At 42.1% G+C, this 52,750-nt stretch overlaps 2 protein-coding genes across 4 annotated transcripts; both read right to left on the bottom strand.

Annotated features, from left to right (window-relative positions):
• Positions 1-12,499: 12,499 nt before the first annotated feature.
• Positions 12,500-40,751, bottom strand: LOC138851933 (probable phosphoserine aminotransferase). 2 transcript variants are annotated; one of them, XM_070081490.1, is made up of 9 exons: positions 40,438-40,751; positions 26,341-26,471; positions 26,137-26,252; positions 24,398-24,559; positions 23,552-23,649; positions 20,855-21,024; positions 18,982-19,134; positions 15,202-15,315; positions 12,500-13,524 (listed from the first exon to the last, which is right to left on the bottom strand). In XM_070081490.1, exons 1-9 carry the CDS (start codon positions 40,489-40,491, stop codon positions 13,419-13,421), a joined length of 1,104 nt encoding a protein of 367 aa, XP_069937591.1. In that variant the 5' UTR covers positions 40,492-40,751; the 3' UTR covers positions 12,500-13,418. The 2 variants fall into 2 exon arrangements, with proteins under 2 accessions (XP_069937591.1, XP_069937592.1); XM_070081491.1 differs by lacking the exon at positions 26,341-26,471 and having other exon boundaries at positions 40,438-40,749.
• Positions 40,752-42,656: 1,905 nt separating this feature from the next.
• On the bottom strand, positions 42,657-52,474 carry LOC138851934 (uncharacterized). 2 transcript variants are annotated; one of them, XM_070081492.1, is made up of 6 exons: positions 52,148-52,474; positions 51,598-51,691; positions 50,360-50,509; positions 49,330-49,457; positions 43,902-44,010; positions 42,657-43,368 (listed from the first exon to the last, which is right to left on the bottom strand). In XM_070081492.1, exons 1-6 carry the CDS (start codon positions 52,208-52,210, stop codon positions 43,265-43,267), a joined length of 648 nt encoding a protein of 215 aa, XP_069937593.1. In that variant the 5' UTR covers positions 52,211-52,474; the 3' UTR covers positions 42,657-43,264. The 2 variants fall into 2 exon arrangements, with proteins under 2 accessions (XP_069937593.1, XP_069937594.1); XM_070081493.1 differs by having other exon boundaries at positions 51,598-51,649; positions 52,148-52,469.
• Between the last annotated feature and the right edge of the window lie 276 nt (positions 52,475-52,750).

The following is a 52,750-nucleotide window of genomic DNA, read 5'->3' as shown; positions in this document are numbered from 1 at the left end:
CACTGATGGGAAGCACTTCATGGCTTCTCTTAGGCTTTGAAGAACTGCCAGCTTTTCTACTTTTGTGCTTTGGGGCCATTATTATGCAAAATTAAAAGGTATTATTTGGCCACAGTAAACTGTGGATAACTAAAACCACAGATACTGAATAAGTGAATTCGGGGGTTCTACTGATGACGCGGCCTTGCATAAGTATGGGATTTTCTGTGTAAGAAGTCTTGAAAAATAAATTTGTATTAATATTTATTTTCTTTTAAATTTATCAGCCATCTTCAAGGTAGGATGGCCCCAGAAAAAGGGAAATACAAACATGTTCTGACTTAACAATTTGTAATAATAATAATTATTCCAACCACTTGATAAGAAGCAGAGTAAGAAAAATACAGATGAAGTAACTAAGGTATTTACTTAGGAAACATTGTGCCAAGCAGGGGCTGCATTAGCACAATAAATAAAATAGAAAACAGGTGATGCATGGGCTAGAAAACTAAATTTGATGGTAAATGGTATGGTGATACCAACAAACTGGAAAAGGACACTTGTGTATAGTTCAAGACATTTATTAAAGAAAAGGTCCTGATGGACTGATGAAGCCACTTGTGGTGAAACTTTTCAATTAATAAATGTCCCAAACTGCACACAAGTGCCCTTTTCCACAAGACTAAATTTGGTGTAGTACTGGTCATTGGCAAGCAGTGAGCAAAAATGATAATCTCCAGTGCACGGAATTTCCTCTTTTTTTTTTTTTTTTTTTTTTTTTTTTGTAGCAATTCCAAGGTGGCCAAGAGGAGTGAATCTTTCAACATCTATGTTCATACACTAATATTCATCTAGATTCTTCTTTCCACATACATCTACTACAGTGCACCCTTAACCCAGATTCAGTAGCCAAAATCAGGTAAAATACATACCAAACAAGAAATCCTATGGGAGGTAGTTAAAAAAAAAAATAAATATTCAGTTAAAGACACATAATGGGTCTTGAGACTTGGCTAATATATTTTGTTAGCTATGCAAGATCCAGTACAGTGGACCCCCACATAACGATGGCATCACATAGCGATTATTTCGCATACCGCTTACTTTAATCGCAAAATTTTTGCCGCGCATACCGATTAAAAACCCGCTCACCGATTTTCGTCCGAGACGCGTCCAATGTGCGCCCTCAGCCAGCCTCACATGTGCCGCCCGTCCCATTGTTTACCAGCCAGCCTCCGCGGTAACATCCAAGCATACACTCGGAATATTTCGTATTATTACAGTGTTTTCGGTGCTGTTTCGGGAAAATAAGTGACCATGGGCCCCAAGAAAGCTTCTAGTGCCAACCCTACACCAATAAGGGTGAGAATTACCATTGAAATGAAGAAAGAGATCATTGATAAGTATGAAAGTGGAGTGCGTATAGCCGACCTAGTCAAGCTGTACAAGAAACCCCAATCAACCATCGCTACTATTGTGGGCACCAGAAAGACAATCAAGGAAGCTGTTCTTGCCAAAGGTTTAACTGTGTTTTCGAAACAAAGATCGCAAGTGATGGAAGATGTTGAGAGACTCTTATTGGTGTGGATAAATGAAAAACAGATAGCAGGAGATAGCGTCTCTCAAGCGATCATATGTGAAAAGGCTAGGAAGTTGCATGACGATTTAATTAAAAAACTGCCTGCAACTAGTGATGATGTGAGTGAATTTAAGGCCAGCAAAGGTTGGTTTGAGAGATTTAAGAAGCGTAGTGGCTTCCATAGTGTGATAAGGCATGGTGAGGCTGCCAGTTCGGACCACAAAGCGGCTGAAAAATATGTGCAGGAATTCAAGGAGTACATAGAAAGTGAAGGACTGAAACCTGAACAAGTGTTTAATTGTGATGAAACAGGCCTGTTCTGGAAGAAAATGCCAAGCAGGACCTACATTACTCAGGAGGAAAAGGCACTCCCAGGACATAAGCCTATGAAAGACAGGCTTACTCTTCTCATGTGTGCCAATGCTACTGGTGATTGCAAAGTGAAGCCTTTATTAGTGTATCACTCTGAAACTCCCAGAGCGTTCAGGCAAAAGAATGTCCTCAAGGATAATTTGTGTGTGCTGTGGAGGGCAAACAGTAAGGCATGGGTCACTAGGGAATTTTTCTATAACTGGTTACACCATGCATTTGCCCCCAATGTGAAAGATTACCTAACTGAAAAGAAATTAGAACTTAAGTGCCTCCTGGTGTTAGACAATGCCCCTGGTCATCCTACAGACGTGGCAGAGCGACTTTATGGGGACATGAGCTTCATTAAGGTGAAGTTTTTGCCTCCTAATACCACTCCTCTCCTGCAGCCCATGGACCAGCAGGTTATTTCCAACTTCAAGAAACTGTACACAAAAGCTCTGTTTGAAAGGTGCTTTGTAATGACCTCAGAAACTGAACTGACTCTAAGAGAGTTTTGGAGAGATCACTTTAATATCCTCAATTGTGTAAACCTTATAGGTAAGGCTTGGGAGGAAGTGACTAAGAGGACCTTGAACTCTGCTTGGAAGAAACTGTGGCCAGAATGTGTAGAGAAAAGGGATTTTGAAGGGTTTGAGGCTAACCCTGAGAGGATTATGCCAGTTGAGGAATCCATTGTGGCATTGGGAAAGTCCTTGGGGTTGGAGGTTAGTGGGGAGGATGTGGAAGAGTTGGTGGAGGAGGACAATGAAGAACTAACCACTGATGAGCTGATAGATCAACTTCAAGAGCAAGAGGCCAGACCTGGGGAAACTGGTTCAGAGGAGGGGAGAGAGAAATTGAAGAAGTTGCCTACTACAAAGATAAAGGAAATCTGTGCAAAGTGGCTTGAAGTGCAAACCTTCATGGATGAAAATCACCCTCACACAGCTATTGCAAGCCGTGTTGGCAACCTGTACACTGACAATGTTGTGAAACACTTTAGGGAAGTGATAAAGGAACGAGAGGTACAGGCCACTATGGACAGATATCTTGTGCGAAAGAAGTCCAGTGACTCTGAAGCTGGCCCTAGTGGCATTAAAAGAAGAAGGGAAGTAACCCCAGAAAAGGACTTACTACCTCAAGTCCTAATGGAAGGGGATTCCCCTTCTAAACAGTAAGAAGATAATGCTCTCCCCTCCTCCCATCCCATCAATCATCACCAGATCTTCAATAAAAGTAAGTGTCATGTAAGTGTGCATGCCTTTTTCAGTTTGTGTGTATTAAAATTAATATTTCATGTGGTAAAAAAAAAATTTTTTTCATACTTTTGGGTGTCTTGCACGGATTAATTTGATTTCCATTATTTCTTATGGGGAAAATTCATTCACATAACGATTATTTCGCATAACAATTACCCCTCTTGCACGGATTAAAATCGTTAACCGGGGGTCCACTGTATGTAGTAATGAACTACAGTATTGTATTTACAATTTTATCAAAAGATCAAATTCTGTAACTATGCTGCTCAGCAATATCTAACCTATAGGTATATTTACTTGATGCTGTCTTCCTCAGACGGGTACCTGGAAGTGGTGACTGAGGGACGTGATGTAAAAGGTGGAAAGATCTCCAGAGCGGGGGTCCTCGCCCTGCTGCCAGAGTCACACTCTAGAGCACTCCAACTCGACATAGACGGAAGTATGGAAGCTGGAGGGGGTGTTCAGGATGGGAAGTGTTGGAAATCTTTGGGTCAAATTTTAATTTTAAAAGCTTATTATTATTATTATTATTATAATAAAAAAGAAGCGCTAAGCCACAAGGGCTATACAGCGCTGCAGGGTAGGGAAGGAAGCGAGGGTATTGGGCGGCAGAAGGGAGGAGGGATGATCAGTAGGTTACAGAAAACAGCGGGGCAGGGGATAGTATGGGGGTAGAGGGTAGCAAGAGATTGAGGTAGAAAGGGCTGAAGATATCAGAATTTGTGAAGTCAGTCAGTTGTCAAAAAGTCAATGAGAGAGTCCGGATGAAAGGTGGGTCCATCAGCGAGAAGGGAAGGTAAAGAGAGCAGCGGAGCAAAGACGACGACGGAGGTAAATTCTGCGTGCTCGTTGATAAAGTGGGCAGTCCAACAGAATGTGGCCGACTGATAATGGAGCCTGGCAATTCTCACAGAGAGGAGCAGGGCGCCTCTCCATGAGATGTCCATGAGTAAGACGAGTATGGCCAATGCGAAGACGGGAGAGAGTAGTCTCCCAACCTCGACACTGGTGATAAGAAGACGGGCAGTAACCTATACTCGGTTTAATAGATCGAAGTTTGTTACCGAGCATAGTAGACCAACGTTGTTGCCAACGGGTGTGAAGGTGGGAAGATATTGCAGCAAAATAGTCCGTAAATGGAATACCTCTATATGAAACTGGTAGGTCATGTACTGCTGACTGTGCAGCAGTGTCTGCCTGTTCCAGGGACCCAACAAAAAACAATATCTTTATGCTTGGTAAAGATGCGGCGTAGCCAAAGTTGGATACGGAGGACTAAGGGGTGAGGTGTATCAAATTTCTGTATAGCCTGTAAAGCACTAAGGGAGTCTGAGACAACCACAAATGATGACACAGGCATAGATGCAATACGGATAAGTGCTGCAAGGATGGCATACAGTTCAGCAGTAAAAATACTAGTCGAAGATAGTAAATGCCCTCGTACGACGCTGTCCGGAAACACTGCTGCGAATTCTACGCCGTCAGAAGACTTAGAGCCATCTGTGTACACAGCAATGGCACGAGAATGAGAGTGGAAGTGGTCAAGAAAAAGAGAGCGGGAAGCGACCGTAGACAGTTGGGCTTTCGAGCAAGGGAGAGAGAAAGAACAGACTTGAACAGCTGGAACTTCCCAGGGGGGGTAGGGAAAAGTGAGATGGTACATGAACATAGAAAGGTGGTAATTGAAGAGAAGACGAGCGAATGAAGGCAAAGAGAGAAGGGACGGAGTAAACAGGGGCGGCGAACAAATAAAGAATGTCTACTAATATCAGTGACCATTCTATAAATGTAAGGATTGCGGAGATCATGATAGCATACATAATAGCGAAGGCAATGGGCATCACGTCGATCGGATAAGGATGGAACGTTCGCTTCTGCATAGAGGCTCTCAACAGGGGAAGAGCGAAAAGCACCAAGGCATAAACGTAATCCTTGGTGATGAATGGGGTTAAGGTTAGAGAGAGTAGCAGATGCCGCTGAATAGATCTGGTCACCATAATCAAGTTTCAATAAAATGAGGGTGGAATGTAGGTGAAGGAGGGTTTGACAATCAGCTCCCCATGAAAGATGAGCAAGGGTTTTAAGAAGGTTCAGCCGGCTGTGACAAGTTGCCTTCAGAGAGGTAATGTGAGGTTTCCAGGATAACCTACGGTCAAAGAGGAGGCCCAGAAACTTGACTATCATGTTCAGGGATACAGGAGCCATAGAGGTACAAAGGATGATTGGAGATGACAGAGCGTCTAGTGAAAGTAATTTGGTGGGTTTTAGTGCTGGAAAATTTAAACCCATGTGTGGTGGCCCAATTGGAAACACGGTTAACCACATGCTGGAGAGAAACTGTAATGAGGTGACAGCGCCTGCACAGGCAATAGCAAAGTCATCAACATAGAGTGGTGACCAAATATTTCATGGAAGACTAGAGGCCAAATCATTAATAGCAAGGAGAAAAAGTGTTGTGCTCAGAACACATCCCTGGGGTACACCTTCAGCTTGGATAAAGTCCGGGGAGAGCACATTATTAACCTGAACACGGAAATGTCTATCAGTTAAAAAGTTCTTAAGGAAGGATGGTAGACTGCCTCGGAGGCTTAAGGAGTGGGCTTGGGCCAAAATATTATACCCCCAAGTTGTGTCATATGCCTTCTCAAGGTCAAAAAATATGGCAATAACTGAGTGGTTATTCGCAAAGGCATTACGAACATATGTATCCAAGCATAGTAAAGGGTCTATGGTAGAACGTCCCTCACGAAAGCCATATTGACGAGTGGAGAGACTGTTGTGTCTCTTAATAACACACTAAACGTCTATTTACCAGGCATTCCATCACTTTGCAAACTGCACTGGTAAGAGCAATGGGACGATAGTGGGAGGCTTCATGTCCCGTAGTGCCTGGTTTGCAGAAAGGGAGAACAATGGCAGATTTCCACAGCTGTGGAAGAACTCCTTGTGACCAAATAAGATTGAAAAGGCGTAATAGGACTGCAAGGGCTGACTGATGTAAATGTTGTAGCATACGAATATGAATGTTGTCGGGCCCAGCTGCAGATGATCGGCAAGCTGAGTGTTGCCTCCAGTTCTTGAAGTGTAAAAGGCACATTATATTGTTCTTCTCTGAGAGAAGAAAAGTCCAAGGGTGCTAACTCTCTGGCAGACTTTGAGGAAAGAAATGAGGGGCATAGATGGAGTCCCTGAGAAATACGGACCAGATGATTGCCAATTTCATTGGCAACATCTAGTGGGTTTGCTATATCAACACCGGCAACCCGCAGAACAGGAGCCGGGTCAGGAGAATATTTACCACTCAGTTTTCGTATTTCTTTCTAGACTGCACTCATAGAGGAAGTAGAGGTGATGGTGGAGACAATCTCGCCAGCAAGTGCGTTTAGCATCACGGATGACACGGCGAGCGATCGCACGCTTCTGCTTAAAATCAAGAAGTCTCTCCGTGGTTCTATTGTACCGGTACCTGCCCCATGCAGCGCATTTCAAACGTACTGCACGAGCACAAGCAGGAGACCACCAAGGTACGCATTTCTGAGAATGCCTGCCCAAAGTTTGGGGTATAGAATGAGACGCTGCGGTTAAAGCGGAGGACGAGAAGAGGTGTAAAAGCTCATCAATGGAGAACGAAGAAGGAGCCTCACTAAAAACAGTTAGTTGTGAGTAAAGGTTCCAATTTGCCTGATCAAATTGCCAGTGTGGGATACGAAGAGGTGGTGAATATGAAGGGGAAGTAAGAATGATTGGGAAATGATCGCTGTCATGTAAATCCGGGAGAACAGACCAGGTGAAGTCTAATGCGGCGGAGGAAGAGCAGACTGAGAGATAGATGCAAGAGAGAGAGTGAGTCCGAGGATCAAAATGGGTGCGAGTACCTGTATTTAAAACATGGAGGGGGTGGGTGGCAAGAAAAGCGTCTAACTGAATGCCACAGGAATCACAGCGAAACCCCTCCAGAGGAAATGATGGGCATTAAAATCGCCAAGTAACAGAATCGGTGGTGGTAATGACGAAACAAGAAAGGCAATATCCAGAATAGATAATGCCCGAGAAGGAGAGAGATATAAAGAACAGAGCATATACCACCTATGCAAGTGGATACGGGCTACTGTGTAATGCAGCCAAGTACGAACAAATAGCTGATGGTACGGAATATCAGCGTGTAGAAGAAGGGCACTTTCATTAAAGGTCCCATCAGGAAAAGGATCTGAAGAATACAATAAATTATAGCCTGAGATGGGAGAGATAACAGCAGAGTGTAATTAGATTCCTGTAAGCAAACACCAACAGGGGAAAACTGGGAGAGTAACATCTGAAGCTCACCCCGATTACCCCTGAGGCCGCGTATATTCCACTGTAAATAGGTCATGATTGGCAATGATAAAGATACTTGAAATCCGCAGGTAAGGGTTCCTACGGACTAGAGGGGTTAGAAAAGTCCACATGCGGAGGCAGCGGAAAACGTTCAAGCAGCAAAGGAATGGTGCGCTGTCAAGAAAGGAGTTGCGCAGATGGAGGAGAGGAGAGAGAAGGAACAGAGGGTGGATCAGTGTCCATTGATGGTTTGGTCTCTGCAGTATATTCAGAGATTGCTTCAAGTGTTTTGGAATTCAGAGACATCGTATGGGAGACAATATTGGAGATGGTAGGGGGAGGATGAGTAAAGATTGGAATGGTAATGGACTGTACCAAGGTAGGGGGGGGGCAAAAGGGTGGAGGGAACTGGAGAAGAAGTGTGGAAGGGGACAGAAGAGGCAGAAACCTGGGAGGTGGCAGAAGAGGAAGAAACTTGGGAGGGAACAGGGGAGGTAGGTATAGTATGAGGAGGAGGGTGAACCTCTACACTTTTAACAGAGCCAGTGAGAGGGGAAGAACCCGGTACAGAGACAGGGAAGACAAAATGAGGAGGTGGAAGAAGGGAAGGAGGGGTTAAAGGACCTTTTTTTGACTTCTGAGAAGTAGAGGGACGATTGGGAGGAGATGTCGTACGAGGTCTCGTCAATACTGAGGCTTATGAGGGAGAACACGAAGAAGCGAGAACAGACCGAGGCATTGAAGTAGGGACATCTGAGCCTAGGACAGCAAAAGAATTAGATACAGGAGTGACTATGGGAGAGGTAACTACAGAGGAGGCTGCAGAAGATGGGACCCCAGAAGTGGGGGGACGTTTTGAAACATGGGAATAAGAAACATGAGGTAGTTTCCCTTGGAGGCGGAGATGAGAAACTGCCATGGCATAAGGGAGACCTTCTGCCTCTTTGAGGTAACGGATTTCCCGCTCATTTAAGTAGACTTGGCAACAGCGAGAGTACGAAGGGTGAGCCTCATGACAATTAAGGAAAGAGGGAGGTCGATTGCAAGACTTATTAGAATGGTCATCGGCACCACAGACTGGGCATTCGGCTATGGATCTGCAATATTTCGCTGGATCGCCAAATTGCCAGCAATTTCTACACTGTTGCAGTGTAAGGATCACCTTTCGAACTTGTAACCGATGTCCTGCTACATAAACTGAGGATGGGAGTTCACGGCTGTCAAAAGTTAAACGAGCCACATTGCTAGGGTATCGTCTCAACCCGCGGGCAGGAAGAACATAAGTGTCTACCTTGAGGATTGGGAGATCTTGGAGTTCCAGCTGTTCAAGAATGTCATTGCCACATGTCTGGAAATTTTGTTGAACTATGGTATGGGGCAGAATGATGGTACCACTACAAGAATTGAGGGAATGATGTTTTTCAATAGTGACAGGAACAGTATCTATATGGGAAAGAAGAGAAAGATCATGAGCTTGGGTAGCATTCTGTACAGTGATGATGCGCGTACCGCTCTTAAGAGCATGAAAAGAAATATCTTTACCAACATGGCATAGGAGTGCCTTGCCAATACTGTGGTTGGAAAGATAGGTGGTAGAGGAAGTCGGTTGTAAAGTGAAGAATTTGGTCCATTTTGCAGTCTGAAACTGAGCATGGAAACGGAGTGCAGGACATGTCAATGTTTTCCGAGAAGAACGAGAAGGTCGAGAAGTATCATCAGCCTGTAATTGTCGTTGGCGTTTAGGTGTGGGACCAGAGTTGGTCCGACGTGGAACGGGCCGGCGATTCGAAAATTGCTGCACCGTAGAGGGAGAGGCCGGAAGCATAGTCAAAGGAGAGCGGAGGTCAGATAAATCAAAGGAGTCAGTCGAGACCTTAGTACCTGAAGCGGGTGAGGAAACAGCACCGGCAAGAAGTACAGAGGCATGAGGAGTGTCCGAAGAGTGGTCCAAAGATGAGGCGGGGTCAGAACAGGGTGCGGTATCAAGAAGGGGCCCGGGGGTACCAGGTTCATGGATTGGGTTCTCCATGGTTAGGTTACTTCTTTCTTTTTGTTTTTAAGAAAAAAAAAGAAAATAAAAATAAAAAAAGAATAAAAAAAGGGGGGACCGGGGAGGGATAGTTCCTAGGAGGAATGAAAGGGCCAGAAATCTCCCTCCGCGCCCAAGAGGACCTCAGCACCGCAAGTAGCGTAGATGCAGCATGGAACCCGTGCCATACCCTACCCATCATGCCAGTAAACCAGCAATCCAGGATAGCAACCTCACATCTGCTGAGCTACCTCAGTGGACAAAAGAGAGGGTGGCCGGATATCCGCCACAAAGCATACCTCCTTCGGCCACCACCCCCGGAATCCGAAAGGTGGCTTCCAGAGATACACCCGTCGCCCGAAAGACACCCAAGGCCACTCTCCGGAATACCAGAGAGGGATCGGGACATCCCCAGGCGATCCAGATTCCACGGCAAACTACGCCACTGCCAAGAACCTCAACGGAATGGGATAGACCCCGGTACCCTTTCCCCTACCTAGGAACTAGCGCGCCTGTGGGAAAAATCCCAAAGGCCAAAAAGAGGAAGGGCAGAAGGGAGGGGGAGGAGGAAAGGGAAAAGGGGAGGATGGGATAGGGAAGGGGGGGATTGGGGGGTAATTAGGTTTGGTCTGAGGAAGGAGACCGACAGGTCTAATTCCTCAGACCAAGAGCCTCTTCACCACGCCAAGGAGCCCCCCTTGAAGAGGTTTAAAAGCTTAGAGAAGATCGAGATACAACAGTTTGAATAAGGGAACTAAGAGGTAGAACAAAAAAAAAATGCAGAAGTAGGAATAAGTTGATTACAGGTTCTGTACTAATAACTAATACTAGTAGTAACTTTTACAGTTTGCTATGTTTGCCAATACTGATACGTATTTGATTTGTTTCATTCAGGATCTCTACTTAGGCAAAAGGTCTTCATATGTTTGATTCATGCAATTATTACAGTCAAAACTCAGCACTAAACCCACAAGAGTCATACAGCACTGCAGGGCTGGATGTGCTAAAGATGAAATGTGAACATCAGAGACCACTGAGGGTTAGGAGTGTGCAAGTCAGTCAGGGTAGTGGGCAGTGCTAAAGGGAAAATATAATCAAAGATAGTGTAATAAAGCCGTCGCTGACAAAAAACAAACAGGCAGTCTGCGTCTGAAGTGGGATTGTTGGCGAAGAAATCAGATAGTGTTAGATCGGTGAAAACGCTGGAGGTAAATTCTGTATGCACACTGATATAGGACAGTCTATTAAGAGATGGTGAACTGATAATGAAACTCGACAATTCTCACAGCAGTGCCGAGTACTTTTTCACGAGGTACCCACGAGTGAGACGTGTGTGTCCGATACATGGGCGGTAGAGTATAAGCTACCCAACACGACAGCAATGGTAAGACTAGAAGCCCAAGCAAGGTTCAACAGAATACAATTTGTTATGGATCAACTCAGACCACTGTTGTTGCCAACGGCTGCAAAGTTGTCTAGAGATTACTGCAAAATGATCCGAGAATGGAATAGCCATACTGTATATGAAATCAGGTGGTCATGAACATCTGACCTCACAGCAGAGTACACCTGCTCACTGCCCCAAACATCCACATGTCAAGGGTCCCAGGAGAAAACGATGTCTATTTTTACCAGAAATGCAGCATAACCAAAGTTGTACATGAAGAATGAGGGGATAAGAAATTTTTGGGGGCTAGCCTGTACAGCACTAAAGGAATCTGATACTACTATGAATGTTGAGATAGGCAGGGATGCAAGACACGTAACAGCCAAAAGTTAATACCACTCGTGTCAGGTTAATAGTTAAAAAATACTCTGTGGTTATATGAATTTTCCCAGCTAAATGTCCTCCACAACCAAAGTTGTGTAGGTTAGTACATAACTATACAGTGGTACCTTGACTTACGAGTGCCCCAGCTTACGAGTTTTCCGAGTTATAAGCCATCGTTTTGTCGATTTTTTGCTGATAGTGGTGGGTGGAGTAGTGACGGTGGTGGGTGGAGTAGAGACAGTGGTGGGTGGAGTAGTGAGGGTGGTGGGTGGAGCAGTGAGGGTGGTGGGTGGAGCAGTGAGGGTGGTGGGTGGAGGAGAGATGGTGGTGGGTGAAGTAGTGAAGGTGGTGGGTGAAGTAGAGATGGTGGTGGGTGGAGCAGAGATGGTGGTGGGTGGAGTAGAGATGGTGGTGGATGGAGTAGAGATGGTGGTGGGTGGAGTAGAGATGGTTGGTGGAGTATACAGTATTTCTTATTTATAAATACATTTTTATTTAAAAACCCATAACAAAAATAATTGGGGTGGATTTTGGGGGCATTTCATTTAATTTCAACGAGGAAAATTGATTTGATATCAAGAGCAAATTGAGTTATGAGCTCGGTCATGGAACAAATTAAACTCAAAAGTCTAGGTACCACTGCATAACCATTTATTAACATTTATTTTCTTTTTATGCCACTTAGAACTGAACTACCCACATGGTTTAGTGCTTCACATAAATAACATTCCTGAAGTTACAATACCATGGGTGGTAAATGTTCAGCTTATCCTAGACTATTATCATCACTTCAGTATTATCAGCCAGGACCACTGAATCAAATTCCTTGGGATGGGCTGGCTGTGAGTTAGATATGCCTAGTATGGGCCATTACATGTAGTAGTGATCTGTTCTCATGTTATCGTTTCTCTTTTCCTGCCTGTGTGTGGTGACAGTGCCTCCATTGAATGTGTGGGTGGTGTGGACAGACTACACCAACGTCGCCTGCCTCTACTCCTGCGCAGAATTCCCTGGGTTGCGGGCAGAGTGGGCGTGGGTTATGACCCGCTCTCCACGCCCACGGGGCAAACTGGTGGCAGGCTGCAGGGCAAGGCTCAGACAACACATGGTCAACACTGCCAAGTTCAAGCGAGTGCCTCGCAACACCAACTGCAAAACAAACTAGCAAGTCACTTGGTACTCCTGACAACTAACCCAGAGACCAGTCATAATCATCCCTAATATAACTTTTATTTTTAAAATGATACTTCAGCCATAATTATGTAAAAAATATCATGTCTACAGATTAAATTTATAACCAGCCTTTATACAAATATGTTTTTTATAAACCTATAAAATTTCTGATAATTTTACACCAGTCAACAGTAGTAATTATACTTTTATTTCTTTTTTTATTTAAGATAATTATATTGTTTATTTTAGTTCTGTTTTTCAAATTTTCCCAACAAAATATTTATCATTTACCATTCACACCTTTTATTGCCTCCTTTTCTTCATTTTTCCTCTTCCTCACCCCTCCTGCCCTCCATTCATTTCATTCCTTACCTTTCCCATCCTCCACTCCTTTCATTCTACCCCTCTTACCCCTTCTCTGGAGGCTGTACCAAGAGAATATAAGCATTAACAATTAATGCAAAAACTTTCATGTAAATACATGCTGTACTTCAATAAATGATGAAATGGCAATGATGCCTTTATCAAGGATAGGACAATACCAAAAATTTTGCCTATACCCAGTTTTGGGCTGATACCCACTGATACTGATACTGATACTTCAGCATACCCTTGGCATTTATACCAAGAAAAGTAAAGACATTCTTCAACAACCTCTGTGTTCACAGGTTTAATGTCTCATAATAGTCCTGTCATCTTTTCTCTTCATTTTCCATACTTTTACTCTTTCTCTTCCTTTTTATCCTTGATTCGTACACCCTTCCCTCCATCTCCTCCTTATCACCCATCCCTAGGACTGTCCAGGGTTTCTGCACTCCAGTCTAAAAACAAAATAGTTGTAAATAGCTTGCACCAATTGCATGAACCCTACAAATATAAAGGTAAAAAGCATACATTTGAAAATTTTTTTATATAGTATGAGCAAATACAGTACTCAGAAATATACAAGAAAACTAAACAGTGTTAGATTTTGTTCTCCTCCCTGAAGTTCTTCATGAAGTTTGCCAGCCGTTGAGTGTCATCAATGGTGATGGCATTGTACAGAGATGCGCGGATCCCACCCACGGATCTGTCGAAAGAATCTAGTAATATTATCTGAAATGAGACTGACATTACTTTAGATTAAGGAAGCAGAAAATATCTGTAAAAGCTCCACCTAGTGACAAGCATAGAATTAATAATGATAATATTTTTCTGGAGGGAGGGGGTAAAGGAGGTTTTGTGTGCGAGGGGCTTGGACTTCCAGCGGGCATGCGTGAGCGTGTTTGATAGGAGTGAATGGAGACAAATGGTTTTTAATACTTGACGTGCTGTTGGAATGTGAGCAAAGTAACATTTATGAAGGGATTCAGGGAAACCGGCAGGCCGGACTTGAGTCCTGGAGATGGGAAGTACAGTGCCTGCACTCTGAAGGAGGGGTGTTAATATTGTGGTTTAAAAACTGTAGTATAAAGCACCCTTCTGGCAAGACAGTGTTGGAGTGAATGATGGTGAGTTTTTCTTTTTCGGGCCACCCTGCCTTGGTGGGAATCGGCCAGTGTGCTAATAAAAAAAAAAAAAAAATTCTGCAGCATACAGGTTATGTAGATTACATGTAATAAAATACTGTTAGGCACAAAAGAAAACCACTAGCATGCAGTGCATTTTGGGCAGACAAATTCATGTATCTCCCAGAAACTTGGAAAGCATAATTCCAGTTTATATAACTAAGAGTTTCATACCTAGGATCAAAATCTTGGTACAAAAATACTCAGTACACCAAATGCAAGCAGCATCAGTTCAAAATGCAATTCTGAAAACTGACTTTACTGCTTTGTGTTTGACTGAACTATAATTTTAAATACAGGTACAATACTGTACTGTATGTAGGTAGTTGTGTCTACACAACCTGCTAAAAAATAAAGTACCATTTAGTTTATTAATAGAGCTTAAAGGAACACAGCTCTGCATCCTTCCCTTGAATGGACAAACAGATGAAAGGATAGATGTACCACTTACTGTTAAAAGATTTTGATGGTTCTATGTATGCAGCAATATCTGATTCATTACAAATGTTATAAACCTGATGGAGGAAAGCATTTTTAAAGTTTCACAGCAAGCTGTGGCAATCAAGACCTAACAGACTAACTTCTTTTGTGGATGACTATCAGAGTATTAACAAAGTTACCCATTTGATCAAGTATGTGACTTTCTTAAACATTAGGAATATCTTTAGGTTACTGGACAGAATCCTTAATGAGATTCTTATAAGTGTTTGATCCAAACTCTTGTGCATTCAATGCTATCAACACAACTCTTGGTGCAAGAGTGTCTTAACAGACTATGTACCAGTATGTTATCTAAATAACTAAATGATCACCATTACAGTTTTTCACAAAATATTCCCCACGAGAAGCGGAAGTCAGGAGCGAGGGACTAGTAACCCCTTCTCCTGTATACAATACTAAAGTTAAAAAAAGAAACTTTTGTTTTTCTTTTTGGGCTACCCTGCTTTGGTGGGACACGGTCAATTTGTTGAAAGAAAAGTGGAAATACAGTAAGTAGTACTATAGCAAACAAAAATTTGTGTAAATTTTTTTTAATTGATTACTACTAAACATTAAAGACATGAAGATACATCTCTAATAATAACAATACTAAACACAAGTTTTCTTTTTAAGCAAGAAGAAACATGAAAAGTCACGAAGCACCTAGGAGAAGCTATGGCATAAAGTAGGTGTGGCAATGAAGTGTTGGTAGAAGTTACCTGTGGCCCTTGAGTGAGAGAAGACCTTGGTGGGCTGCCTTCTCCAAGAACTTCTTCTCTAGCTCCTCATTACCACCACCTTCACCTACACGGAACACCACATTCATGTAGGATCTGATGCAGAAAAAAAAAAATTAAGTTAACAGTATACACGAGTATAAAAGTATTACACAAAGCAACACCCAAACAAAGAATTTTTAAATTAATTTCATCAACACCGGGCTTGGGAATGCTTCTGCAAATTGCCACGGACCCTATTGGATTTATGAAGCTTTGTGCTGTTGGGAAGGAATCATTTGAAGAAAAAGCCTTTTATGTAGCTTCTTGATTGTTTAACCTGTTACCAGTGTCTGTTAACACAGTCAGGAATCTGTTCATACTTTCAAGTCTAAGTTGAAATAACATCTTTATTCTAGAGCTTATGATCCTGATGATCATACTGGTTCTCTTGAGAATATAAACTTTAATATTTCTTCATCATTGTTGTTACATTTACACCCTGGTGTGCTTGTGAAGTCCTTGAAAAAACAAGAATACCAAAATCCCACATATACTATTATTACCTAGGCCTATTGTACATTTAACAACTTAAAATATTCCCTCTCTCTTCAACACTTCAGTCACTTGTTTGCACAGAACTGCTTAATGCCTCAAATGATGTAGTGGAAGTTTTAGCAGTAAAGATCGAGAACCAAAACCTAGTCATTGTGGTAGTCTACAAGCCTCCGGATGCAACATCCCAGCAATTCCAGGAACAGCTGTTAAAAATTGACCACTGTCTGGAAAATCTGCCAGCTCCTGCCCCCAACATCTTGCTCCTGGGGGATTTCAACTTAAGGCACCTAAAATGGAGGAATATAGCAAATAATGTTGTTGCAGTAATAACACCAGGAGGCAGCTCTGATGAGAGCTCACACACACACACACACACACACACGAGCTTTTAAATCTCTGCACAAAATTCAATTTAAACCAGCAAATAATAGAGCTTACTAGACTGGAGAATACACTAGACCTCATCTTCACTAACAATGATGATCTGATACGAAATGTCACCATATCAAAAACAATATACTCAGATCACAACATAATTGAGGTTCAGACATGTATGCGCGGAGCCCCAGACCGAAATAATGAGATTAGTCACGAGGGAGCATTCACCAAATTCAACTTCAATAACAAAAACAAAGTGGGACCAAGTAAACCAAGTCCTAACCGATATAAGCTGGGAAGATAGACTAAGCAACACAGACCCCAACTTATGCCTAGAACAGATTAACTCGGTGGCACTCGATGTATGCACAAGGCTTATTCCTCTAAGAAAAAGGAGGAGTAGATATAAAATAGAAAGAGACAGGCACTCCCTTTACAGGCGACGGAAAAGAATAACAGAGCGGCTAAAAGAGGTCAATATATCTGAAATGCGTAGGGAGTCACTGGTCAGAGAAATAGCAAGCATCGAACTTAAGCTAAAGGAATCTTATAGGAGTCAGGAATCGCAGGAAGAACTAAAAGCCATAAATGAAATCGAAAGAAACCCAAAGTATTTCTTCTCCTACGCCAAATCAAAGTTGAGAACAACGTCCAGTATTGGGCCCCTACTTAAACAAGAAGGGTCCTACATAGATGACATCAAGGAAATAAGTGAGCTACTCAAGTCCCAATATGACTCAGTTTTTAGCAAGCCGCTAACCAGACTGAGAGTCGAAGATCAAAATGAATTTTTTATGAGAGAGCCACAGAATTTGGTTAACACAAGCCTATCTGATGTTATCCTGATGCCAAATGACTTCAAACAGGCAATAAATGACATGCCCATGCACTCTGCCCCAGGGCCAGACTCATGGAACTCTGGTGTTCATCAAGAACTGCAAGAAGCCCCTATCACGAGCTTTTACCATCCTATGGAGAGGGAGCATGGACATGGGGGTTGTCCCACAGTTACTAAAAACAACAGACATAGCCCCACTCCACAAAGGGGACAGTAAAGCAATAGCAAAGAACTACAGACCGATAGCACTAACATCCCATATCATAAAAATCTTTGAAAGGGTCCTAAGAAGAAAGATCACCACCCATCTAGAAACCCATCAATTACACAACCCAGGGCAACATGGGTTTAGAACAGGTCGCTCCTGTCTGTCTCAACTATTGGATCACTATGACAAGGTCCTAGATGCACTAGAAGACAAGGAATGCAGATGTAATATATACAGACTTTGCAAAAGCCTTCGACAAGTGTGACCATGGTGTAATAGCGCACAAAATGCGTGCTAAAGGGATAACAGGAAAAGTTGGTCGATGGATCTATAATTTCCTCACAAACAGAACACAAAGAGTAGTAGTCAACAGAGTAAAGTCCGAGGCAGCTACGGTGAAAAGCTCTGTTCCACAAGGCACAGTACTCGCTCCCATCTTGGTCCTCATCCTCATATCTGACATAGACAAGGATGTCAGCCACAGCACCGTGTCTTCCTTTGCAGATGACACCCGAATCTGCATGACAGTGTCTTCCATTGCAGACACTGCAAGGCTCCAGGCGGACCTCAACCAAATCTCTGAGTGGGCTGCAGAAAACAATATGAAGTTCAATGATGAGAAATTTCAATTACTCAGATATGGTAAACACGAGGAAATTAAATCTTCATCAGAGTACAAAACAAATTCTGGCCACAAAATAGAGCGAAAAACCAACGTCAAAGACCTGGGAGTGATCATGTCGGAGGATCTCACCTTCAAGGACCATAACATTGTATCAATCGCATCTGCTAGAAAAATGACAGGATGGATAATGAGAACCTTCAAAACTAGGGATGCCAAGCCCATGATGACACTCTTCAGGTCACTTTTCCTATCTAGGCTAGAATATTGCTGCACACTAACAGCACCTTTCAAGGCAGGTGAAATTGCTGACCTAGAAAATGTACAGAGAACCTTCACGGCGCGCATAACGGAGATAAAACACCTCAATTACTGGGAGTGCTTGAGGCTCCTGAACCTGTATTCCCTGGAATGCAGGCGGGAGAGATACATGATCATATACACCTGGAAAATCCTAGAGGGACTAGTACCGTACTTGCACATGAAAATCACTCACTACGAAAGCAAAAGACGATGCAACATCCCCCCAATGAAAAGCAGGGGTGTCACTAGCACGTTAAGAGACCATACAATAAGTGTCAGGGGCCCGAGACTGTTTCAACTGCCTCCCAGCATACATAAGGGGGATTACCAACAGACCCCTGGCAGTCTTCAAGCTGGCACTGGACAAGCACCTAAAGTCGGTACCTGACCAGCTGGGCTGTGGCTCATACGTTGGTTTGCGTGCAGCCAGCAGTAACAGCCTGGTTGATCAGGCTCTGATCCACCAGGCGGCCTGGTCACAGACCGGGCCGCGGGGGCGTTGACCCCCGGAACTCTCTCCAGGTAAACACCTTGGCCTCCTAATTAAAGCCTCACGTAGTAGACTCCCTTTAGTTAACTGAATCTAAAGTACATCATAATTTTTCAGGTTTAATTTAAGCCTATTAACTGCTGCAATTCTCTTGTGCACTATCAAAACCTAAAATATGGTTTAAAGTAAACTGTATAACATTTAAAGATCTATACTTTTGTGTTTATCCTTAGTGCTAGAGTATAATTAAGTTTAAAGACTACTGAATGCATATGCATCAAAAGGTTACAATTCACCTGACATATAACAATTAGTATTATAATCTACAAAATAGGAATTAAAATAAGGCCAGTGTAAAACAAAAGATGAATAAAATGTTGACTGACCTACTTCTAGGCTGTATGTTGTTACTGTAGAAGCCACTAGAGTTGTCTATGATGGTATAGATCATTTTGCTCTTTTGTACTGATCGTCTCTCCATCTCCGCCATGCCACCTTCCTTTTTCACCCAAGCTAACACCTCTCCAAGCACATGAATTCTGAAATATAATAATTTAGATGTTATGAAGTTTATAATTCTCTATAAATTCAGAAGAAGGGACACCTCATTAAAGATTATTATTAGTAGTAGTTGTATTACTACAGTGAAAATTCAGTTGAAAGGACTAATGGGTAGAGGCTATCTGGTAATGTTGACTGTTCAATTTTATTTCTAAGACCATAGCAATGATGGAATTCTGGTCAATTTACCCAGTGAACTGCAACAATAATGGACAATTTTAGAAACAATGGATTTTTTTTTCCTTTATGGATTCTGTTTAAGGATTTTTGTCCACTATTTAGACTTTGGACATTTAATAAACTAAAGGAGAGAAAAGGGTGTGTCCATTAAAGCCAACAGTCTGAAAAATAAAAAAAGCAGTTTACCCAGGGGGCCATAACAATAACGGACATTTCTGAATTTAATGAACTGTCCGTTTCTGGTTGTTATCTGGAAACGGATTTTGTCAAATCCAAAATCTGTTAAATCAAGGCTTTGCTATTCATAACAAGTATGTACTAAACATAATTATTAATAAAATAACTAACAAGATCATAGTATTTAAAGTATGCAGGTGCTTGTCTTGAACAGGAAATCTGGCCAACTGAGGTCCTTTGACAGTGTCCATGTGGTCACCCATCCACTTAGTGGCTAGACCAATTAGTGCCAAATGTAAACTCGTACTGTATGCTGATGATAGAGCCCTTTTAGTATCAGGTAGACTGAAAATTCAAAGAACAGAGCTATCATGTTATTGTTTAAACTAGAATTGTATAGACAGCAAACTTTCTCTGCATCTTTGGAAAATGAAGCAATACTATTTGGATCAAAAACAAAACTTAAAGAGTTAATATTTTTACTGTAATGTATGATGAGGATCCTTTTTCAATACCTTGGTGAATGTCTAGAAACATTTGTTAGCTTTTGCATTTCATGTGAACTAATTGCGAATATGTATTAAATTTAATACGGAAGTTAAAATTCCAATACGTATAGGCAGATACGGCGCTTACTTACTAAAATAATCATATCATGGCTCTTGTGCTATAACAAAGATTACTCCTGCTCATCATGGTATTCTGCCTTAAGAATAAGATTAGAAAGCAATATGTGACCGATATAAAGGTGCACGATTTATCCTGAACGTGGGTAGAAGGGAACATATGGGCCAGAACGAATTCAGAAAAATGAGAAATTCGATGTTCAAACCTTTTTGCATCAAATTTTGAAAATGTTAGAAATCAAAAAAAAAAAAAATTTTCACAAGGGCAAGTGAATATAATTTTGTGGCAACCACTGTATGCAGCCAGGCATCTAACTTTTTCTACAAAGCCTTTAAAGACTACGGCTTATCTAATCAGGTAAAGGTTATTACTGAAACAGCAGAAATTAATTCAAGATTTAAGTTAAGGATTTGGTTTCGTATGACAAATCGCTAGAACCATTTCATTATCCATTGCTTTCAACAGAGTCAAGACATTATTATGGTTACACTGAATAATCTGCAGTCACATTACAGCAATAGACATCAAAGGGTATTTAAATAAATACGAGGAAATGGAAAAATACATGATGTATTCTAAGTTAGGCAATCCCCTGATGGTCAATTTTTTTCTTTTGAGAGCGCAATTTCTTCCAAACTGTCATGTATTACCCTACAGTAACATAATAAACCTACAATGATAAAAAAAATATTTCAACTTTTAGTCTTGACTTACGCAAATGAAGGTGGAGTATTGTAGAGCGATTTATTCTTTGACATAATGGTGTAATCCAAAATAGTTGGGCATATAGGTTGTGGCTTTCCCAGTAGATCTTCCCTGATAATAACAAGTGTTACACCTGCACAGCCTATGTTTTTCTGAGCTCCTCCATAAATAAGTCCATACTGAAAAAAATAAACATACATTTACAATACAATTTGTATTACTTAAACTGCAGTGTTTATTTAATACAGCACTGCACTTTAATCATATATACTAGATGCTGGCTAAAGATTGCAAACAAGGTGTTTTTTTAATTTTTCTCCATTTTATGAATCTATGACTTATTAATTTTTAATAACATGTGATTATACAAAGCAAATTCACAATAATAACAGCTTATTTTTGCTATACAACTACAAGGTTTATAAAAATTAAGACATGCAACTTTAGGCAATAAGCTAACCAATCTTTTGAAGGTGTCATGTAATTTGAATGTTGCTTACAAGTTTTTTTTTTATAGTAATTACATTACCTAACAGAATACTCCATTCTACTGAATGCTCAGCAACAGTAAATGACCATATGACCTGTCTTTGTAATACTCATTTGTGCTAAATTGTTATCTGTTTACAATAATGTTTTTACCACTGAATATATCATTGCTTAGTTATTCTTAAGTTAATTTTAAGCCTGCCCGCAATGCTCTGCATACAAGGGGCTTTGGTATGTTGCACTGTAATAACTGTATTCCTTTGTACTTCACTGTATCATGTTCAAATAAATAAATAAATAAATAAATAGTGAACAAGACACTAGAAATGCTTGGGTATCTATACTGCTGAAATGTTTTGTGTGCACTACAGGCTTCTTCAGTCATGTTCAAGAAATGGGACAGGGCAACAAGGGGTCACAGTTGGAAGTTGAAGACTCAAGTGATGACTCAAGGGATGTTAGGAAGTATTTCTTCAGTTACAGAGTTGTCAGGAAGTGGAATAGTCTGGGAAGTGATGTAGTGGAGGCAGGATCCTCACATAGCTTTAAGAAGAGGAATGATAAAGCTCATGGAGCAGGAAGTGACCCAGTAGCAGCCATTGAAGAGGCGGGGCCAGGAGCTATGACTCGACCCCTGCAACCACAACTAGACGAGTACAGGAAGCAGTAGTAGTAGTAGTTAGGTGCTATCAGTGTCACCCTCAGTTTGAGGGGTCAGTAACACTGAGGGTGACTGACTGCTTTCTGTAGTCGACTGAAGAAGCCTGATGTGCTGGAGTTTACCTGGAGTTTACCTGGAGAGAGTTCCGGGGGTCAACGCCCCCGCGGCCCGGTCTGAGACCAGGCCTCCTGGTGGATCAGAGCCTGATCAACCAGGCTGTTGCTGCTGGCTGCACGCAAACCAACATACGAGCCACAGCCCGGCTGATCCGGAACTGACTTTAGGTGCTTGTCCAGTGCCAGCTTGAAGACTGCCAGGGGTCTGTTGGTAATCCCCCTTATGTGTGCTGGGAGGCAGTTGAACAGTCTCGGGCCCCTGACACTTATTGTATGGTCTCTTAACGTGCTAGTGACACCCCTGCTTTTCATTGGGGGGATGGTGCATCGTCTGCCAAGTCTTTTGCTTTCGTAATGAGTGATTTTCGTGTGCAAGTTCGGTACTAGTCCCTCTAGGATTTTCCAGGTGTATATAATCATGTATCTCTCCCTCCTGCGTTCCAGGGAATACAGGTTTAGGAACCTCAAGCGCTCCCAATAATTGAGGTGTTTTATCTCCGTTATGCGCGCCGTGAAAGTTCTCTGTACATTTTCTAGGTCGGCAATTTCACCTGCCTTGAAAGGTGCTGTTAGTGTGCAGCAATATTCCAGCCTAGATAGAACAAGTGACCTGAAGAGTGTCATCATGGGCTTGGCCTCCCTAGTTTTGAAGGTTCTCATTATCCATCCTGTCATTTTTCTAGCAGATGCGATTGATACAATGTTATGGTCCTTGAAGGTGAGATCCTCCGACATGATCACTCCCAGGTCTTTGACGTTGGTGTTTCGCTCTATTTTGTGGCCAGAATTTGTTTTGTACTCTGATGAAGATTTAATTTCCTCATGTTTACCATATCTGAGTAATTGAAATTTCTCATCGTTGAACTTCATATTGTTTTCTGCAGCCCACTGAAAGATTTGGTTGATGTCTGCCTGGAGCTTTGCAGTGTCTGCAATGGAAGACACTGTCATGCAGATTCGGGTGTCATCTGCAAAGGAAGACACGGTGCTGTGGCTGACATCCTTGTCTATGTCGGATATAAGGATGAGGAACAAGATGGGAGCGAGTACTATGCCTTGTGGAACAGAGCTTTTCACCGTAGCTGCCTCGGACTTTACTCTGTGCAGGCGAAATAGTTTAGCAATATAGATACCCAAGTGTTATCATATTCATCACCTTGTCAGTAGTGTATATTGTACCATCAATAAAAGGATTTTTAAATCAGATATACAAAATTAATCTGTATGTACTATACTGCCTAATCACAAACATGGAGCCTTTAGTCAGTTTGTTAATTTTAGGATGTACATAATGTACTGCACGAATCATTAAGGCTTCAATTCACAACTAATCTAACAAAAAACTTTCTGTATCTAAAATAGATAATATAAACTACATACTGTATAGTACACATAAATACCTGTACTGTATATGCTAAGAGTCTAGTTTTTGCAGCATACCTTAGACACATCAACAGGCTTGCTGAAGTAATTTGAAGACATATCACATACAAGGGGCACTCCCTTGGGCACCTCGGGCACGTCATGGAATTCCACACCTGCCATGGGAAAACTGGGAGTCATATATGAAGAAGAAATATGCAAATTCAGGTATATTCTTAAGAGTGTAACTTTTTTTTTTGCCAATGATAATTTCCTGACAATACCTTGAAACTCGACGAGATAAATAGGACTGTAGTAGCCACCAAACTGTAGCCTTGAAAAAAAAAAAAAGTCCAGTTTTGGGAAGGAAGGGTGCATGTTTTTACAGGCATTAACAAATATACTTTACTGGAATCTTTAATATTGTAATCAGATATTTTGATAAGATTACATTATTGCAACTAGGTAAGGTATTACAACTCCTCTAGCACAGTATATCTTACAAGATAATTAAGATTATTTATTGATAATGAACATTGGTTATTCTCAAATAAATTTAGAAAGATTTGAAAAATGACGCATTTTAATGTCTTTTCTCCAAATAACATTTTTTCTTTAATTTACAGCATTAAAAAAATACTGTAGGTCTTCTCAATTACCCTTACAGTAGTTCAAAAACTGCGTAGGGCTGCACTTCCCACCTCCAGGATACAAGTCCGGCTAACCGGTTTCCCAGAATCTCTTCGTAAATGTTACCTTGCTCACTCCAACAGCACATAAAATCAATCATTTGCCTACGCATTCTTACTGGAGGTCTAGGCCCCTCCAAACAAAACCTCCTTTACCCCCTCCCCCAAATTAAACAAATGTTGCCCAATTATCTGGGTTTGAAAGGGCACAAATTTTTTTTTTTTTGGCACACACCTTCAATGGTCTCGTTGGCACAATAATAGACGTAAGAGGCATCAGGGTCAAAGGTCCAACTGGACCTGTCAGGGACACCAATGTAGCGCTCAGTCTTGGCCACCACATAGTTGACTTTCCCGTACTTGGCAGCCTCCTTCGCTGCCTTGGATGACCACGACCCTGTATGTATTATGTTTATCATTTATTCTGAACATGCTCTCAAAGCTGGCTGTCTTTGATGCTTGTAAAATTCTGATATAATGTAGTGTTTATGTGACTGATGTTCAGCCACAAAAGAAACATCATCCCTTATAATTTACTCTTATGGTAATCAGCTAAGTAAAGCAGTTATGCCAAAAAGAAATTAATATTCGAATAATGACAATGTATTGCACACCTGGAAGTGTTATTGAATTAAAAAGAGATGTATTGTGTACGAAAACATTGAGGGTTGGAAGTCAGGTGATGGCGTAATATGTACGTTGGTTTAATCAATGTTGTAATTAATCAGACATAATCGAAGCTTACAGAAATATCAGCATAAATTTGGTACTATGAAATAAGTTGATGTGTGGCACATCGGGAATAATACAGATGCATAGTGCAAGTGTCAGATTAATGCTGATAATAGAAAATGAGACGCTGTGTTAACGGATGGAGAATTGACCGCCGCAATGGATGGTAATAGCTTTCGCCTCCCAGTGTGTTTTAATTCTCACACAACAGGTAATTAACTATTTATTGACCAATATTAATTGTCTGCCTATAGGGAGACGTTAAGATGTAAAGTCCAAGTAATAGTTGGGTGTCTTTTATGTACACTCGCATAATTTTATTATTTTATGTAATATGACTGGTGTGTATAATCAATTAAACCAGTGGACCAACAATTACTTAACATTGTCAGGTACAATAATTTTTTCTTTACATACACAGGGTCCGCAACCAAATTTAATAACGCAAGCAGTGTACTAGCTTGAAGTATTTTGTTGAATAATTTCAAGAACTATGTTCAAATAATTTAAGATCCAGGTGTGAGTGTTTGGGGAACAGAATGTGGGCATCGAAGGAGGGGACATTATGACCCATTAGGGTCATACAGCTCTGCAGGGCAGGGGGCGATGTAGGGTCATATTATAAACAAGGGTGGAGAGGATAACAGGTGTATAGTTAAGAAGGGCTGTGAGAGCTAAAGGAAGTATTATCAAAGTTTGTGTAATAAATCGATTGCTGTCAAAAAGTCAGAGAGGGAGTCTGAGTAAAGGTGGGGACTGTCAGCAAGGAGGGAAGATAAAGTTAATAGTGTTAGAGGAGCAGTGACGACGTCGGCGGTAAATCTGTGCTCGTTGGTAGACAGAACAGGAACAGTGCAGGGACCCACTGTCCCACTTGTCTGCGAGGTACAACTATAGCAGTAAGTGTAATCTGTTTTAGATGTGCCAGAGTTCTCCCCAGTTGTGTGTGTGAATGTTAATTCACCTGCATTGTTCAAGAGTTTCCAGCTAATCAACTTTATGATGAATGAGTGTACATAAATGTGAAAGACACCCCTTTCACCATTCTCATATCCTGTCCAGGGAATTGCTATTAATTAGATATCTCACTACATGTTTTCCTTCCTCTTCCCTTCATTTACTGGCACCTCTCTTCCTCATTTCTCTCCCTCCCTCTTTCTATAAATCTTTCTCTTCCCATTTTCTTCCCTCTTTACCCCAATTATGTCTGTTTATCTTTCTATCCCTCCCATTGCTACTCACCGGTAACTATGTAATCTGCTTTGCCCGTCCTGGAGATGAGGTTGAGAGGGACTGCAGCAAACTGTCCTGATCCGCCACCTTGCATGAAGAGCACACGATAGTTGTCTGGTACACACCTGTGGGTTTTCGTAAATACGTGTTTTTAAGGAACATTTAGATCCTGTGGCTGAACTTTAAGGTTTACCCTGTTTAACAAGTACTTACAGCAAATCTCTGACAACAGCCTCGGTTTTATCCATGAACTTTGCAAAATCCTTAGATCGGTGAGAAAGTTCCATGATGCTGACGCCAGTGGTATCGAAGTTTATCAGTTGTTCTTGCACCTGTGCAAGCACCTGCAACAATACATAATTATTAGTCTTGCAGCAGTACATGTAACATTGCCTTGTAGTGGTACATGCGATTCTCTCATACGCTCGACTTAATCCCATTTGCTAGTGGCTTTCTTTGTGCTTAACAGTTTTACTACACGTAACTACATATTGTATACTATGCAAAGAAATAAATTTTTGAATTTACCCTTCCTCACTGAAATTCTCATGTGCTCCATCTGCAGTCTTCTCTGAGCTTCCCCAAACTTCATGACTTTGCACTTGCTGGTGTTAAACTACAGGAGACATTTGTCAGACCAGGCTTGCAGCCTGTCCGGATCCCTTTGTAGTCCTACCTGATACTCATCCGCTTGAATTCTCCGCATTAGCTTCACATCGTCTGCAAACAAAACACCTGAATTTATCCCTTCAGTCATGTCATTCACATATACTAGAAACAGAACCCCTAGGACTGACCCTTGTGGAACCCCGCTCGTCACAAGAACCCACCGATATCTCGTCACGTACCATCACTCGTTTCCTTCCTGTCAGGTATTTACCTGGAGTTTACCTGGAGAGAGTTCCGGGGGTCAACGCCCCCGCGGCCCGGTCTGTGACCAGGCCTCCTGGTGGATCACAGCCTGATCAACCAGGCTGTTACTGCTGGCTGCACGCAATCCAACGTACGAGCCACAGCCCGGCTGGTCAGGTACCGACTTTAGGTGCTTGTCCAGTGCCTGCTTGAAGACAGCCAGGGGTCTATTGGTAATCCCCCTTATGTATGCTGGGAGGTAGTTGAACAGTCTCGGGCCCCTGACCCTTATTGTATTGTCTCTTAACGTGCTAGTGACACCCCTGCTTTTCATTGGGGGGATGTTGCATCGTCTGCCGAGTCTTTTGCTTTCGTTGTGAGTGATTTTCGTGTGCAAGTTCGGTACTAGTCTCTCTAGGATTTTCCAGGTGTATATAACCATGTATCTCTCCCACCTGCGTTCCAGGGAGTACAGGTTCAGGAACTTCAAGCGCTCCCAGTAATTGAGGTGTTTTATCTCCGTTTTGCGCGCCGTGAAGGTTCTCTGTACATTTTCTAGGTCAGCAATTTCACCTGCCTTGAAAGGTGCTGTTAGTGTGCAGCAATATTCCAGCCTAGATAGAACAAGCGACCTGAAGAGTGTCATCATGGGCTTGGCATACCTAGTTTTGAAGGTTCTCATTATCCAGCCTGTCATTTTTCTAGCAGATGCGATTGATACAATGTTATGGTCCTTGAAGGCGAGATCCTCCGACATGATCACTCCCAGGTCTTTGACGTTGGTTTTTCGCTCAATTTTGTGGAAGGAATTTGTTTTGTACTCTGATGAAGTTTTAATTTCCTCATGTTTACCATATCGGAGTAATTGAAATTTCTCATCGTTGAACTTCATATTGTTTTCTGCAGCCCACTGAAAGATTTGGTTGATGTCCGCCTGGAGCCTTGCAGTGTCTGCAATGGAAGACACTGTCATGCAGACTCTGGTGTCATCTGCAAAGGAAGACACGGTGCTGTGGCTGACATCCTTGTCTATGTCAAATATGAGGATGAGGAACAAGATGGGAGCGAGTACTGTGCCTTGTGGAACAGAGCTTTTCACTGTAGCCGCCTCAGACTTTACTCTGTTGACTACTACTCTGTGTTCTGTTTGTGAGGAAATTATAGATCCATCTACCAACTTTTCCTGTTATTCCTTTAGCACGCATTTTGTGCACTATTACGCCATGGTCACACTTGTCGAAGGCTTTTGCAAAGTCTGTATATATTACATCTGCATTCTTTGTCTTCTAGTGTATGTAGGACCTTGTCGTAGTGATCTAGTAGCTGAGAGACAGGAGCAACCTGCTCTAAACCTATGTTGCCCTGGGTTGTCTAATTGATGGGTATCTAGATGGGCGGCGATCTTGCTTCTTAGGACCCTTTCAAAGATTTTTATGATATGGGATGTTAGTGCTATTCCCTAATCCATCGCAGTGCATTTCCTGTCATTACTGCTGTGGAAAATACTGTATATATTTTCCAGAAATTCAGTATTTATATGTAAATAGATGGCCATACTGTATTTAATAATATTTATGTCATAGAAAACGGAAAGCCTGCGTCTGCGCAGACAAGACTCGCCATCTTGGTTTTGAATTGGATACAACGTTGGTGTAATGGGAAGAATTTTTCGTGCTCTAGAGGTTAAAATTGTGTTGACACCTCTCAAATAGGAGGCGAAATTGGTGGATGTGCATTCCTGCATAACTTGAGATATCAGACGACTGGACAAGACAGCTCCAGGAACCTCAGATAAGCTCTCTAGATTTGTGTATAATTCTGGCCAGTGTTTTCATAAATTTAGTTAGTGAGGTTTTTCTGAGTATGATGCAACTTAATATCCAGTCAAATTGTTGAGTGATATTAAGATATATTTTCCTTCTGTTATGTAATTGTGTATATATATAACCATTTATTTTTAATATACAGTCCACAAATTTATATATTTACCAGTATTCCTGGTGTATGTATATTTCATTTAATTAATAGGTCCAGAGCAACTTGTGGTTATGACAGTGGTAGGTATCGAAGGGGGACATTTTTTGCAACCTAGGTGTCCCAAATTCCTACTTGTCTATGTAACATTGATAAATAATAATTATCTTTGTTATCATTTACTGTCACATTATTATTATTATAATCAAAAAGAAGCGCTAAGCCACAAGGGCTATACAGCGCTGCAGGGTAGGGAAGGAAGCAAGGGAATTGGATGGCAGAAGGGAGGGGGGATGATCAGCAGGTTACAGAAAACAGCGGGGCAGGGGATAGTACGGGGGTAGAGGGTAGCAAGAGATTCAAGTAGAAAGGGCTGAAAGTATCAGAATTTGTGAAGTAAGTCAGTCGTTGTCAAAAAGTCAATGAGAGAGTCCGGATGAAAGGTGGGTCCATCAGCGAGAAGGGAAGGTAAAGAGAGAGCAGCGGGGCGAAGACGACGACAGAGGTAAATTCTGCGTGCTCGTTGATAAAGTGGGCAGTCCAACAGAATGTGGCTGACTGATAATGGAGCTTGGCAATTCTCACAGAGAGGAGCAAGACGCCTCTCCATGAGATATCCATGAGTAAGACGAGTATGGCCAATGCGAAGACGGGAGAGAGTAGTCTCCCAACCTCGACACTGGTGATAAGAAGACGGCCAGTAACCTATACTCGGTTTAATAGACTGAAGTTTGTTGCCGAGCATAGTAGACCAACGTTGTTGCCAACGGGTGTGAAGGTGGGAAGATATTACAGCAAAATAGTCCGTACATGGAATACCTCTATAAGAAACTGGTAGGTCATGTACTGCTGACCGCGCAGCAGTGTCTGCCTGTTCATTGCCCTGTACGTCAACATGACCAGGGACCCAACAAAAAACAATATCTTTATGCTTAGTAAAGATGCGGCGTAGCCAAAGTTGGATACGGAGGACTAAGGGGTGAGGTGTATCAAATTTTTGTATAGCCTGTAAAGCACTAAGGGAGTCCGAGACAACCACAAATGATGACACAGGCATAGATGCAATACGGATAAGTGCTGTAAGGATGGCATATAATTCAGCAGTAAAAATACTAGCTGAAGATAGTAAATGCCCTTGTACGACGCTGTCCGGAAACACTGCTGCGAATCCTACGCCGTCAGAAGACTTAGAGCCATCTGTGTACACAGCAATGGCATGAGAATGAGAGTGAAAGTGGTCAAGAAAAAGAGAGCGGGAAGCGACCGTAGACAGTTGGGCTTTCGAGCAAGGGAGGGAGAAAGAACAGACTCGAACAGCTGGAACTTCCCAGGGGGGTAGGGAAAAGTGAGATGCTACATGTACATAGAAAGGTGGTAGTTGAAGAGAAGACAAGAGCGAATGAAGGCGAAGAGAGAAGGGACGGAGTAAGCAGGGGCGGCGAACAAATAAAGAATGTCTACTAATATCAGTGACCATTCTATAAATGGAAGGATTGCGGAGATCATGAGAGCGTACATAGTAGCGCAGGCAATGGGCATCACGGCGATCGGATAAGGATGGAACGTTCGCTTCTGCATAGAGGCTTTCGACAGGGGAAGAGCGAAAAGCACCAAGGCATAAACGTAATCCTTGGTGATGAATGGGGTTAAGGCTAGAGAGAGTAGTAGGAGATGCCGCTGAATAGATCTGGTCACCATAATCAAGTTTCGATAAAATAAGGGTGGAATGTAGGTGAAGGAGGGTTCGACGATCAGCTCCCCACGAAAGATGAGCAAGGGTTTTAAGAAGTTTCAGCCGGCTGTGACAAGTTGCCTTCAGAGAGGTAATGTGAGGTTTCCAGGATAACCTACGATCAAAGAGGAGGCCCAGAAACTTGACTGTATCACGTTCAGGGATACGTGAGCCATAGAGGTACAAAGGATGATCGGAGATGACAGAGCGTCTAGTGAAAGTGATTTGGTGGGTTTTAGTGCTGGAAAATTTAAACCCATGTGTGGTGGCCCAATTGGAAACACGGTCGACTGCATGCTGGAGAGAAACTGTAAGGAGGTGACAGTCAGCGCCTGCACAGGCAATAGCGAAGTCATCAACATAGAGTGATGACCAAATATTTGATGGAAGACTAGAGGCCAAATCATTAATAGCAAGGAGAAAAAGTGTTGTGCTCAGAACACATCCCTGGGGGACACCTTCAGCTTGGATAAAGTCCGGGGAGAGCACATTATTAACCCGAACACGGAAATGCCTGTCAGTTAAAAAGTTCTTAAGGAAGGATGGTAGATTGCCTCGAAGGCCTAAGGAGTGGGCTTGGGCTAAAATATTATACCTCCAAGTTGTGTCATATGCCTTCTCAAGGTCAAAAAATATGGCAATAACTGAGTGGTTATTCGCAAAGGCATTACGAACATACGTATCCAAGCGCAGTAAGGGGTCTATGGTAGAACGTCCCTTACGAAAGCCATATTGACGAGTGGAGAGACTGTTGTGTGTCTCTAAATACCACACTAAACGTCTATTTACTAGACGTTCCATTACTTTGCAAACTGCACTGGTAAGAGCAATGGGACGATAGTGGGAGGTTTCATGTCCCATAGTGCCTGGTTTGCGGAAAGGGAGAACAATGGCGGATTTCCACAGCTGTGGAAGAACTCCTTGTGACCAAATAAGATTGTAAAGGCGTAATAGGACTGCAAGGGCTGACTGATGTAAATGTTGTAGCATACGAATATGAATGTCGTCGGGCCCAGCTGCCGATGATCGACAAGCTGAGAGTGTTGCCTCCAGTTCTTGAAGTGTAAAAGGCACATTATACTGTTCTTCTCTGAGAGAAGAAAAGTCCAAGGGTGCTAACTCTCTGGCAGACTTTGAGGAAAGAAATGAGGGGCATAGATGGAGTCCCTGAGAAATACGGACCAGATGATTGCCAATTTCATTGGCAACATCTAGTGGGTTTGCTATATCAACACCGGCAACCCGCAGAACAGGAGCCGGGTCAGGAGAATATTTACCACTCAGTTTTCGTACTTTTTTCCAGACTGCACTCATAGAGGAAGCAGAGGTGATGGTGGAGACATAATCTCGCCAGCAAGTGCGTTTAGCGTCACGGATGACACGGCGAGCGATCGCACGCTTCTGTTTAAAATCAAGGAGTCGCTCTGTGGTTCTATTGTACCGGTACCTGCCCCATGCAGCGCGTTTCAAACGTACTGCACGAGCACAAGCAGGAGACCACCAAGGCACGCATTTCTGAGAATGCCTGCCCGAAGTTTGGGGTATAGAATGAGAAGCTGCGGTGAAAACGGAGGACGAGAAGAGGTGTAAAAGCTCATCGATGGAGGACGAAGAAGGAACCTCTTTAAAAACAGTCAGGTGTGAGTAAAGGTTCCAATTTGCCCGATTAAATTGCCAGCGTGGGGTGCGAAGAGGTGGCGAATATGAAGGGGAAGTAAGAATGATTGGGAAATGATCACTGTCATGTAAGTCCGGGAGAACAGACCAAGTAAAGTCTAATGCGGTGGAGGAAGAGCAAACTGAGAGATCGATGCAAGAGAGAGTATGAGTCCGAGGATCAAAATGGGTGTGAGTACCTGTATTTAAAACATGGAGGGGGTGGGTGGCAAGAAAAGCCTCTAACTGAATTCCTCGGGAATCACAGTGAGACCCTCCCCAGAGGAAATGGTGGGCATTAAAATCACCAAGTAACAGAATCGGTGGCGGTAATGACGAAACAAGGAAGGCAAAATCCGGAATAGATAATGCCCGAGAAGGAGAGAGATATAAAGAACAGAGCGTATACCACCTATGTAAGTGGATACGGGCTGCTGTGTAATGCAGCGAAGTATGAACAAATAGCTGATGGTACGGAATATCAGTGCGGAGAAGAAGGGCACTTTCATTAAAGGTCCCATCAGGAAAAGGATCTGAAGAATACAATAAATTATAGCCTGAGATGTGAGAAATAACAGCAGAGTGTAATTTTGGTTCCTGTAAGCAAACACCAACAGGGGCAAACTGGGAGAGTAACATCTGAAGCTCACCCCGATTACCCCTGAGGCCGCGTATATTCCACTGTAAAAAGGCCATGATTGGCAATGATAAAGATACTTGAAATCCGCAGGTAAGGGTTCCTACGGACTAGAAGGGTTAGAAAAGTCCACATGCGGAGGCAGTGGAAAATGTTCAAGCAGCGAAGGAACGGTGCGCTGTGAAGAAAGGAGTTGCGCAGATGGAGCAGAGGAGAGAGAAAGAGCGGAAGGTGGATCAGTGTCCATTGATGGTTTGGTCTCTGCAATATATTCAGAGATTGCTTCAAGTGTTTCGGAATTCAGAGATGTCGTATGGGAGACAATATTGGGAATGGTAGGGGGAGGATGAGTAAAGATTGGAACTGTATTGGACTGTACCAAGGTAGGGGGGGGCGAAAGGGTGGAGGGAACTGGAGAAGCGTGGCAGGGGACAGAAGAGACAGGAACCTGGGAGGTGGCAGAAGAGGAAGAAACTTGGGAGGGAACAGGGGAGGAAGGTACATTACGAGGAGGAGGGTGAACCTCTGCACTTGTAACTGAGCCAGTGAGAGGGGAAGAACTAGGGACAGAGACAGGGAGGGTAAAATGAGGAGGTGGAAGATGGGTAGGAGGTGTTACCGGACCTTTTTTTTGACTTTTGAGAAGTAGAGGGACGATTGGGAAGAGGTGTCGTACGAGGTCTCGTCGATACTGAGGCTTGTAAGAGAGAACTCGAAGAAGCGAGATTAGACTGAGGCGTTGAAGTAGGGACGTCTGAGCCGAGGACAGCAAAAGGATTAGATACAGGAGTGATTATGGGAGAGGTAACCACAGAGGTGGGTGTAGAAGATGGGATACCAGAAGTGGGGGGACGTTTTGAAACACGGGAATAAGAAACACGTGGGAGTCTCCCTTGGAGGCGGAGATGAGAAACTGCCATGGCATAAGGGAGACCTTCTGTCTCTTTGAGGTAACGGATTTCCCGCTCGTTTAAATAGACCTGACAACGGCGAGAGTACGAAGGGTGAGCCTCATGACAGTTAAGGCAAGAGGGAGATCGATTGCAAGACGTATTAGAATGGTCATCGGCACCACAGACTGGGCATTCGGCGATAGATCTGCAATATTTCGCTGGATGGCCAAATCGCCAGCAATTTCTACACTGTTGTGGTGTAGGGATCACCTTTCGAACTTGTAACCGATGTCCTGCTATATAAACTGAGGATGGGAGTTCTCGGCTGTCAAAAGTTAAACGAGCCACATTGCTAGGGTATCGTCTCCGCCCACGGGCAGGAAGAACGTAAGTGTCTACCTTGAGGATTGGGAGATCTTGGAGTTCCAGCTGTTCTAGAATGTCGGTGCCACATGTCTGGAAATTTTGTTGAACTATGGTATGGGGCAGAATAACGGTACCACTACAAGAATTGAGGGAATGATGTTTTTCAAGGGTGACAGGAACAGTATCTATATGGGAAAGACGAGAGAGCTCACGAGCCTGGGTAGCATTCTGTACGGTAATGATGCGCGTACCGCTCTTAAGAGCATGAAAAGAAATATCTTTACCAACATGGCGTAGGAGTGCCTTGCCAATACTATGGTCAGAAAGATAGGCAGTAGAGGAAGTTGGTCGTAAAGTGAAGAATTTAGTCCACTGTTCAGTCTGAAACTGAGCGTGGAAAGGTAGTGAAGGACGTGTCGATCGTTTCTGAGAAGAACGAGAAGGTGAAGGTGGAGAAGTATCATCAGCAGGTAATTGTCGTTGACGTTTAGGCGTGGGACCAGAGTTGGTCCGACGTGGAACGGGTCGGCGATTTGAAAATTGCCGCACCGTAGAGGGAGAGGCCGGAAGCATAGTCAGAGGAGAGCGAAGGTCTGATAAATCGAAGGAGTCAGTCGAGGCCTCAGTACCTGAAGCGGGTGAGGAAACAGCACCGGCAATAGGTACAGAGGCATGAGGAATGTCTGAAGAGTGGTCCAAAGACGAGGCGGGGTCAGAACGGGGTGCGGTATCAAGAAGGGGCCCGGGGGTACCAGGTTCATGGACTAGGGCTGCCATGGTTAGATTACTTCTTTCTTTTTGTTTTTAAGAAAAAAAAAGAAAGAAGAAAAGAAAATAAAAATAAAAAAAAGAAAAAAAAAGGGGGGACCGGGGAGGGATAGTTCCTAGGAGGAATGAAAGGGCCAGAAATCTCCCTCCGCGCCCAAGAGGACTCGACACCGCTAGTAGCGCAGATGCAGCATGGAACCCGTGCCATACCCTACCCTTCATGCCAGTAAACCAGCAATCTGGGATAGCAACCTCACATCTGCCGAGCTACCTCGGTGGACAAAAGAGAGGGCGGCCGGATATCCGCCACAAAGCATACCTCCTTCAGCCACCACCCCCGGAATCCGAAAGGTGGCTTCCAGAGATACACCCGTCGCCCAAAAGACACCCAAAGCTACTCCGGGATACCGGAGAGGGATCGGGACATCCCTAGGCAATCCAGATTCCACGGCAAACTACGCCACCGCCAAGAAACCTCAACGGAATGGGATGGACCCCGGTGTCCTTTCCCCTACCTAGGAACTAGCGCGCCTGTGGGAGAAATCCCAAAGGACAAAAAGAGGAAGGGCAAAAGGGAGGAGTGGGGAGGAGGAGGAGGAAAGGAAAAAGGGGGGGATGGGGAGGATGGGATAGGGGAGGGGAGATTGGGGGGTAATTAGGTTCGGTCTGAGGAAGAAGACCGATAGGTCTAATTCCTCAGACCAAGAGCCTCTTCACCATGCCAAGGAGCCCCCCTTGAAGAGGCATACACAATAACTTTATTTTATACTCTGCGCCTTTTTTTTTTTTAAGCTAAAAATAATCTTCCTTCATTGTTAACATGATGCACCATCCTTGACCCCTTCACCTGTCATGGGATCTGGCAACACTCACAGCCCTAACTGGTTCATACCACTATACTACTCACTGGAGAGAGTGCCATAATCAAGTTTGATTTAATGAAGGGGAGGATAACTCGATACCATGTATCTAAGAGCCATTCGCCAGTACCATGGTACTCCACCTTAAAAAAAAAGTAAGCAATCCACAAAAAAAAACCTAGCCGCAATGCATCTGACAAAAAAATATGCAAGGTCGAATTTTGAATATATATTTATGTTGGTGCAAGAATGTGGTCTCAGACGCAGTCTCGCACAGAGAGAAGTGTTTAGAAGAGAACAAGTTTTCTCCTCAGCCAACTTGTGTACTGCTCCAGCCAGTGTCCAGTTGTTAAGTGCTGGTAAGAATTGCTGATGACCTGGGTTGTGGCCTTGTACCCTCTGCTATTAAGAAATGCTGACCTAGACCCATCTCCTAAGGCAGATCTCGCAGATCTAAAAAATATGATGTACCATAACACACCCCAATGGAAATAAGTTACTTTGTGCAACTTTGTTGGTTATCCTAGGTAACTTACACATTTACTAGGTATGATAATTTGTGTAACTATTTATGTGTACCTGTACCTAAATAAACTTACTTATGATTAGTTACATTTAGCTGAGACATAATTTGTTTTTAAATTCTTGAATATGTTCATCCGTGTTATTCATAAATCTGGTAGTGAACCCTCATATATATAATGGACTAAGTGGGGGGAACTGCTAATGGTAATCGTGGTGGAAAGGGAAGAGTGTTTTGTAGCGATAGTAACAGACTTTGATCAGTGTTCCGGATCGACTGTCCAGAACAATGATCAAAGTCTCTTATATCAAGGAGGTCTCTTGTATCAAGGATTTATGAAGCCGAGAATGTCAAGAGGAAGGTGAGACTGGTGTGAGACAGCCAGGAAGGTGTTCTCCTGGACTGCATATAGTTAATAGACTTGAAGTTAGGTTAGGTTAGGTAAGGTTCGTCAGGAAACAGGACAAATGTTTCCTGACGCGGGTCTTAGTCAGATGATGACCCGCCTTTGGAGCTTTTGGTCATCTGACCGAGGCCTTCCGCTGGCTTACCGGTCCACCCCTTTAAAAATTATAGTCTAGACTTGAAGTATATTGTAAGGACCAAATTCTAGACATACCTCTTGCTTCTCCCCTACCCATTCTCCCTAGTAATATGGCCCCATTTCTGTATAGTAATTAAGCTGTAGGAATGCAAGCGTAAACTCTTGTAATAGTTGAAATGTTCAGTAAATAGGAAACAATGTTTTTCTACCCCTACTTTCCTTGATCTCAAATTCCCATCTACATTGTTATATTTTGTCTATTATAATAAGATTAGGTTGAAAATGGAGGAGTGTCAGATTAGGTGATTAGAGGATAGTAGTGAAGCAGTCACTGATTAACCTAAGATCCCACTGCAGGTAATTGCTCTGGATAATTGATAATTTTTAATTTTAATTGGGGCAAATTTGGATTTAAAGAATCTAATTGTGGGTCTGACAAAGTTAGCCTTTCAATAAGGTGTGTGTGGGGGGGGGGGGGAGCTGAGCGCACTCGCTGGAACCTCTAAATCTATTTTAAGATAACCGGTTTTGTTTGCTGGCGCGGACTCTGATCAGCACACCCCTCAAGGAAGGTTCCTTGATGTTGGTGAGGGGCTCTTGATTTAGGGAATTGGATTTGTGCTCCAGTTCCCCGAATTAAGCCTGAATGCCTTCCACATCCCCCCCCAGGCGCTGTATAATCCTCTGGGTTTAGCGCTTCCCCCTTGATTATAATAATAATAATAATAATCTGATCAGCACAGCCTGATGCTGTGTTAGTCTTCACAAGACGCCCAAAAAAACAAAAATATATATGCAAATAATTCACACCCAAAGTGGAAGGTCATTTAACACCATCAGCCCTCTCTGTCTCTAACTTGTATTAGTCATATAGACACTGATTGCTCGCTCCGTTACCTCGTACCAGCACTTAGTGAAGTCAGTAGTGCCCACCGTATGATACTCACTACTGGATACATATTATATTATATTTAGGAGGAAGTGCTAAACCCATAGAGGTCATACAGTACCTCTGGACTCAGAGGTAATTAGGTACGATCCAAGGAAGGGCAGAATATGTCTAATTGCTTGGTTTAAAAAACCCTCTACGGCATCAAGGAATGAAGTACCTGGGAAAACAGACAAGGCAAGTGAAAGTAGGTGAAGGAAACAAGCTATGAGGGCGACCACTGTCGCCTCACAGACCGGGCCGCGGGGGCGTTGACCCCCGGAACTCTCTCCAGGTAAACTCGTTACTGCTGGGTAATTCTAGTCTAGTTTATCTGCTTTGGTGCAGGTTGTGCAGTAGTCGTTTTCGAATACGAACAGCAAATAAAATTTTACCTACTGGCCAATGACATGGTCTTGGATGCTCTGGGAGACGAGTAAATTGCAGAGGAGGCATGAACTGACTTTGTAAAGGGTGTCTTGTGCGACCATGGTGTAATAGAGCACAAAATGCATGCAAAATGAATACCTGGAAAAGTGGACAGATGGATATTTAACTTTTTTTAACAAGCAGAACCTAAAGAGTAACAGTAAAAATTAGGAGCTACCGCTGTGAAAATCTTTTTCAAGTCACAGTGCTCGCCTCTGTCCTCTTTCATATTCCTATATCAAACTTAGGCAGGGATATAAATCTTGAAACAATATCAGCCTTTGCAGACGAAACAAAATATGTATAAGAGTGGCGTCCATCGAGGACACAGTAAATCTTCAAACTGACGTAAACCATCTTTCAGTGGGCCATCCACAACAATTTGATGTTAAACGAGAAAAAAAAATAACACTGAAAAAATGGTAAAATTTAAGACAAATTTGAATAATGCAATAGTAGAAATTTAATGAGAGAGTCGGGGTTGGATTTAACCATACGCTCAACAAACTACAGTTTGAAGGGCCCCTTCAAACTTACAGTTTGAAGGGGCCTCTCAAAAGTTTAGTAATTTTTTTTTCCATTTGGTTATGAATAAATTCGGCTCTGAACCCATACTTAATATTTTGTTTTTTCAAAAATTATTGTACGATTTAACTGTTAAGGTATTAAAACAATCTTGCCAAAATGTGCCTATTAAAAAAAATAATACCTGGAGTCCGCCTGGAGGGTATTCCAGGGATCAACTTTCCCGCGACCCGGTCCACAACCAGGCCTCCCGGTGGATCAGGGCCTGATCAACCAAGTTGTTATATATATAAACAAAATTTATTAAAAAATCTACAGCACTTACTGACTGGAGTAATCCAATTAAATACAGCCATGAAAACTTTGACGATCATAGGACAAAACGTGGTTCATCTCTCGAGTCAACTAATGGAACATAACATAGCAACAGCATTAACCACACTGGCGGAGCGTGGGTTACCTTTCAGTGAATATCATGAAACATTTGGCTTACCAGTAATGGCAACTACATTGACTTGTTAAAACTCACTCCTAAGTTTGATCTATTTCCTTCGAGCCACATAAAACAGACAATTTGAAACTCCTCCATATCTGTCCAGAACAATATGTGATGACTTTATTCAACTGTGTTCAAGAAGAACTGGACAGGCACCTAAAGTCAGTACCTGACCAACCGGGCTGTGGTTCGTACATCAGCTTGCGTGCGGCCAGCAGTAACAGCCTGGTTGATCAGACCCTGATCCACCATGAGGCCTGGTCTCAGACCGGGCCGCGGGGGCGTTGACCCCCGAAACTCTCTCCAGGTAAAAAAAAGAATGTTTTGAATGATTTGAAAAAAAAAAGATACTTTAGTTTAACAGAAGGTTCTACACCACATCTTACACATGCTGATCATCTGACTGTTATAGTAAGATAAAGGGTGGTGATGCGAGGTGCTCCTGGTGGCTGGTGACGAGTGTCATGGAGGTTGATGATAGGAACAACATCGTGCCGGACTGGAGGCCATGCAAGAGCCTTATGTCCCCCAGCATTAAATAAAAAGGCACAATACCGTGACTGGAACAATACACAAATAATCCTCACATGGGAGAGTAGTAGTAGTTTACGTCGGACTTTAACATCGTTGTAACCTCCTCTCATGTGCGGGTTATTTGTGTATTGTCCCCACCAACCCTTCAACACACAACTCTTCCTGCTTGGACTCGAATCTCACTGCATCAATTTCAAACTTTAGTTGTCTGAAGGACAGTTCGCACCCAAGCCAGTGGAAATTTCGTTGAAGGTCACGAAGGTCAGGCCACTATGCATGATAATCTCTAATTTACTCCAGCAAGGGACGTGATAAAGCAAAAAATCAATTTGTGGTCCCTCAAGCATAACAGCTTTGTAAACCACTTGCTATCTCAAATACCACAGCAACTTAATTAAGTCCATTAAATGAAATATAAATACATGGTTGTGGCTAATTCCACTGTTGGTTGTAGCGCATGGCTTTGCACTCCCTAAAATTCGTTCTATGCATAATTAATTCGTGCAGTGCGTCTCATCTTCACACTAAAAAAAAATGACAACTGACATCCTTTAAAAGAGGGATCGTAAATCGTCACTATGAGACTTTCTTACCTCGTCTGGTATTTTTGCAGGTCCTGGTGAGAAGTAACTTATGTGTTGAGCCATGACGGTGTGTGTGTGCTGTGCCTGCACTCACTCATATGGCTGAGCTTGTATCCAGCTCTCCCAACCACACACCCACACAATGCCACACTTCCTTTCTTTATTCTGTTTGAAGCCCTTTCGACTACACAAGGGTTATTCAGGCTGCATATAACCTGTGCGCCACCATACAATACTGCGTCAATCCCTAAAATAGGGATTAAGATAAACTATTAGCATAAAAATGAGAAGAGATATACACCTCTCGGTGTATTATCCTGTGCTCCACAATCTTATGTCTACCTGTTAAGTAGGTTGGGCTGTGTGGTCAGCAGGATGCTTGCTTCTCTTGCCAAATTTACATTCTTGCCTCGTGTTTTTCGTATATGCCTGTATAGATAACAATGAAGTTTGAGGATTCGATCTTGACCAGAGGCTCCTAATAGTACTGTACGGTATTGTGATTATTAAACGAAACATTGTGAAATAATAGAGCTTAGTGCCGCGCCGTTGTTGCCAACCAGATTTTGATATTTTCATAACATAGTTTGCTTTCTGTATTTTTTTGTTTTGTTTTAGTAAAAGATCTCATGAAATACAAAACATAATTTTTTAATAAGTTAAATTATTTGTGTCTGCATCGAAGATAAAATCTGAGCTGCAATTGCTCACTTTTTTACTTAAATATTACTGGTAACACCTCATGAGATGAGTGGAGATAGTGACGTTGTGTATTACACCAGGGCATTTGCTGCTTCCTGCTGTACACTGCTGGTATAACAAGAGGGGAGTTTCTGTGTACTGCTGGTATCATACCAGGACAGTTGCTTTCTGCTGTACACTGCTGGTATAACAGGGTAGTTGCTGCTTCCTGCTGTATACTGCTGATATAACTGGGCAGTTGCTGCTTCCTGCTGTATACTGCTGGTATAACAGAGCAGTTGCTGCATACTGCTGGTATAACAGGGCAGTTGCTGCTTACTGCTGGTATAACAGGGCAGTTGCTGCTTACTGCTGGTATAACAGGGCAGTTGCTGCTTACTGCTGGTATAACAGGGCAGTTGCTGCTTACTGCTGGTATAACAGGGCAGTTGCTGCTTACTGCTGGTATAACAGGGCAGTTGCTGCTTACTGCTGGTATAGCAGGGCAGTTGCTGCTTACTGCTGGTATAACAGGGCAGTTGCTGCTTACTGCTAGTATAACAGGGCAGTTGCTGCTTACTGCTGGTATAACAGGGCAGTTGCTGCTTCCTGCTGTATACTGCTGGTATAACAGGGCAGTTGCTGCTTCCTGCTGTATACTGCTGGTATAACAGGACAGTTGCTGCTTCCTGCTGTATACTGCTGGTATAACAGGGCAGTTGCTGCTTTCTCCTGTACACTGCTGGTATAACAGGGCAGTTGCTGCTTCATGCTGTGTACTGCTGGTATAATAGAGCAGTTGCTGCTTCCTGCTACCCCTCAAGGAAGGTTCCTTGATGTTGGTGAGGGGCTCTTGATTTAGGGAATTGGATCTGTGCTCCAGTTCCCCAAATTAAGCCTGAATGCCTTCCACATCCCCCCCCAGGCGCTGTATAATCCTCCGGGTTTAGCGCTTCCCCCTTGATTGTAATAATAATAATAATGCTTCCTGCTGTATACTGCTGGTATAACAGGGCAGTTGCTGCTTACTGCTGGTATAACAGGGCAGTTGCTGCTTACTGTTGGTATAACAGGGCAGTTGCTGCTTACTGCTGGTATAACAGGGCAGTTGCTGCTTACTGCTGGTATAACAGGGCAGTTGCTGCTTACTGCTGGTATAACAGGGCAGTTGCTGCTTACTGCTCGTATAACAGGGCAGTTGCTGCTTCCTGCTGTATACTGCTGGTATAACAGGGCAGTTGGTGCTTACTGCTGGTATAACAGGACAGTTGGTGCTTACTGCTGGTATAACAGGACAGTTGCTGCTTCCTGCTATATACTGCTGGTATAATAGGGCAGTTGCTCTATACTGCTATACACTCCTTAAAAAATATGATCACGATTATAACAGTTTGATACTGTCTTCTGTATACTAATACATTTTGTTTCTATGTATAGTTTGATATACTACTTAGTTTATGGTCTTGATGTCAAAGGGGACATAAAGTCACTATTTAAGAAATGATTTAATTAATAAATTATAAAATATATTAAAGCAATGTGAAAATCTGAGACATCCAGGTTCCAGTAATATTATATAATAAATTAAAATATTTTTAATAAATATAAATAAATATTCAAAATATACACAGAAGTAGTTTTGATAATTATGTTGATTGCAGCTCAGCGCTTTTGTATCAAGATGTTGAGGCTGTAGGCTGACACCCTATCCTTAAGATAACTGGTGTATACGTATGACATCACAGCTTCCTGTGTGAGATACATGTGTAGCACGCATGTGTCACCTGTTTAGATATCCATAAAAGCGCCACCAGACAGGAAACGCACGTCTTATAATGCGTCATCACCAACGTGGTGACACAAGGCCATACAAGGTCAATAGCAGCCAGGAGGCAGTAGGCTTACACAATGTCCATAGCATGCAAGACAGTCAGTAAACCTGCCACTCATGAACAGCAGGTAGGTAGGAGATAGTACACGTGCAAATCGGCAACAGCAGGCATGAGTCATGAAGCCTCCATAACGTCAATAATAGGATACAGGCCTACAATTCAGCGACACTGGGTAGGAAACAGGCCTACGTAACGCCACAGCGAGTAGAAGACTAATCCTGTGTAACGTCACAGTAGGCCTACGTAACATCACCAGCGGATGACTAAGAATGGCTACAATGAAAACTTTCAAATAGCATTTGGTCAGAGAAGCCGCTTGTGTGACTGAGCAGAGACACCTCGGTGTATGAGGCTGACAGGAACAGTCCTGTGGATCAATAAATGCACATTAGAACCCAAGTTTACTTACACGCTCGTGGTGGATACAATGGTTAAGTCATTTACGCAAAAGGAGTCAATGCAATATTTGTTGTAACTTATTTTTTATTGTTGATTTAATAATTTAATACAAAGCGCTAAAGCCTTGTGGATCATTCAGCTGAAGGGATGGAGGATCGATCCTCCTGCTAAGTGCGGTGATGTGGAATCTTTAATGTCGGCAATAATGCCAATACTTAAATTATATTTAGGTCAGCTCTTATTATGATTCTGTCAGGTCTTTTCTATGATTCTATCAAATCATTTATGATTAAATTAGATCTGTTTTTATTGTATCATTTTTTTGTGATTATATCATTTTTTTTTATGAAATTTTATGATTCAATCAAAACGAGTTGTGATTCTCTCACACATTATTGAGACTGTGTATACTGCAATATATGAAGAAATTGCTCTCAATAAGAGTTTTAATAACTTTTTCAAATGCATGTGCAGCAAGAAGCATTGAGTGCTGCATCTTACCTGTATGAAGGTGTTTGATCTTGGTGTAGCGGTCCCCAACATCACTGTACACTAGGAAGAACCTGTCATCTGTCTGCATGGCTTGCTCCATCTCCACCCTCGTCCCTTCCTGAAACGCAACGCTGGTATAAGAACACCTTGTGCACACATACAGAGGTACAAAAAAAAAAATACAGATAAGAGCAGCATGCCAAAGCCACTTATACTATGCATAGCATTACGGGCTGGCTTAAAATTAACTTAAGATTAACTAAGCAATGATGAAATCAGTGATAAAACATTAATGTAAACAGATTACTATAAAGTACAAGTGAGTATTACAAAGACAGGTCATATGGTTGCATGTATTATTGTACATTCAGTCGTATGGAGAATTCTGTTAGGTAGTTTATTTAAAAAAATAGTAAAGTTAGATTGGGTTTTAGGTTTAACATTTATGTGATATAATTGTGAGAAACATTTAAGATATACAATTTATAAGGTTGAGTTATTCAGTATTTATTTGGTTTTGGGTGAGTAAGTGTTCTTTGAGAAGAGTCTTGAATTTATAAACAGGTAGTGTTTCTTTTATATTTACAGGTAATGAATTCCAGATTTTAGGGCCTTTTATGTGCATTGAGTTTTTGCATAGTGTGAGATGGACACGAGGAACATCAAAGAGTGATCTGTGCCTTGTGTTATGGTCATGTGTTCTGTTGAGGTTGGCAAGGAGATGTTTGAGGGGAGGGTTAATATCAGAGTTAAGTGTTCTATGTATGTAATAGGTGCAGTAATAAGTATGGATGTTTTGTATGGTGAGTAGGTTTAGTGTATTGAATATTGGTGGAGTGTGCTGCCTGTAGTGAGAATTTGTTATCATTCTAACTGCAGCCTTTTGTTGGGTAATTAGTGGTCTGAGATGGTTAATTGTTGTTGAGCCCCATGCACAAATTCCATAGGTGAGATAGGGGTAAATAAGTGAGTGATATAGGGCCAGGAGGGCTGACTGTGGAGCACAGTACCGTATCTTCGATAGTATGCCTACAGTCTTGGAAATTTTTTTAGAAATTTGTTGTATATGTGTATGAAATTTGAGTCTATTATCAAGGTGGATTCCTAAGAATTTTCCCTCTGTTAGCTTTGTGATAGGTGATCCGTTTATCATTATGTTAAGAGGGACATCTGTAGCTCTGTTACCAAACTGAATGAAGTAGGTTTTGTCAATGTTTAGTGTAAGTTTGTTAGTCCTCATCCAGGTAGATATTTTCTGTAATTCGGTATTTACAGTATTGGCTAGCGTGACTGGGCTCGGGTGGGAGAAGACGTATGTAGTGTCATCTGCAAATAGTGTGGGTTTGAGTAATTGCGAAGCATTTGGTAGGTCATTTATGTATAGGAGAAAGAGAAGAGGGCCAAGGACACTTCCCTGTGGGACACCAACTGTAATTGGTTGTGCAGAAGAGTTTGCCCCATTTGCGTACACATATTGGCTTCTGTTGCTGAGGTATGACTTGAGGTAGTTGAGGGAGTGCCCTCTTATACCATAGTGTGACAATTTTACGTGGAGCAAGTCATGGTCAACTGTATCAAAAGCTTTACGTAAGTCAATGAAGATCCCCAGTGGGACTTCTTTTTTCTCTATTGCAGTGTATATATGTTCTAGCATGTGTACAATAGCATCATTAGTATTTTTATTAGGCCTGAATCCAAATTGGCAGGGGTTGAGTATGTTTTGGGAGATAAGGTAGGAGTAGATTCGTTTATGAATTAATTTTTCGAAGATTTTTGAGAGAGGGTGTAAGTTGGATATTGGCCTATAGTTATTCAACTCTGTTTGGTCTCCTCTGTGGATCGGGGTGACCCTTGCTATTTTGAGTACTGTAGGGAAGGTGGAGGATTCAATGGATTTGTTAAAGAGTGTTGCAATGATTGGTGATAGCACTTGTGACATTTTTTTGTATATAAAGGGTGGTAAGGTATTTAAATCTCCTGCCTTGTTTTTTAGTGCATTGATAATAAGGGAGACTTCGTATGGGTTAGTCGGAGCTAGGAACAGTGTGTTCGGGTAGTTGCCGGTGAGGTAGTCATTTGGTGGGGTATCTGAGCTTGGGATTTTATTGGCAAGGTTTTGTCCTATAGTGGAGAAGAAATCATTGAGTCTGTTTGCTGTTTCTGTTGGTGGGAGTTGAGGTTCATCTGATTTTGCTAATTTTATTTCGCTATTTCGTGATATCTTTTTTGTTCCCAGAATTTCTGATAGGGTTTTCCAGGTCTTTTTTATATCACCTCGTAAGTTGGATAATCTGTTCTCATAATACAATTTTTTTGCCCTTCTTATCAGGCTGGTTAGGATTGACGAGTAACGTTTTGTTTGGTCTCTGGTTATGTGACCCATTCTGTACTGTTTTTCATATTGGTGTTTTTTATTTATGGATTTGAGAATGCTGGGTGTTAGCCAGGGACTGTTCAGTCTCTTAGCTGTCATCTGTTTAGTTTTTTTAGGGCAGTGCTTATTATAGAGGTATTGGGTCTTTTTTAGAAAATTATTAATACATTCGTCAATATCTGTATAGATTTCTAGCTCAGTGTGCCAGTCAATGTTTGCTACTGCTGTTGTGAAGTTATTAATGGCTGCCTCATTGTGAAGTCTGAAGGTGACTTTAGTAGTGTCTTGGGGTAGTTTACCAAGAGTTGTTGAGGAAAGTAGGGTAGTGGTCTGTGGTATTATCTGTAATTATGCCTGATTTTAAAGGGGATATGGTGTTGGTCCAGATGTGGTCAAGTAGGGAAACACTAGTCTCTGTAACTCTTGTAGGTTTTGTTACTGTTGGTAGCAACATACAGTTACTCATTGTGTTTGTGAATTCAGTAACGTGTGGATCCTGGTCTTGCAGGAGATTTATATTGAAGTCACCTGAGAGTAGTAAGTGATCTTTGTTCATGCGTGCATCAGTTATCATACTTCCTAGGTTTTGACTAAATTGGCTAATGTTTGACTGTGGAACTCTGTAGATGTTTATCAATGTGAGAGGTTTTTGTAGGTATTTGGATTTGAATTTAGCTATTATATATTCCCCATGTTCATCCCTTGTGCAAGTATTAGTGATACATTCTAGTTGGTCTGAGTAGTATATGGCTGTGCCACCCCCTTGTTGGTCTGGCCTACAGTTGTGTATGGCTGTGTAACCAGGAATGGCATAGACATCTGTAGTATCAGGCTTTAGCCAGGTTTCAGTTAGTGTAATGAATGACATATTGGCATGTAAGGAATTTAGTAATGCTATGAGGTCATCGTAATGCTTGCTTAAAGATCTGATATTGTAGTTAAAGATAGTTATGTTGTTATTGGCACTGAGAAGTGCCTTTGATTGTTCTGCAGTGTAGTAATTACAGTAACTGTTTGGTTCATTTAAGTCATTATATAAGAGGTTGGTATCAGGATCAATGCTTGTAATCATAAGATTTGTAGTGAATCTCTAGTTAGAAATAAGTATAAAACAAAGTAAATACCTTTATATAAATATACTTTTTATCAGATTGGAAGGAGGGAGTATGATAGGTGAATGTGTTCAGATATTTGAAAGTTGACTTGTCGGCTGATGGAACTGCGAAAGAAGAGGTGAACTACAGAACTGAGGGTAAAAAAAGGTGAGTAGTGCAATGAGGTATCTGTGGAGACAAAGAACGTTACTCGCGTGGACAAAAGGGGGGCAATGTATTAGTGTATAGTGGTACGAACACTTACATGGGTATGAGGCATGGGTTTTACATCTTGAAGGGGGCAGTTGAGATATGGTACCTATGGCAATCTGTGGTGTGAATAACATGCAGAAAATTCGTAGTTTGGAGATTAGAAGGATGTGTGGGGTTACTAAAAATATTATCCAGAGAGCTGAGGAAGTTATTAAGGTGATTTGGACAGTAGAGAGGCTGGAGAAAAATAGGATGACTTGGAGGATATATAAATCTGCAGTGGAGGGAAGGCAAGTGTCCCGTAGCTCGATCGCTAGTGCACTCAGCTCACACTGAGGTCCAGGGTTCGAATCTCCTCCGGTACGGCTGGAAAACATTAGTGACATGTTATCCCTGTTCATGTCATGTGGGGGGTTCGAAACGTGGATTGGGTAAGAACTCTCACGTAGGCTGGTTAGTACGTATAATTATAACGGAAAATATGGGAAGCACAGGCCCACCCTGCCTCTCTGCTCTCTATCTTAAAACTGACTCCCAAGTGATGCCAAGGGGTGAGCGGCGTTCAAAAACATGCTATGGTCAGCTGCAACGTGAAACAGTCAGTGATTCACGCAGACGGTTGTTAGTCATACTACTGGTAACTGGTTACCGGCAACTGGTTACTAGGAACTGGTACTTCTGAGATTCACCCATCAGTGTAAAATGGGTACCTGGCGTGGTGGTGTTAGTCGACTGGTGTGGGTCGCAACCTGGAACAAAACTGACCTTATTTGCCCGAAATGCTCATCATAACAAGGGGCTTCCTATATGTACTAGTAGTATGTCATTGATGTCAGCTCTCTCCAGGTAAACTCCAGGTCCAGGTATGGTCTGTATACCTTGTACTTGTGGTAAATAAAGATATTATCATTATTATTATTAAGTAGTTTTTATGACGACGCAAGGTAAAGTTTCTTAAGGGATTCAGCAAAACCGGTTAGCCGATGAATCCTGGAAGTGGAAAGTACAGTAACTGCACTCTGAAGGAAGTGTGGGGATATCGCAGTTTAGAGAAGCATCGGAGCTGTAATGTCAGTGTGCCTCTTGCAAGGTGATAGAATGATGGTAAACTTTTTTTTTTTTTTTCAGGTTACCCTACCATTGTGGGAGACGGCCGGTGTGTTAAAATACTTTTTTATATATGAATTAAATGCATGTTGAAGGATAAAGCTATATTAATCTCAGTAGCAGTACTAATAAATTATGAGAGATTGATAGTATGTTTACAGTAAGACAGTGTATTAGTAAACAGCTTCGACATCCGTTATTGATTTCACTCAATCATAAATAAATCAACAACTAAAAGTTAAGAACCACATAGTTCACACTCGACCAATCATCATCACTCACTCTTCACTCGAAGCATAATTTCCAGTCGGCGTCTACACAGTCACCTCACAGAAAGTTTGTACAGACAAGATGTCAGCATCTGGAGTGTTAGGAACAGCCTTAACACATTATTTATGTAAAACTAAAAGTAAAGTGTATTATAAAAATAAAATAAAACACTAAATAGCCCACCTATTGTTTAGTATTGTATACTCCCAATGGCAATAAGTCACTTTGAATTTTGTGGCGTTATCCTCGGTAATTTACTGTGATAATTATACTTATGTGAACCTGTGCCTAAATAAACTTACCTATGCTAACATGATAATAATAATTTGCATAAATGTTATTTAAAGGCTGTTTTTCACCAGATTGTTAAGGAACTGACCATGAGGGAGAGGCTGCCAGAGGCGCTGCCGTGGAGGAAGCGGCCACCATCATGAGTCTCCAGCACCACAACTTGACCACCTTCAGGGTAGGGCCTCAGCACTTCGAACGTGTGTACTCGGAAACACGCTGTTAAAACAACGCACACATACACACGTTATATTTTGAAAAAAAAAAAAACACTTATATTAGCACTAGTAAATTTAGCTTCTTGATAAGAAACATGTGCAACGGGTAATTTTTTTCCGAAACGTTTCGCTTACACAGTAGGCTTCTTCAGTCGAGTACATAGGAGGTAGAAGCAGTAGAGATATAATGATGTAATCAGTCCATAATCCCTGAAAGCTACATCCTGAAGGATGATGGGCTGATGACATCGTCTTTACATCTCTACTGTTTCTGCTACCTCCTCTGTACTCGACTAAAGTAGCTTACTGTGTAGGCGAAACGTTTCGGAATGAAGTAACCTAACTGTTACACATGTCTTATCAACCTGTCGGTACTGTCTACGATAATCATATTCACACATTCAGTCTCCACTATTATTTTCTAACATTACTGTTTCATTATGCTAACATAATTTTCTACCTCTGCATACTTGTATTTAGCTTTAATCCCTCCTGGTTTTACATTATGTGTCTTCATTTTCCGGTATTACATAGTCTGGATATTTGTAGTTATTACACATATCCTAACCCTTGTCCGATGCTACATTCTATTTTGGTCTTAGCGCCTAAAGTCGTGACATAAATTCAGGTAGTCAACACATATAAAAAATTGTCACTATAACCTACAACTTTAATAACATAACTTTTCAATAATATGAAAATGTTATCACGGATTATAATCTTAAATTTTATGATAACAATTATATGATACAACATTGTGTTAGCCAAATTGTATGTTTTCAAGGGGAGTAGACTTCCTGACCACACTAAGATCCAGTACACTTTAAAGTAAGCTTTCAGTGAATATACACAGAAAAATACACCTCTCGGTATATATCTGTGCCTGAACTGTGTTCACGTTACCTGCTGAGGTGCGTTCGCTCTGGGGACCAACAATCAGGTTATTAGTTTCTGTGACTTGTAAATAATCTGCGGTTCCTCCCTTCACTTTGATCTTCCTGTTTACTTGTGAAGCGTAGCTGACCTCTCTGGCAGCCTCTCTCAAGATGGACCCTGCAAAAGAAACACGAGGTAACTTACTAAATTCAGTACTGCAAGGCTTCACCTTACGGAGGTAACCCTCGCGATCAAGGACAACCACCGAATTGCCTTTGTCAAAAGAAAGGCTGACAATATTGGTATTATATTTAAGAGACGAAAAGGCAAGTTGATAGCGTTTAATTAAGAATAGCCCCCCTTCCTCGACGCTATCAACTTACCTTTCTTCTCTTAAATCTAAAAGTAATATTGTCATCCTCAATTGAAACTCAGTACTCTCAGCAAACTGTGTAAGATTTTGATTAAACGCTTCATTTATTACCGAGATGACCTTCAATAGGGGAAGAGTAATCTGATGCTGGTAAAGGTCTCTAGATCCAAGAAGTTTGAGCTACCCTCCTCTTCCTTGAATCAATTATGCATGCCTCCCATCCTTAACCTTTCCCCAGGTCCCGTATGCCCATTACTGGTTGTGAGTTTCCCCATTAATTTAATAACCAATCTTATATCACAACAGCAAAGAAGACAATAATGATAATAATGCAGGTCATGACAGTAATGATGACAGCGGGATGGTGACAGTAATGGTGACATTGAGGTCATGGCAGTAAAGGAGACAATGAGGTCATGACAGTAAAGGGGACAGTGAGGTCATGACAGTAAAGGACAGTGAGGTCATGACAGTAAAGGAGACAGTGAGGTCATGACAGTAAAGGGGACAGTGAGGTCATGACAGTAAAGGAGACAGTGAGGTCATGACAGTAAAGGAGACAGTGAGGTCATGACAGTAAATGAGATAGTGAGGTCATGACAGTAAAGGAGACAGTGAGGTCATGACAGTAAAGGAGATAGTGAGGTCATGACAGTAAAGGCGACAATAATGGTGACAGAGTGAAGTCGAGATAGTACTGGTGACAGTGAGGTCGTGACAGTAAAATAACAGTAATGGTGACAGACAGTGAGGTCATGACAGTAAAGGAACAGTACTGGTGACAGTGAAGTCGTGACAGTAAAATAACAGTAGTGGTGACAGAGAGTGAGGTCGTGACAGTAAAGGAGAGTAATGAGAGTGCCAATCAGGTCACGACTAAAGGAATACTTACGCCTGACGCGACTGGTGACAGGGAAGACATGGTCGGGTTTGTTTGCATATCCCTGAATCAGAAACACAACATTAGCCATCCAGTATTCTCGCAGCTATAATTATAAAAAAAATATTATATAAGCAAGAATAATTTTGAAAGAGTAACTATTTTTGTCATTCAAGATCTGATATACCATGGTTAGACACATGAAAGCCCAACTAATATTAGAACTAGTTTGTAATTAGTACCTATTTAGTAAATATTCGTAACTACAGAAGCAAAGCTAAGCTTGTCGTGTCCTCTATTCACAGATTAATTCATCATAGATTATTTTAATTTTTAGTGGTTGCGGCACTTCCTGCCTTATTTTCAGTCCCCCAATATTGTTGCACCATTCAATGGCAATGAAGTCACCGATGAATGAAACAGTCTGCCTAATAGGGTCATTTCTAGCATCCTTTTGTATGCTAGAAAGAACAAGAGGCTACATCTGAGAACTCGTGAGTAATAAGTTCTGACCCTCTGTAGGTTTAAACTGCTATACAAAAAATACTCATAATTTACTTACTAGAGGGAAGGAAGTTCCAATGACGGCTTCAGAGATGACCATTGTATTTATGTGAGCGTTCATGAAAGTAGGAAGTGTGTGAAACTTGTGGTGAGGAGCTGACACTTAGAATGTAAATAAGAAAACACCAATACTTCACACTTGTCTTAGCTCAATGGCTGTCCCGAGAAGAAGTAGCGTCCCAGCGAGCAGTAGCCGTCTGACTGAGTGCTGACTCCCCGCGCCAGGTTATATATACTGCTCCTTCTCAAAAGTCCGGACGTGGCAGATGTAAGGACTTCCCAGTCCAGTTAGAATATCTTAATGAATGGTGTGTGTGTGTGTGTGTGTGTGTGTGTGTGTTAGTTAGTTAGTTACCATTTTGTCCTCGACACATGTCGATTAGACACTAGGCCTGTTTGTGGTGTGTGTGTGTGTGTGTGTGTGTGTGTGTGTGTGTGTGTGTGTGTGTGTGTGTGTGTGTGTGTGTGTGTGTGTGTGTGTGTGTGTGTGTTGTGCGTGTGTGCTTTAGTTACTATTTGTTAAACGTACTTGTCGATAAACACAGCCTTTTTTGTGTGTGTGTACTCACCAACTTGTATTTTCAGGGGTGGAGACTAGCTT

Source organism: Cherax quadricarinatus, unplaced genomic scaffold (assembly GCF_038502225.1).
Source record: "Cherax quadricarinatus isolate ZL_2023a unplaced genomic scaffold, ASM3850222v1 Contig2875, whole genome shotgun sequence".
Taxonomy (NCBI): Eukaryota; Metazoa; Arthropoda; class Malacostraca; order Decapoda; family Parastacidae; genus Cherax; species Cherax quadricarinatus.
Note: the sequence above shows the minus strand (reverse complement) of the source record. Positions and strands in the feature narration are given on the sequence as shown.

What these genes read in the sequence shown, in the direction of transcription:
- LOC138851933 (XM_070081490.1), bottom strand. Translation starts at nt 40,491, where the DNA reads ATGGCTCAACACATAAGTTACTTCTCACCAGGACCTGCAAAAATACCA. An exon ending in AGCAGATTACATAGTTACCG is followed by an intron (nt 24,560 to 26,136) that starts GTGAGTAGCAAT and finishes TAATACATACAG; the next exon opens with GGTCGTGGTCATCCAAGGCA. An exon ending in CTCTCACTCAAGGGCCACAG is followed by an intron (nt 13,525 to 15,201) that starts GTAACTTCTACC and finishes TTCTTTCGACAG; the next exon opens with ATCCGTGGGTGGGATCCGCG.
- LOC138851934 (XM_070081492.1), bottom strand. Translation starts at nt 52,210, where the DNA reads ATGAACGCTCACATAAATACAATGGTCATCTCTGAAGCCGTCATTGGA. An exon ending in TTGGAACTTCCTTCCCTCTA is followed by an intron (nt 51,692 to 52,147) that starts GTAAGTAAATTA and finishes TTATAATTATAG; the next exon opens with CTGCGAGAATACTGGATGGC. An exon ending in GAGCGAACGCACCTCAGCAG is followed by an intron (nt 49,458 to 50,359) that starts GTAACGTGAACA and finishes TTGTTTTAACAG; the next exon opens with CGTGTTTCCGAGTACACACG.